Source organism: Nelumbo nucifera, chromosome 7, assembly GCF_055504915.1.
Source record: "Nelumbo nucifera cultivar China Antique chromosome 7, China Antique-T2T, whole genome shotgun sequence".
NCBI lineage: Eukaryota > Viridiplantae > Streptophyta > Magnoliopsida > Proteales > Nelumbonaceae > Nelumbo > Nelumbo nucifera.
This window is the reverse complement of record NC_142655.1, coordinates 51001816-51073904: the sequence shown is the minus strand read 5'-3', so window position 1 is coordinate 51073904 and position 72089 is coordinate 51001816. Positions and strand designations below refer to the sequence as shown.

The window sequence follows — 72089 nt, the reverse complement described above, 5'->3', positions numbered from 1 at the left end:
TAGGAAACCAATTCTTGAAATGTGAGTATTATGGTCGGGTGTGTAATAGATGTTCATATGGGTAATGGAGTGAGAAGCAAGGATGGACATCCTATTTATAAGGTAAAGGGCGGTGTGAAAGGCTTCCACCCAAAATTTGAGGGGCATCCAGGCATGAGCTAAGAGGGTAAAGCCCATTTCAATATTGATGTGATGATGCTTCCTTTCCACCACACCATTATGTTCAGGAGAATATGTGATAGAGCAAGGTTTTAAGGACGAAAAAGGTATGATAGAGAAAGGTTTTAAAAATCAAGGGGGAACCAGAACCGCTTTGGTCATCGTTTTCCAGGTCAGTAATCCAACCATCTAGTTCGAATAGACAGCCCATTTTAATATAAAAATTAAAAATAAATAATTAAAATAAAAAAGTAGCCAAAAACCATTTCTCAGGTTGAATGGGTCGACAATTTGTTTGTCCGAGTCAATGGGTCGCTAACCAAGACAATGATTTTTTGCCAGGGGCCAGGTTAGGGGTGAAATGGAACTAATTGCTTGAACGGTTCACAGGCCGAGAAGTCCGACCATCCAGATCAACAACGGTTCAAAACACTGTGCTAGAGAAATCACTCCCATTGTTGGTATGCAAGATTTTAATTTTGGATTCTAATAGATTTTCAACTTTAGCTTTAAATGAAATAAAGGTATCGAAGAAGTCAGATTTAAGACATTGTGGGAACAACTAAGAATATCTCGTATACTAATAATCAACAAATAAAACGTACATAATAGTGGAATTTGGTATTAAATAGTATCGGTGCAGGTCCCCACAAATCGCAATGAATCAATTCAAGAAATTTAATAGAATGAGAAAGAACAAGAGAGAGGCAAGCGATAGCTATTTCCAAGTTGATAGGACGAACATAAATTACTAACTGAAATATTTTAATAGTATAGAAGCTTGATGTCTCTTGATGGACGTCTATAGAAAATTGGTAAATGGAAAGTTAATTAATAGAAGCATTAGGACAATGAAGTATATGTTTCACTTGAAACGTGAAATTGGGTAAGGTATGGTAGAGGAACCAACATTTGCTATGCGCAAACCATGTGCTTACCAGAATAAGTTGTATGATTAGAGATAGGGCTGTCAATGGATCGGGTCTAATCCGATGTATCCGAATTGATTGGGCTAGTTCTGGTTCCAAGAACTGGAACCGATGGATCGGTTCTGGATTCTGATATTATGTCTCGAATATTATTACTTCGGAACCGGTTGCATCCAATCTTGAATTGATTCAAACCCGACCCGAGCTATATACAGGGTCGTAATTGTTTCGAGAACCAATCAATTCGTTTTTGGGTAAAAAATTACAGCCGTAGCTAGAGACATTAGCAATAGCTAGAGTGATGTGATGGGAAGCTCAAATGTCAAAATAACAAGTAGCAGCGTTAGTGATGTCTGTTGTAGAAGAAGCCATGGACATGAGCTTTTTCAGTTATTGCTGGTCACTAATGACTTTAACTTGTTGCAAATAGTTAGCTCAGGCTAAGAGAGCCTTTCCTCAACTAATGAAGCTGTCTTCTTAGTGAAGTGACATGCATGGGTGGATGACGCATAATTCCTCTTATTTTATTTGAGCTGGATTCATGTTGAAAACCAGATTCAGGGAAAGTTGCCAGCATTTACAGATTTATAATCATCTTGTATTAGTCAAGGTTTTTAAAATCGAATCGGACAACGAATCGATTAGGTCCGGTTTTCAGGTCGAACGGTTTAACCATTCGAATCAAACAGATAGCTCATTCTGACAAAAAAATAAAAAATGATCAAAATCATTAGACTGTTTGTATGATTCGAACGGTTTGACCGCCTAGGTTAGTGGTTTTCTAACCAAATTGATAGTTCGAACCGAATCGAAGACCCATTCTGACAAAAAAATAAAAACTGGCCAAACCGTAAAACAGTTCAACCGCCCAAGTCAGTAGTTTACTGATCAAATTAATCAACAGTTTTGGGGGAAATAACAGTTTTGGGGTAAAATGGAACCGCTCACTCCTGGTTTTTCCAGTCCGATTGTCCGGTCCGGTCCAGTGTGAATGAGAATGAGTAAAGGTAAACTTGTTTAACACGGTGCTCTCTAATCCAGAGTTTTGGTCTCAATAACGCCTCACATACCTGAAGCCTAACATGTATTAGAAGATTTAACACCTCCCCAAAAAAGAAAAAATAGCTGCTTTATATAGTTATAGGTAAATGCAACATGCTACCAACACTTTAAAATAGTCAATGAAAGTTTATCATCAAAAAAATGTGCCCTACAAGTTCCAGTCCACCTAATAGAAGTTTTTTCCAAAATCTTGTGGTTTAAGTTTGAAGAATCATATTATAATTCTCTGCAACACATGTGATTTCCTATTTACATTCATTTTTTTTTCTGTTTCTTTTGAACCCAGAACAAAAATATTTGATTTATTTCATTTCAAGCAACTCATTTGATTCACTAAGAATTGTATGCTTCAACCCAAAACTGGGTCACGATTTTCTATAAACTCCAGTCCCTTGAAACTGAATATGTGGCATAGATCCTCGATCACTAAGTAAGTTTCACTTATTATCCCATCCATCTGTTCCATTATGCTTTTGTCAGCTTGCAAGAGGTTGATTAATAGTATTTACTTTTGTTGTTTGTCAAGTGGTTTTGTTGTACTTTTGCTTTCTTTTCCCATGTGGTTTTCTCAGTCCCCTTCATTTCCTTTCAAAATGTATAAGGGTTATACCCACCTTGTTTTATTTTCTACTCTTTTGCATAGATCAGTAGGGACATTATGTTAGTGGCAAATGTCGAACTCTTTTTGTATAGATTTATTCAAGGAATACATCTTTTTAACTGTTAAAAGCTCCCCCAACTTGAAGGTGCTCATAAAGTATTTGAATATAGAATGTTGGTCACATCTAGAATTGAATTTAACTCATTTAGGAGTTAGGACCACATGTTTTTTGAAGATGTTGAAATACAAAGATGCCATGATAAGGTGGTGGGGTTATGTAGCTGAAACAGTTGATTCTATGCACCCTATGTGATTTCCTACATTTCTAGAGACAATTCGCAGTCTCCGTCACTGAGATAGGAGGGAAGTCTCAGAGATGAATAAATGAGAATGGAACATAGATTAAAAGCCATATCTATGTAGATAACATGAATCAAATTAGATTGTGGACTAATATTTGCTTTTTATCAGAAATGGCAAACAGACAATTTGCAAAGCTGTTGGATGACAATAAGCTTAAGGGCCCAAACTATGTTGATTGGTATCATAACCTAATGTTGGTCTTGACCTCTGAAAAATTGGATAAGGTGGCTAAGATTCCTGCCTCGGAGTGTCCGGGAGATAGGGCTTCTGGGGCCCGGAGAAGGGACTATCAAGAATGGGAGGAGAAAAACTCCCTCGCCCGGTACTATATCATTGCCTCCCTGGACAATCCGATACAGAGGCAGTTTGATCAGATCGAACTTGTCAATGACATATTGGATAGTTTAAAGACAATGTACAAAGAGCAGAATCGTTCTACTCGGCAAAAGGTCTTGAAACAGTTCATGACTGCGTAGATGTCCAAGGGCTAGCAAGTTCATGACCATTGTCTTCGGATGATGGGCTACATCAATGAGCTTAAGGCTCTTGGATCCGGGCTGGATCATGTGACCCAGATAGACGCCATTCTCAACTCTTTGCCTCCGTCCTTCAATCCGTTCATCATGAACTATAACATGAATAAGCTGAATGTCAGCATTCAGGAACTCAACAATATGTTGCAGAGGGCCGAAGAACTGATCAAGAAGGATGAGCCCCTAGCCATGCTTGTCGAAACTGGCAAGAAGGGCAAGAAAAGGAGGGCAAAGAGAAAGCCCCTGAAGAAGGCCACCAAACCCAAGAAACAGAGGAAAGACAAGGCATCGGATGTCTGTCATTTTTGTAAATAGACCGGCCACTAGAAGAAGAATTGTCCTCAATACCTGGAATCCAAGAAAGGTAATTTTGAATCCTGTGTCATAGAAACCAGTTTGTTGGTAACTTCTACGTCCTGGTGTATTGACTCCGGGGCTTCAACTCATGCATGTAACTCATTGCAGGGGTTCAAGGTAAGTAGAAGGCTGAGTGACGGAGAAGTAACTCTTTACTTGGGGACTTCTACAAGTGTTGCATTTGTGGCCATAGGAACCGTAGAATTAAATTTTAGAGAATGATCAATTGTACTGAAAGATTGTCTTTATGTACAAAATTTGAGAAGAAATTTGATTTCTGTTTCAAAACTGTGTGCGGATGGATATTTTGTCTTCTTTTAGTAATACGATTACTATTAAAAGAAACAACAGATTCATCGCATACGGAGAACTTGAGAATGATCTCTATGTTCTGCATCCTTCTCTAGAAACTAACATAGCCGAAACTACGTCGGTTGATATCCCCAAGAAAAGAATCCGTGATACAGTTAATCCCACGTGCCTGTGGCATTACCGACTTGGCCATATCAGCACTGATCGTATCACAAGGTTGGTAAAGGATGGTCCTTTGGATTTTCTAACTGTAGAACATCTTCCCACTTGTGAGCCTTGCCTTCGGGGTAAGATGACGAAACGACCATTTAACAGTAAGCCTGAAAGATGTACGGGCACGCTTGACCTTATACATACTGATGTATGTGGTCCCTTGAGTGTTAGGACTCGTAACCAGCACGTGTATTTCATTACATTCACTGATGATTATTCTCAGTATGGTTACGTGTACCTAATGAGACACAAGTCCGAATCCTTTGAAAAGTTCAAGGAGTTCAGACAAGATGTCGAGAAACAGTTAGGGAGAGAAATTAAGACCCTTCGATTGGATCGAGGTGGCGACTCATCTCTCTGACGAATTCAGGGACTACTTGAAGGTCAATGGGATAGTATCACAGTTAGCTCCTCCTGCTACACCACAGCTTAACGGTGTTTCAGAGAGGAGGAATAGGACCTTATTGGATATGGTTCGGTCACTTCTCGTACACTCAGAGTTACCCACATCCTTTTGGGGTTACGTATTGGAGACTTCGATATACGTGTTGAACCGGGTTCCAACCAAATCAGTTCCGAAGACTCCCTATGAGCTTTGGACTGGAAAGAAACCAAGTGTAAGACACTTGAAGATTTGGGGTTGTCCGACACAAGTTAAAAGAACGAGTGCGGACAAATTGGAATCCAAGACTAGTTGTTGCCTATTCGTAGGCTACCCCAAAGGCTCTGTGGGTTATCTGTTCTATGACATAGGAGAACAGAAGGTGTTCTGTAGCCGAAATGCCCATTTCTTGGAAGATGATTACATCCTGAACAATCATCGTCAGGAAATTGTTCTTGATGAAGAGAGCTCAGGGGTAGTGGGAGGTGTCCCACAAGTTCCAAGTAATAACCAACCTAGAAGATCTACTTGGGTTTTCAGGCCTCCAGTTTGTTTCGGTTATGACCAGGATAGTTACCTGGTGGAAGCTACGACTAGTGAGGAGGATCATGTGACTTATACGGAAGCTATGTTGGACATAGATTCCTTGAAGTGAGTAGATGCCATGAGAGCTAAGATGGACTCAATGAAGACCAATGGAGTCTGGACTCTAGTAGATCCACCCCCTGGGGTAAAAGCAATTGGTTGCAAATGGATCTATAAGAGGAAGAAGGGCCCCAATGGTAAGGTTGAGACTTACAAGGCTCGTCTGGTGGCGAAAGGGTATACTCAGAAAGAGGGCATCAATTATGGGGAAACCTTTTCACCGGTGGCCATGCTTAAATCCATTAGGATCCTGATAGCTGTAGCAGCATACCATGACTACGAGATTTGACAAATAGATGTCAAAACTGCATTCTTGAATGGGGATCTTAGTGAAGATATCTATATGCAGCAACCACAAGGTTTCATAGTTGCGGGTCAGGAACACATGGTATGTAAATTAAATAGATCCATATATGGACTTAAGCAAGCTTCTAGGAGTTGGAACATCCAGTTTGACTCTACTGTCAAAAGTTTGACTTTGAGCAGAATCCGAATGAGCCCTGTGTTTACAGGAAGTCCAGTGGGGACAAGGATATGTTCTTGGTTCTGTATGTAGATGACATTCTACTCATTGGGAATGATGCAGGAATGTTAACTATGGTGAAAGTATGGTTTTCACAGCATTTCTCCATGAAAGATCTTGGAGAAGCCTCTTATATATTGGGTCTTCGACTCTATAGAGATAGACCGAATATGATAATAGGGTTATCCCAATCTGCTTACATTGACAAAATAGTTAAGAGATATAGCATGGAGAACTCCAAGAAGGGAAATGTTCCTTTCTGGCATGGAGTCACTCTCTCCAAGAAGATGTCTCCCAAGACTTCTGAGGAGATTGAGGGCATGAAGGACGTTCCCTATGCCTCAGTCGTAGGGAGCATCATGTATGCCATGCTGTGCACTCGTGCTGAAATTGCTCAGGCAGTGAGTGTTGTAAACAGATTCCAGGTCAACCCAGGGCAGGAGCACTGGACTGCTGTGAAAAATATACTTAATTATCTTCAAAGGACAAAAGAGTTTTGTCTGATATTCGATGGTAGCTCACTACAGATCCAGGGGTATACCGATGCCGATTTCCAGTTGGATCTAGATGATAGAAAGTCTACATCTGGGTATGTTTTCATGATAGGATCGTGTGCCGTTTGTTGGAAAAGCAGCAAACAGGGGTCCACGGCAGATTCCACAACCGAAGACGAATACATTGCCGCAAGTGAAGCTACCAAAGAAGCCATGTGGATGACAAAGTTCGTTCACGAATTGGGAGTAGTTCCATCCAACACATCACCCATCCCATTGTTGTGTGACAACAATGGAGCTATCACTCAGGCTAAGGAGCCATGAGCCCACTTGAAGTCGAAGCACATCAAGAGGAAGTACCATGTACTGCGAGAGATTGTTGGTAGAGTAGATGTTTTGATTCAGAAGGTAGCGTCAACGGAGAATGTAGCAGACCCATTGACTAAGCCACTCACACAGAAAGTGTTTGAGAAACACATGGAAAGCATGAGACTCCGACTTATACCAGATTGGACCTAAGTGCAAGTGGGAGCTGTTAGACAGTGTATGCCCTTAGCTCCAATCAGATTGATGTACATTATGTCATTTATTGTAAATGAATAAAGTACATATTTGATTAATGCTATTATGGTGTGTTTCTGTGTAAACCCTTAAACTGGACACTTATGAGACTCGTGTTAGTTTAGAATGTTTACAGCCGTTGGATTAGTCTGGGGAGATTTATCCTACTAAGGCTGACACTGATGTGCCGCCAAGTGTTGGGGTGGCCTGTCTTAACTGTCAGGGTGAGACCCGAGGTACATGCAATGTAGGTTTACTTGAAACCCTGAACCAGACCAGAATTCCAGTATTGCCCTGGACCTTGGTGATTAGTGGGAAAAACTGGAATGTTACACCTGACCCCTAGACTCGATTATGATACTGCACTAGGTGTCGGATTGGGCTGTCTTTGATATGCCAATCAGTGAGATCCTTAGAGGGGGTCAAAACCTGGGTATGTTGGGACTGTCTGAGAATTCATCTGAGTGGGTGATCATAGTGATAGGATCAACCCCTTTGTCCGACAAAGTGAATGGTCGGGGATGCACTCTCTCTGATGAAAACCAAGACTACCGGCAACCGATTTCAATCGTTGAAATTTGTTTTGCAAAATATATTTATATAAAGATATACATATATATTACGGTTTCAAAATGTTTGCAAAAGGTTTTAATTCCCGGGATCCATGTGAGTAGAGAGTGCATCATTGTTCCTAGCAGCCGAGGGAGAGGTCCTCTCTTGTCGGGTAGTGTTTGATCATTATGGGCTGAGAGGTTAAGTGTAAGACCATTGAGGGTAATACCTGATGGGCTAATCTTGCATCTGCCCACAGTCCTTGGGTTTTTATAAGGTGGCTTGGCCCAGGGACCACTTAGTGTAAGTGTTGGGCCCGTTAAGAGCTCATGTTGATGGGCTTAGGGGCTCACTGCCCATAACACTGAATTCGGCCAGACCTTGTAACAAAAGCTGGGCTGAACCTATGTGGCAGATGTGTAGATCAATGTTTGGGTCCCATGCCATACAAAGAAGCCCAACTGGGCAGCACTTTGGAAGGCCATTGAGCACATAAGACTTATTGGGCTTAAAGCTCATTTCAAAGTAGTTTATTTAGACTAATTAAAGAGGGGCAGATCTGAGATTTGGATTAGCAGATAGGATAGGATCTTACCCTATCCACTCAGAGAGTCTAGATCCAAATAGAGATTTGGACCTGGAAACCTCCTAATGAGATTATGAGAGAGCTGATATAATCTGCAGATAAGATAAGAATTTATCCTTATCATTTGAAGAGAGTCTTGATTCAAATAAGGATTTGAATCAGGAAACTCCTAATGGGATTAGGAGCTGATCTCTTTAAGTCTATAAAAGGAGGAGGGGGCGAACCATTCATTTCATCTCATCTCATCATCAGATCTTAGATCACCCAGAGAAAAGACAACAACAGTGTAACTGTGCCATCTTCTCCCTGCGTCCTCCTCCTGCCGCCGCCATTGCTAGTTCGATCTCCACTCTTGTAGGAACGATCAAGAATAGTTCTTGATATCAGTCTTTGGAGAAGGCTGATCTGAAGTCGTGCTCACACTCCATCCATCAAATTCTTGCTGAAGGATTCGGTTCTTGTGAAGAACCTGTTGATTCTGCTCCACCCTACGTTGTGTCATCTTCAGTGGGAGCAGTCTTTGGAGTATTCCTTGGGTGTAAACACCTTCGTTGGAAGTTACTACTACTCCGTATCAGGTACATCCCTCTCCTACCTTTTTGATTTCAGATCTGGTTCGGTTATTGGTTCAAGATTGATCATTGAAAATGCAGATTTTCTAAAACAGGGAATGTGATTCCCACATAGGAGAGAGATAAATTTTTTGAAATTTCGCCCTATATACTTGTAAGATTCAGCTAGAAATGGTGAGATTATACTTGAAACAAGACTAAAACTGAACGAGGCCCTAACGGAAAGATGACCTTCTTGGAGGAAGATCTCATGGGATCGAAACATCACAATAACTATTATCACACATGGGATACGGTTGAAAAGGGCTCTAGTTGACCCTGGGGCGTCCTTGAACCTAATGCCAGTGTCGGTATTTAGAGCTCTAGGGCTGCCCCATTGTCATATTACCCTGAAGGCCTTATGTGTCATTGGGTTCAACAATGCAAAAGAGACCACTATTGGAACCGTGGTATTAACTTTACAAATGGGGGATGTAAGCACCCTTGCCCGGTTTCACCTCATTGAAACTAAGGAAAACTACCATGTGTTGTTGGGTCACTTGTGGATCCATGAACTTCAAGCGGTACCATCGACATTTCACTAGTGTTTTAAATTTGTACATAAAGGAAGGGTGGTTTGCATCACCGCCACCAAAGACCCCTTTTCCCAAGAAGAGGCCCACTTCGTGGAAGTCCTATTCTTCCATGAAGAAGAAAAGGGGGAGCCCAAGTATGCTGACCTAGGGGTCAGAGTTGTCAATCAAGCATTGAGAGCAAAAGACTCGACCCTCCAATGGGTAGGAAGGTACCTTCAACAAGCGCGAAAGGCGTTGCACACCTTCACTATACCAACATTGGCCCTCCCTTTTAAGTGCTAACTTAAAAGAGTTCAAGACAAGGCTCCCTTAAAGCAAGTCTGAAAGGTCTGTTGCTCTACGATAAGAGTTATATACCACATTTGATGGTATGGGAGGCCCTCGTATCCACTACAAAACAAGGCTCCAAGGAAGTAGAAGAGCATCTAGTGAAAATCATGGTGGCTGAAGAATCCCCGCCGTTCCAACCTAGGAATCTATTGGTTGAGGAAGACCTCCTTACTATGGAACTATCCAAAAAAGAGGGGGAGTCTATACCTATGAGCACAAACGCCGGCCTACATGTAAAAGAAAAGTAGCAACTGGTGGCATTAGTAAAGGAATACTCAGATGTGTTCACTTGTACCTACAATGAAATTCCTGGACTGGACCCCCCAATTCGTAGTACATGAACTATGGGTAAAGCTCAGGCTGCCCCTATTAAACAACCTCCTCGAAGGTTCTCAATAGAAATCAAGACACAGATCAAAGAAGAAATTGAGAAGTTACTTGCATTGTGAAAAAAGAATGAGAGGATTCAATGTTGTGTTGGCTTTCGACAAGTTCCCATTGCCCAATGTATACACTCTTATTGACAACATGGCAATGCATGCAAGGTTAAGTCTCATGGACGGATATAGTGGATACAATTAGATCAATATGTTTGAAGAAGACACCTCGAAAATAGTTTTCAAAACCCCTAACGGAAACTTCTACTATACGGTGATGTCATTCAGGCTGAAGAATGTGGGGGCGACCTATCAAAGGGCCATGACCTAACAAATCTGCTAGACACGGTGTGAACCTCCGGATGTATGACAACTTTCCCACTAACCCTTTTAGTTTTTTTAGATTGCAGGGTGGTGACATCTCCATGATGGATTTTGCCTTTCCATGGTCAACGCCCATGTGATGCTGATGGACAATTGCCCCTAGGAACTTTCCTTTGGCCACCCTGATCTGGTTATCAAGTTACACTATGGCATTTAACACTTGTAAGACCTCAGAAAGGTCTTTGAATGATGTCAAAAGTTGTCACTCAAAATGAACCCCCTGAAATGTGCTTTTAGGGTGACCAAAGGAAAGTTCCTAGAGACAATTGTCCATCAGCATGGCATGGACATTGACCATGGAAAGGCAAAATCCATCATGGAGATGTCACCACCCTACGATCTGAAAGAACTAAAATGGTTAGTGGGAAAGTTGTCATACATCCAGAGGTTCACACTATGTCTAGCAGATCTGTTAACTCCATTCAAGCCCTTACTCAGAAAAAAATGGAGAGTTCAGATGAGGACAGCCCCAGGATAAGGCCTTCACAAAAATCAAAGGTGCACTAGCAAAATCACCAATGCTCATTACTCCAACACAAGAAAGGCCCCTAAAACTTTATGTGGTCATTGCAACATGCTTCGCTCAGGATAAAGATAATGGATAGGAACAACCCATGGCTTACCTCAGCCAGGCCTACAAAGGTGTAGAAGAAAGGTATTCTGAGTTAGAACAACTTTGCTTGGTTATGATTTATGCAATTCAATGGTTCAAGCACCTGGAACTGGCTTGCCAAATTCAACTAGTTACCAGGTCAAAATCCCCATGGACCATGCTTACGAGGCCACCAACCTATGGTCGAGTCGCAAAATGGGCCCTGACTTTGCAAGGGTACACTCTCGAAGTGCAAAGGCCCTTGGTTATGAAGGCTCAAGCCCTAGATGATCTGATTGTTGGGGCTATAGGATAGTTAAATAAAACACCTACTTGTTGTTTCTAGAGAGAGGAAGAAGAATGACAACTCCACTTTGATGGGGCCGCCACCGTGGAAGGTGGGCGAATAGGCAGGTTGCTAACTAGCCGGAAGAAAACAAATCTCACCATGACGTTCGTTTAGGACTTTGCTTGCACCAATAATATAGCTGAATATGAGGCATTAACCCATGGCCTTGAAGCCTCCAAAAGGCTAGGCATTCAAAAATTAAAGGTTTTCGGAGATTCAACGCTCGTAGCTAACCAAATGGGTGGTGAATTTCACGTTCGGGATCCTACATTGGCACTCTACAAGGCACACATACAAGATATCATGCTATCTTTTCAAAAGATATAATTCATTCACATCATGCGATGCTCAAATGTACTATAAATGCATTAGCAACACTCATGGCCAAGGTCTGTTAGGGGGAGGCGGGTGCACTCGTACAAATAGGGAAGTTGCACCAACCCTCCATCGATGATGACTGATGATGAGGATACTGAATGCAAGGACAATTGGCGCCAGGAGCTAATTGACCGGTTACGCGAATCACCAATAATGGACATTAAAGAATAGAAGTACCTGGTTCTAAGAGACAAGCTATATTAGATAAGGGAGGCATTTTATTGCATTACGTCGGGCTTGAGCACATACCCGATGCGGGGGAGGGGGGAAGGTGTTGGGGAAGAATGGGGTCATTGTAACTTTGGAGGAGAAGCTCTGAGGCGCGTCTGAAGACACTATCTTTAGAACGTTATTTGCCCCCACTCAGTTTTACTGAGTTTGCTGTTGGGTTACAGGAAAATTTGTTCCCAGGATACAACAGAGCCTTGGAAGAGAATCTGCAACCAGCAAAGTTGAAGAGTCTCCAAAGAAACCTTCTGTGAGACTGTAAGGGTAGGTGCTGGTTTAGAGAAGGCACCTTGAACAGTCACAATTTCAAACATTGTGATTGTTTAAAAAGTAGTTAACAGTTAGTGATTGTTAAATTTGAATTGTGCCTCTTGATCACACCCGATCGAATCGTGACCGTTGATCTCATCAACGGTGATCAACGATCAGCACCGCACCAAAACCAAAGCCGCCCATCGCAAGCCACGCAGGTGCGAGCAAAGTGCGCCTCATTGCGCTGCACACACGCGTGTTGCACGGTATTGAATCTCCATACTCTCCTCTACTAATTCTAAGGAGTGTAAATCAACTCCTATTGAAATACTGAAAACAAAACTTATAATTATCCAATGTGGGACAAGTTCAAAACTGGGTTTTGTACGAGAAAAACAGATTTTTCAATCAAGTGTGCAACTACAACTTCTCATGTAATTGATCAATCAAACCCATTGGATTTAATCTCTTATGAGATTAAAATCCAACAGAAGGTACCCCTCCATCAACGCATTCACTGGTTGGTGGTTTATTAGCCGACACTCATGGAAGATTCACAAGTTGTACAAAGAAGGTACTTCAACTGAGGTTCACAACCTAGTCTAATAGAGATCCATTCCTTGAAAGATAAAGGTTGGAGGACTCTATATTGGACTACCTTTGACAGGCCATTCTCCCCGACGATCAGTGAGAGGCCCGACACATACAAAGGCATGTGCCTAAGTTTTGAATCAAGGATGGGAAGCTATTTGGGCGAGGTTATAATGGGCAATCCCAAATATGCATGTCACCTCGGGAGGCATAGGTAATATTGAAAGAATGTCATCAAGGGAAATGTAGAGGGCATCAAGAAACCAAGGCTCTCGATGCAAAGACCTTGAGTGCCAGCAATTGTGTAGAGGTGTATGGAATACCAATTGTATGGGGACCTCGTACACCGGTCCCTGCACTTGCTCTTGGCAATATCTACTCCATGGCCATTCCACAGTTGGGTCTAGATTTCATAGGGCCGATTCATCCCATGGACTCTTATGGCCACAAAGTACTTCACGTAATGGGTAGAAGCGGTAGCACAACTGAAAGTGACAGAAGAATCAATACGGAATTTCACCAAAGAAAATATCATTTACAGGTTCAAAGTACCTAAGCGGATCGTATCCGACAATGGGACCCCATTTGTCAACAAAATAGTCAGAGCCCTCTTAGAAAGCTACCCTATTACACACCTCAGGTCCACCCCATGCTATTTGCAAGGCAATGGATTTGGTAAAAGAAACAAATAGGGTTTTACTATGAATTCTCAGCCGAATGGTGCATGAGCAACATTCCAAATGGGACAAAGCCCTTCCCATGGAACTTTGGGCATATCGAACTACACTGTGATGAATAACGAAGTTGAGCCCCTACGTCCTAGTATATGAAACCGAGCCCGTTCTCCTAATAAAGACCCAAATTCCTTCAACTTGACTTTTTCTTGATGGCGGGGTTTGAAAAGCCTGAGAGATGACATGAGCAACTACTCGCCCTTGAAGTCCTTCGCAAGTAGGCCATGAATAGCCTGGAAGGATACCAAGCTTGATGACACGACAGTAAGGTGTAGCCCCGAAAGTTTGAGGTCGGGGAGTGGGTCCTCAAAGCCACCCAACTTGTGAAGTGATGATTAAACGCCCCAAAGTTCACCCCAAATTGGAAAGGCCCATTTGTAATTAAGAAAGTTTACCTTAGTGGATACTACAAGCTTGTAGAGCCCTCTGGCCTTGTATTGCATGACCCAATTAATGGTTAGTGGCTAAAAAAGTTCTTTATTTAAGAAAAAAAAAGGAAGAAAGTAGCATAAGATCATAAAAATAAAACGATTAGAAAGAAGGGCAAACCCCCTAGAAGACTTGGACCTCACCTTGCAAAACGACCAATTCGTCCTCTACCTCCGCCCCTTGGAGAACCCTCTTCATCCCGAAGACTATAAAGCTATTGACATTTCATGCTAAGTGTAGTCAACGCCCCCCTCCTAAACATCATGATTATGATGCTGAAAGGACACCAAGCGAAGAAGAAAAACTCAGAACCAAGGTGTGGCTACCCGACCCAGAGGGGGGACAGAATGTGGATTGGAATTTGGAGTCGTCACCTAAATTTTTAAGAAATGGGAATTTAGGAAAACCCGAGATTTTTGAAGAAAAATATTTTTATTTTCTTGGTGACTCATTGCTCAATGGAATTAGAGATTCTTAGGGTCCGGGGACCAATGTACGGTATGGGAAGTTGTTAGGCACCCCACACACGCCTGGTTAAACCGACCTCTACTTCACCAATGTTCCAAGAAAAATTTAAATTTCTTTGGGCTTAAGAGAGAACTAATGAAAACACACAAAATCAAGAGCAATAATATGGTCAATTAATAAACAAATATCAAGCAAAAAACTATATAAGTAGCTAATAAGATACTATCAAAATGTATTTGATAATTTTAGCTAAGCTACAACTTCGATTCAATGTAGATGAGTAATCTCTTTTCATGATGAAATGTGGATGAGAAATCTCTTTTACATGAAAGGATAACAAAAAGGAAAAGACAAAAAATAATAAAATCCACTATGCAACTCCAAATATGATGCTAAGGAGGATGAAATTGATCTAATGTAAGTTCTACCTACGACAATAATTCTAGAGGGAACATGAGATTTGAGTGACATGAAATGCCATGAATTAAAACCTTGAGTCATGCGTGAGACTACTCTAAAATTGGAAAACTAAAAAAACAGAAGGAGAATACTAAAACTGCATTGGAAAACTTTTGTTTTTTAAAGATAAAGGCGGTTATACTAATGACTGATGGAAGACTAAATGGCCCATCATACCAATGTAAATGGATGGGTTTTTGCACATGTTAAGGATGCCACGATAATAATAATAAGGGAAAATTTCAGATTAGTACCTTGTACTTTGGTTGTAGTGCCATTTGGTCCCCGAACTTTAAAATACGATAATTCAATACTTGAACTTTTATAATGTGTCAATCCAATACCTACTGTTAACCAACTACTAACCAGCCGTTAAGTGGCATTTGAAAAAGACAAAAAGGCCCTTCAAGTGTCATCTAATTTACTTTATCACCATTCAAACGTTGACAAAAATTAATAATCCCAAATCCCTGCTTCTATTCAAGAAAATTTGGGTCATGTCTTAGTGGGCACTTTGGACCACATCTTGAATAAAAGAGGCAAGGATTTAGGACCTGTTAATTTTTTGTCAAGAAAATTAGATGACACTCGAAGGGCACTTGTGTCTTTTTCAAATGACATATAACAGCTGATTAATGGTAGGTACTAGATTAGCAAAATTTGAATGTTTGAGTACTGAATTGTCGCATTTTAAAGTTCGGGGACCAAAGTGGAACTATGGCTGCAGGGTTCTAATCAGGAATTTCCCTAATAATAAAAAAAGAACGGATACATTACTGCAAAGAGAATTAAATTTCTTGATGAATCGGGTCAATATACAAATCAGTCAAAACTAAATCACTCATGCTTTAATGTGAAATGATGTCATGAACTCACGATGCAAGAAACTACATGGGAAATAAATGATGTTTGATTACACTACAATGAAGGTCTATGAAAAATGATCCTACAAGGTTGACCGACTTGATGAAGATTCAATGATGATTAAAATAGCACTTAGGGGTGGACACGAGCCAAGCCGAGCCGAATAATTGAGCATTCGAGCACGGTTTGGTAGAAAACTGTAAGGCTTGAGCTCGATTCGAATCAGAAATGGAGGCTCGAGTTCGGCTCGAGTACAGAATGTATGTGTTTGAGCTCGATTCGGCTCGAGTACACAATTCAAAGTTAACAGCCATTAACTGTTAACTACTTTTTAAACAGTCATAATGTTTGAAATTGTGACTGTTCAATGTGCCTTCTCTAAACCAGCACCTACCTTTTCTTCATACATCTTCATAAACTATTTAAGGATCATGAATCAGACTCAAAAACACACAATTTTGAAATTCACTCTCTCTCTCTCAGTCCGGTCTGCTACAATCTCACAGAAAGTTTCTTTGGAGATTTTTCAACTTTGCTGGTTGCAAATTCTCGCCCAAGGCTCTATTGTATCCTGGGAACGGATTTGCCTGTAACCCAACAGCAAACTCAATGAAACTGAGTAGGGGCAAATAACGTTTTCTAAAGACAGTGTCTTTAGACGCGCCTCAGAACTTCTCCTCCAAAGTTACAGTGATTCCATTCTCCAACAATCATGGCTGAGTTAGAGAGAAGAATACTCAAAGAAGGTAAATTTTGAAAAAGTTCCAAATGAGTTAAAAAAAAAAAAAACTTCTCTTGGGGAAATTTCTGTAGATAATAAGCATATATGTTGATGCTTTTATATTTACACAAATAACCAACCACTGGTAAAAGAGTAAAAGCAAAACCAAAAGAATATTAGATAAGTCCTTGACTGTAACAAAGATAAGTAAGTCCTTGAGTTTCACATCAGTCCTTCCAATTACAAGGGAACGAGTCATAAATGGAAAGAACTTCAAATTACATCAGCCCTGTAGTAATAGTATTATCAAGAAATTTGGTTTCAGATGGATGCCAAACCACTGGACCATCACCTAGGTTCTAACATTAAGAACAATATCTGGCTCATAATGTGGTTGAACAGATCATAAAAGATTAATGCCATGGAAGCTCGTCCTTTATGTGGATAGTTGTGTTTGACCCTCAGGTTAGAAATTGTTGGATGGAAACTTTATCTTCATTCATCACGAAAAAGAAGACACTCCCATCGAAAAAACAGAACTGTAAGCCCATGTACAAATACAGGTATGGATCCCATAACTACCCAACAATTTCCTTTCATCCTTTTTAGTTTCACCGTGTGTGTATTGTTTTCAAGTAAGAACTGAGTAGTTTCATACACACACACACGTGCATGCATGTATGTGTCCATGAGAGGAAGAATAAGAAATGGTTTAAAAGATTAAAAAAAAATAAGATACTAATGCACACCCAGCAAAAAGAACCTTGCAAATTAACTTGTTAGGAAAACACAAACCTCTGATGATAAATTGATGATTCCTGTGCTTTCCCATGAGCAGCCTTCATATGCATGTTATGCAGCTGTCCTTTCACTAGAGCCTTGTTGCCGTGCTTGTTATATACGGCATCCTTCATTAGGATAAAAATAATGCATTGAGAGGCCAGGATATTAATGATGAAGAGAATGTAAAGAGTAATCTCAAATCAGCAAATGGTACTTTTGAAATTGCACTTCAGAAGCTACTGCATACAGCATTAAAAGCAGTAAGCATCATCCCTATCCTCAACAATTGGTCAAAAAGATGTCCACCCTGCATGTATTGAACCAAATGATGGCAATAGGGCTGCCAACAAGACTAAAACAGTGCTACTGCAGCATATCACTGGATGGTTTTCCTCTGCTCCATGTTCAAAGCTTGAATGATTGGCTTCCCCAGACAGACATTTCAGGTAGGAGTTTCCTCCATTGATAAAAATCTAGGGCTCCCAATGGATCAGATTTAATCCAAGTTGAATTTGAACAAGATTCATTTAATTTGGAATAAGATATCCATTTAACCATGATTGGGTCAAATTAGATTTGAGAGTCTGGTCTGTTTACTAATTAGATCGAATTCAGGTATCATTAGATCAGATCCACTAAGATCCAATCCAATATATGACCCATTTTAGAACATTAATTTTAACTTCTTTGGGATTAAGTGGGAATGTGGGATTTGAGATTTATATGAATATATTTTTATCTATTTACAACAGTTATTTTGTATTTTGCAGCAGAAAAGCACTCGTTTTATATTTAACTGTGGCATTGCACTAGTTTTATAGAGATTTGTTGAGCTTCAAATGATCAATGGACCTTATTTTAATAGAAAGGGTCTAGGTCAGCACCAAACCATAGTTTTCTTGTTCTTTTTTGCAATAAAGATAAATAAAAATCCTTGAACAAAAATTCTTTTCTACAATAAAGATAAACATAGTTTTCCTGTCCCATACTCTAATTGTCCAAATAAATAGGAAAAGCTGAACCATAATTAAAAAATAGAATCCAACTCAAAAATACCTGGTTCACAATCTTTGTCATCTTGTTCAAATGGTGGTTCATGCAAATTTGAAGGGTCCCTTCCATAGGCAACTCCCTCTCTCTCTCTCTTCTAGAGGGGTTCCAATCTGAAAACAATAAAAAAGATTAGAAACAAAAAAAAAAAATACTTGAATATAGGATAGATGAATCGAGAATTACCTGCTTTTCTAAGCTTCTCAACTTATGCAAGCGTGAAGCATTCAACAATTTCAGCAAATAACTTAAGAACATCTAATTGCCAAATCAACAAAACTAAGAAAATCTAATTCAAAAAGAATGCCAACTAAATTTTGAACTACTAGAAAAGGGGTTAACAAACCATCAAATAAGTTTAATAGTTAAAAAAGGTAATAAGTTCAATAGTTTGATCCACTCAAAAATCCATAAAACAACTCAAAAAATCCACAACCTAAATATTCTAATATTTGAAACCACAACAAATGATCAACATGGCCACAACTCCTTGGCATCCAAACAATCTATCCAAAGCTCGAAGCATCATTAAGAAATGGGTAGAAGTATCTAAATTGGCTTTTTATCCACCTACAAACATGCAAAAGGACCAAAATTAAATCATTGATAAACAAATCAAAGCATAAAGTAATAGAGTACCACTAAGCAATAATGAATAGAAGATAGTGTAATATACCTTCTGTTTTTTCTTCACACCATGAAGCACACGAATCCAATCCCCTCCACAAATCAGAGCTTCAACGGTTTCTAGAGCTAAAGATGCACGATCGGGATCAATTACCCTACCACTAGCACTAAATGTAGATTCTGAAGCTATTGTGGATATTGGAATGGCAAGAATCTCAGCTGCCATCTTTGACAACACACGATATTTCAAATTATTAACCTTCCACCATTCCAAAGCATTGAACTCATAATGTGACTTTTCATCCTCACAAATATATACAACCTCCTCAAGGTACATATCCAACTCTGATTTTAGTGGTGGAATGGTCTCAACTCTCTTCACATAATTTATCAACTTTGACCATCCTGAGCTTGTTGATAATTGAGAATTAGAACTAAAATTTGAAAAAGATCTTTTGCTACCTTTCCCTTGAGTGGATGATTGCTCACTACTAGCATTATAAGCAGCTACATACTCATCATAAAGTTGGTACAAAGCTCCTTGAACTTGCTCAATGTTATTTATAGCTTCAGCTTCTGAATAGATTTCTAGAAAATACATCTCAACCAGCCTTAGTTTAGTTTGCACCTCGGATCCAAGATGGAAGCCACAACCATTAATAGATCACATTCACTCCAATACTTATCAAACTTCCCCTTCATCTTTTTAACCATCCTTCTAATGAAATCATTTTCATCCATTGCCTTCAAGTTCAAAATTTCTTTCACCCTATATATGTCACTCTGGTAGTGAGTACAAATTAGAAGTAGGGTACTCACTACCAGAAATAATGTTCGTGACTACATTAAAAACTTCAAGTACCTCACATACCTTTTCCACCATTTCCCATTCTTCAGGAGTTGGCAAGTAGTCATAGTTTTGTTCCCTTTCTTGAAATCTTTGGAAACACATTTTTGAATTTTAAAGCACATGACAACATCTCAAATTTTGAATTCCAATGAGTAGGACAATCAATAACCAACTTCTTTGTACCAAGTTGTAATTGTTGTACAATTTCAGAAAATGTTTGTTTCCTAGCCTCAAATTGGTTAATGTATTTGACACTCTCACGATCATTTTCTATGATGTGACCAATTTCACCAAGACCATCTTGAACCAACAAATTCAGAATATGTGCACAACATCGAACACAAAACAATTTTCCATCACAAAGCAACCTCTTATTCCTAGAAAAGATCTCTCTCAAAAACCTCAAACAATAATCATTATATGATGCATTATCCATAGAAACTGTAAACACCTTGTTCTCGTGTCCCCACTCCTTTAAACATTTATAAATGGCATCTACAATATCAACCCCACGACGAGGTGGAGAAGCATGCACAAAATTGAGAACACGCTTCTGAAACCTCCAATTAGCATCTACAAAGTGACCAGTTATCACCATATACTCTATCCTTTGGTTTTGTGACTTCCAAAGGTCAGTAGTGATGCTAATATAAAAGATTTTTCAGTTTCTTCTTTTGATCATCATACATAGCTACACAATCATTCTTTATTGTCTTTCGAGAGATCTTCTCAAAAGCAGGGTTACACATCTTCATCATGAAATTAAAACCTTCCTCTTCCACTATAGTAAATGGATGCTCATGCATAAGCACCCAATGAGCAATTGCTTCCCTCATTTGGAATGGTCATACTTTGAAACAATAGAAGGATCTAAAAGAGGAGGGCCTACAATGTCTACACCAACATTGGAATCCACAGGTTGGAAATTCAAGGTCATTTGTTGCTTTCGTTGCTTTTCAACTTTCTGAGCCACTTTTCTTGGTATACATGTTTTTAAATGTCGGGCCACGTGACTTGTTGCCCCAATAGATTGTATAGATAATTTACTCTTGCAGTGGATATACTGCACCTTCTTTGTTCCATCAACAAGTTCAACCTCTTTGAACTCCTTCCATACATTTGAAGTTTTTTATCTTTTTGATTTTTGTATTGGACCATCTTCTTCAATAGGGTTCTGAGATTCGATCTGAGCACCATCTATGGTAGAAGGAGTGTCAATGGGATTGCTTGCATTATTTGTTGTTTGACTTGTCTCATTTGGAGATGAGTCATCAGCAATGTAAACCATGATTATAGGGGAAGGACCAGACACAGAATGAGAGGGTGAGGGTCCTATTGAGGTTGAGGAAACATTGTGATCATGGATAGGGGATGATGGCATTCCTGCACAACAAGATACCTTGTGATCAATTTTGTTTAAATTAATAAGTGGAGCGGGTTTGGACTATGTTGTTTAATATTTATGAAAGAGAGTGAAGACTTAAGAGTAAGAAAAGAAAAGAGTAGGGCAATATTGGAGGATGCACTAGGTTTCTAATGGAGTCAGAACCACTAGATTTCTCTAAGAGTTGGCACCTTCTTAAGTTTGGAGTCAACACCATAAATATTAGTAGAAAAATTCTTTTTTCATTCATTTATTCATTCTTTTTTTTTAATTTATAAGTATTCATTAATTTATTAATTCATTAAAATATGTTTATATAGGTTTATGTAGAGGATGGAAAATATCATATACTTACATAATTGTATTGCACTACACCTATTCATTAACCTCTTGTATCAGTTGTATGAGTCTATGAAGTTCATTGGGTCTTGGTGTCTTACAAACTAGGAGATAGTAGCCTAGTAGGCATGTTGAATGGCAGAACTTTTTTTTTAATAATAGGGTTAAAAATGAATCTCTTCATACCTAGGAAGTCAAACCATGGTCTTAGACTCTTAGACTCTTAGTCTTTAATAATAAATTAATAACTAACCAATATGTTAGCACCAATCCAATGCATAAGTGTTATCTGATGTGGTGTGATAAGATAATTCCTCAAAAATTTATATTGATAAATCCCAAAGGTTTCTAGTATAAATAGCAATGATACCAAACAAAACCATAATATTCCATATATGTGGTCTACAAAACTTTATAAGTCCGGCTGAAATAATTACTCTGTTAATATACTTCCTAAAGTCTTAATGAAAAAAAAAAGCATTTGCTAATTCCCCTGTTGATGAAGAGTATCACTATAAAATAATAAACAAGCTCTGTTAATGAAAAATAAGCATTTGCTAATTCGAAATCTCAGAAAACTATAAAAACTAAAACTAGAAAAACTAAAAAAACCTTAACCCAAAACGGAATGAAAAGAACTAAAGAAGATGAAAGCAAACCTAATCTGTCCTTGCCTTTGTATCGACTGACTGTGAATCTGTGAGTGTTGCGAGAGGCTGGAGAAATGGAGAGGCTACGGCCTACGGCTAAGAGTCTACGACCTACGGGCTATGGTTGTGACCTGTGACTTGCGAGTCTGGAGTCTCTGGATTGCGATTGTGAGCTTCAATTGAGAGCTAAGAGGAGAGGAGAGATGAGAGAACAGTGAGGGCAGAGAGGAGAGGAGAGATGAGAGGAAAAGGTGTGGTGGTGATGAGTCTGGTGACTAGTGAGAGGCTGGAGCTTGAGTACTTGACCGCCTGAGAGCTTGAGGAGACTCAGAGTATATATGAAATATAAATTATATATAATTATATATATATAAGCTCCTTAGGCTCGTGAGCCTAAAGAGCCGAACTTCAAAATACTCAGGCTCAGCTCGATATAAATATGGTATAAAGCTTAAATTCGGCTCGAAGCTCGATTTGAACCAAGTCGAGCCAAGCATGAATGGCTTGTGAAAAGTTCGACTCATATCCACTTCTAGTACTATGCAAATTGATGGTTGGGATGTAATGAATTACAAAGCCAATCCTAGTAAATTAATAAAAAGAAAATTAAGAAAGGACAGATGGGAATTATCAATGAAAAATAATAAAAAAACAAAAGGAACACATTAGCTTGACTAAAATTAGAAGAAAAACTAGAAAACATCATGCATGATTGTTCATGAAAAAAAACAGTACTACTTATATGGTGACATGGATGATCCTATAACCAATCGAAAATATCTACTTGAAGTGTTAAAAAGAATGGAGGGTAGTGAATATACCTATTAATGCAATCGGACATATAGGAGGGTGAATTGAATGTCTTTCTCCTTTGCAACAGTACTCGATTTGCTTACCATAAGCTTCTTAAATTCCCTTCGGTGATAAACTCATTCTCAATGATCTTGCTCGCTTAAAGATTAATCTACGAAGGTTTTCCAATCATTCTTGAACCGTTCTTGGGTGTGATATGTGGCCCATGTGTTGGAAAACATGCTGGATGATGATAGCTTTTTTGTTGCATTGTTGTTGCTTCAAGAGTGTTTCAACTTTTCTTCTTGATAAAAGCATGACCCAAGGAGGTTTTTTGGCTTCAAAATGATATTTGGGGACTCTAGGGATGTTGGAGAGGGAGTGGGCAGGGTTTTGGGACATGAAGGGGGGGTATTCTCTAGGCTAATGGGGGGTAGAATTCTTTCTCTAAGCTAGATTGTGTGTTTGTGTGTGAGGAAGGGAGGGTATTTATGGATTATTGGGGAGGATTCTAGAAGGGAACAGAGGGCTAAGATTGGGAGACTAGGGAGATTAATAGCTGACGTTTAAAAGTTTTTTTAGAGGGAAATTGATTGAGGGAAGGGGCTGTCAAGACAACTTTGGAAGAGATCTTCTCAATCAATCAAAATAATAACTAGAAAAATTTCACCAATTTACTTAAGTTGGACATTCCAAGTTTTGAATGTCCAAGTATACATTTGTAGTTAAGTTCTTAAGTCTTGAAAATTACCACATTGACCCCTTCATGCAAAGTGAAAAGTCAAATCAGTCATTTTGAACAACAATGTTCGGACCTGGTTGGGTAACCATACGAGTCACTATCTCAACCAACGACCATCCTATGGGATTTATTCAAGTGTTATTCTCTAATTGGGAAACTTCTCAAAACTCAGTTTCTTGCTTTAAAACTATTTTAAGTTAGTTTCTAGCATTTAATCACTTGGGTATGTTGGGAATTACCAAATCAATTAGGACACTACAGGACAAACCCTATAAACTTTCTTGAGAGCCCTAGTGCCACAAGGACTCTTCCCATATTTATCCTAGAGGAATTCGAGAATCGTATGGTAGAGTCCTAATGCAACAAAGATTTCTCCCCAGGAATCCCAATTCAACTAGGATTCTCCAATATTCCTCTTGGTGCTACCCATGGATTTATATAGGTATGTTGGTGTTGTTGGGATTCCTTTTCCACAGTCGTAGTCCGACTAGGAATCTTGACTAGAGTCCTAATTTAAGCTAACTACTTAGTAGTGACACCCTCCTCTTGTTTGAGGGTGCAGATTCCTTAATGGACATTCACAAAATCATAGAACCATTCATAGACACCCAACATAGGGAGTCTCATAGCTGCAGGTTATGAACAACCATTCAAAATGGTTGGTCACAATTAAACATCCTTGTGGTTATGAACAGCCATTCATGCAATTGACAATGGCAGATAAATCCTTTAATGAATCAATCTCTAAGTTGGATCATATCAGTGTGTACCCCAAACACACCTACATGGTAGTTGGAAGTCCTACTTCAATAGTTGAGATCTCACCACTCCACCCAGATCTCTTATGATGTTTTAGGTATATAAGGAATTAAGCTACTCAGATCTCTTATGATAGAAATCATCTACTAATTGGATGCCCTAAAATATTGCCTATGGATAGAATAGTCATAATGAAAATAATTCCATTTCCAATAGATTTTCCCTCATCGAATGTACCCTACCTTTACCGGCCAACTCATCTCTCTCCTTCACTTATTAGGTCAATATAGCCATGATTGCAACTTTTTTTTATCAGCTGGCTTCCAAATATATTGTGTGGTGGCACGCCTTCATTTGAAAAATTATTTTTTGTCATGCTATCCTTTCTTAAGGCCATACAACAAGACCAAATTCAGTTTACAATCTTTGATGTATATCTTCTTGGGGTACAGCAATGCACACAATGGTTACCACTATTATCATTCGGTTATTGTGAGTACATCTATGCCCTAGAATTCTTGTTAATGATACTACTGCACCATCTCACACTTTAACTGGCGTAACTATTCGGTCACCACTGGTACAACCCCATTGATTACTCCATCTAGGGGTGTTCACTATACGGTTTAAACCGTAAAGCCAAACTGAACCACATCAAATTGATAGATTTCTAAAATGGTTGAAACCCCATTGGTTACTCCATTTGCAGTTTGATTTATTGGATTTTGTAAACCGAACCAAACCATAAACCATAAACCACATTTTTATATATATATATATATATAACGTAAATGTATAAAGATTTTATAATATAATATATCTAAATTGGATGTATAAAATTATAAATATTTAATGGACTCTTTATTTTATAATAAAATAATAAAATAAAAGTTTTAAGTTTTAATTTTAAGGGAGTTATTTGGGCTTTCCAATTCAGTTAAGTCTAATAGAATCATAGAATGGTTCAGAGTCCCCAAATCGTATTAGAAACCGTACCAAACCATAATAAATGATTTGGTCTGGTTTAATTTCCATACCAAAATAGTTTGGTTCAATTTAAAAATTTCTCAAACCATAATTTACTAATTTGGTCTAAGATCTTCTCCAAACTGCACCAATGGGATCGTGAACACCCCTAACTCCATCTTTTTCATCATATACAATGATGGGTGGTCCTTCAGGTGATATTATCAGCCTTGCCCATGACTGTTCCTCTTCATCACAAGGCTCAGTTACGCCAATTTTTGTGCCACACCCACCAGCTCTAACTACTTTAGTTAATAATGGCACCACCCATACAATTGAACTTGCACCAAGGGGTACTCAACTCATTCAGGATCTGTTGGATTACGCTCCGTTGATTGTAAATCATATGCAATCACACCAACACACTATGATAACATGTTCTACGAGTGGGATGACGTTACCTTCTCATGCTCATTTATCAGTAAAACATCCAACACTATGATAACACGTTCCATGGATGGGACGACATTACCTTCTCATGCCCATTTATCAGTGAAATATCTAATTTCTTAAGCACTCTTTCGTACATCTTCAAGATAATATTACAAAACCTTCGAGTTAGGATATAACCTCCAAAGATCCTCATTGGCGACTTGGCGTCAACCAACCACCCAAGAATTCCAAGTGCTAGTTAAAAATGATAATTGGTGCTTAGGTGACGTTTGATAACACTTTTTAGACCTTTGAAGTTTGAAAACATTGTTTTTTAGACACTAGAGGTGTTTGGAGTGTATCTGAATTTGGGTCTGAAATGAATTTTCAGATATGAACTAATAACACCCAGGCCAGGTACTAAGCGCAGTCAGATGCATTTCAGACCTGGCCAAAAGTCCAAAATACCCTTAATGATCTGAACTGAAGACAAGTGTTTCCCCCTCCTATAGTTCATCTTCTCCACTTGACGCAGCGGCAAACCAGCGGTGGCAAGTGACTCCGGCCTTCTCTCTCCCTTTCTCTTCTTTCTTTCTTTCTTTCTTTCTTCTTCTTCTTCTTCTTCTTCCTCTCTGGTCGTCCTGCAGCTTTTGCCTTCCTCTGTTTTTCATTTTCGACCGCCGTTGCAACTCTCAATAGTGGCAATCTATTTTCTCCTCTCGTTGTCGTGAACCTAGATTTGAACACTAAAGGACCTGTTATTGAGGATCATTTTGCTAGATTTATGTCTGGAAGTGGAGGACTGATTTCCTAGAATATATTATTTGTATTAATTATTAAATATTTTAATTTGTATTAATTATTTCATATTTTATTTTTATTAATAATTAACTATTTTATTACTTTTTCATCGAAACTTATTCATATTTTTCAATATTATTTTGATTTTAATAAATTATTTTTAATTTTATTATAATTTTTACTAAATAGTCTGTTATAGGGGTAAAATAGTAAAATTAGGAAATTTCAGATGCTGAAGGTTTGGTCCAATACAAACGAATTTATCTATTTAGAGCCTCTAAAAAGTAAAAAAGCATCTATGCTTCTTTATAGATTTCAGACACAAATAATATATTTTTAACTTTTTAGATTTCAGATTTATCAATTGCCACCTTAGTTCCTCATGAACCTAATATGCATGTCAATGGTGCAAAGTAGATCTACAAAGTTAAAAATATAGTAGATGGGTTAATAAATCGTTTCAAGGCCCGCTTGGTAGCACAAGGTTTCACCCAAGTTCTAGTCATGATTTCAATGGCACGCCCAGTGATAAAACTTATCACTATATGTGCTATCGTTACTCTTGCAGCATCCAATAGTTGGCCTCTTTGCTAATTAGATTTCGACAATGTCTTTCTTAATTAATGGCTTTATTGATGAAGATATATATGTAACACAACCCAAGTGTTTTGAGCACCCTCAATTCCCACACATGTTTGTAAGCTATGCAAGGGTTTATGTGGGCTTCATTAGGCCCCCTAATGGTTAATTTGTTTGCCTTAGTTCTCAGCTACTGTCCATGGGTTCCGGTTCTTCTCCCGTGGTGATATGCACATTTACATGCTTATTTATGTCGGTGACATCCTTGGTTACTGGCTCATCTCCTATAACTATTACTCATCTAATCTCCTATCTCTCCAAAACCTTTTCATTGAAAGATATGGATCAGGTCCATCTTCTTAGGAATGGAATTTATTTCATGCCCAACTGGTTCTTACTCTCTCAGTACTAGTGTATACTTGACTTGCTGTAGTGGGCTAACATGTTACATGATAAACCACTCTCCACATCCATGGCAAGAAGAAATTACCTGTAATCCTAGTTGCAGAACAAATCAACGACCCCTAGTGGAATATGAGCATGTCACTGGGGGATATGATATTGACCTTGGCTGGAATATGATTGCTTGGAGTGCAAAGAAGTAGAGATTGGTGCAACCTCCCCTCATTCTTTGTGATAATTTTGGTGCAACCTTTCTAGTGTTTGATCATCCCATGTTCCATGCATGCATGAACCTTCCATGTTGAAATTGAGTTTCATTTTCTACGTGACCTCAGCCTCTATGGAAAGTGGCAATAAATTCAGTTTTGTTTCCTCTAGTGATCAAGTTATAGACATATTTACTAAACTGATGAATGGAGATTGTTTTTACCTTCTCAAATCAAAGCTTCATGTTCAATATAGACATTTCACCTGAGGGGGCACATTTAGCTTGGATTTGGTAGGTACAACGTTGTAAGCACATTGAATAAGCACTTGAAAATTTTTTTGACACATGTCCCTTAAAATACCCTCGCTTGAAAAAGATTAAAACCCACTTTTGACATTTGTCAAAATACTTATCAAGTGCTCATTTAACGTGTTTCCTTATGTTGTGCCTACTAGATCTGGTCCCACATTAGAACATGTTCCCATATTGGACTCATTGTTGTGTAAATAGTTATCTCATTATCTCTAGCCCAAAGAGGTTGTATTTGACTGGGAATGCATATTATCTTCTTGAGTTGTATACTATTAACTAAAACTCTCATAATACTTATAAATACATAATAGTGGTCATATGGATGATCTTCTATCAAACCACCACATTCTTCAATCTATTTCTTTTCTATTATTATTTTTTTTTTGCCTTTCTAACTGATGTAGAGATGCTTGGCGGGTTTCAGATCACGCCATATGGCATCAGTCAAATCAAATCCTAGCTGCACATCACCAACTGTTTCCAACCACTGCTAAGGCAAGGTTAGATACAAAAGGGGGCACTCACCTCAAGGTAAGGACACACAATCTATAATCACAAGAACTGCTCTTGGCTATTAAGGACTAAGTTTTGAGATCTCGTCTCTTGCCTGGTCTGACCCCTATTAAGCACCCGACTAATTTGTCCGTCAGAGTCTCCACCCTTAGGATTACACCCAGGGTCTTTGATGTCTTCTCTTGTTTACAAATCGAACCTATCGGCCTCAAGTACTAGTAAAATCACCTTATTGCCCTCAGCCTCATATTTGGCAGCAACACTAACTATCACGAAGAAATGAACTTTAGAATCTAGACCACCTCTTGTTTTATTGCTCAATCGTACAACCTGTTTGGTTTGCCTCTCCCATGGGCTTGAAGATCTCCCTCACCTGTTGTGTTTGATAATATAGCCTTCTCTCTCACCCAAGTCCTCGGCTCTATATAGACTAACATGGTTGACTTATTTCAGGTTAAGTGATGCCCGAGAAATAATTGTATACCTTTCACTTTTTATTATTAATATGTATTATACCTTATCTTTTTTTAAAAAGAAAAAGAAAAAAAAATTGAAGTGATCTCCTCAGAATCGGTCCATGAGTCATTGGTTTTACAAGAGATGTACGTTTGAAAGACTTTTGCTTTTTTTATTGTTCAAAAATTAAAAGATGTACGTTTGAAATATGTTTGATTTGATATAAAATAAGAGACAAACAGAAAAATGAGGGAAAATTGTTAAGGCATTACTTGGTTGCAGTGCAAATTCATTTGCACAAATACAAAATTAGGGTAGTGCAAATGATTTGGTTTCTTTGATTGCATTAAAAATAAAGTAAAATAAGACCTAGTGCAAAATTTATATATTTTTTTTTTCATTTGCACTCCCATACATTTGTGCTAGTGCAAATAAAATTGCACTGCAACCAAACACAGCATAAGGAATTTCATGGCATATATGGAATAACGGAATCGCCCCAAGTAACAATAGTTCATATCATCATTGTCCTTTCTTTGCGACAAACTCCGCTTCTAAATTACTACTGACACAGGAATAATTCAGTGCACTTTAACATATTACAATAATAATTTGTCCCCTTATATTATATCAAGGCTCAAGCCCATTTGGCCATCAGAGACATGCCACCACAACCCAAGAGTACAGCGATGTAGGATTTGATCTGGAGTTTAATACTACGTTGCAACCTGGGGCCCATGAAATCCGCAGACAGGAGGTCCACCAAAGCCATATAGATCAAAAGCCCTGCAGATGAAGCATTCAGTAGTCCTATTGTGATCAACGAGCTTGAGCTATTCTCCTCATATGTTCTTGATAAGGCCATCCCAAGGACAATTCCAAATGGGGTTGTGACAGAGAAGAAGAAAGCCATTAGAGCTTTCTTTAGAAACTTGTACTCTGCCTGAAATGACATTTAATTAACCAGATCATAAGAGTTTGCAAAGTCTGAAGGATTATTTCTTAGAGCTAGCACAAGAATTTGTATACAAGTCATGGTGGGTCTGAGAGTCTGACTGTATATATATATATATATATACCTGGAGGATGCAACCACCAAGTCCCATTCCTTCAAACATTTGATGGAAGCAAAGTGCAGCTACCAGAGGCTTTATTGTACAAGTGTTGTCTGAGGCTCCTAGTGAAAGCCCAATCACAACTGAATGAACAATAATACCCAGCTCCAAAACCTGCCAACAAATCACAATTCATTCTAATTCAAATTCATGTATATGTAGTGTTTGTGTGTATGCGTAAGAGAGAGAAAGAGAGAGTTTGAATCTATGTGCTCTTTATGTTCACAGAAATCAAGCTAACCATGGCAATAACACGATAGCGCAATAGTTGGGAGTCTCCACTGGTGGTGGTATCCATTGGGGCATGACAGTGTCCATGAAAGTGTATCCCAGAGCTTATTACAACACCCATTTCTCTATCCCTGCTATCCCCATCAGCAGCAGCTTCTATCTCTGTTGGCTTTACATCCACGTTGCTTCTATGGCTATATATGCTGGTGGAGATAGAGTCCACCATTAGAGCTACAACTGCAGATAACATTGCCAAGAAACCACTAAAGGGGAACTTATGCCATGGGTTTTCACGCAGGCAAGGAGATCTCAACATGTCAAAAGAATCAGGCAAGACGTGCATGAAACCTGTGGCGAGGATGATACCAGCTGCAAACGCCTTAACAATGACGAAAAGGTTTCTGTCAGGTTGCAGAGCTGGGACCGAGCGAGATAGCAGAGGCAAACAAACCCCAACCATGCTCGTCACAAGGATGGAGACAATGGCTATGATCTTGAGCGGCAAAGCTTTCGACTTGCTATTGCAGTTTCCTGATTCTGGCTGGCATTCTTCTACAACTGCTTGAGTGCTTCTGCTGTTCGATTGTGAGAGAACTCGGCCTGAGAAGATGGAGAAGAGGATGAGAAAGACGAAGATAGTTCTGAAGACTGAATTAGTTGCCATTGACTTGTTCACCCAGATTTGTGTGTTGAGCTTATTCCTTGCGAGACTGCTGGAGATAGAGATGCTCATTATAAAGAAGGTTTGTTACGTCATATGCTTATAAACAATGCAAGTGAATGAAGTGCAATATTGTTTTCTACTATTTCTTTACGTTCATGTCATGTTATCCCTTTGTTGTGTATGACACGTGGCAAGATGTTTGACACGTCTTCACCAAACTAAAGTGGCGTGGATTCAATGAAATAGCTTTGGCTCCTGCGTTAAATTTTAAATTAGAGGTAATTTAAAGCCACATCATCCAACGTTCAAAAATTTTTATAAAAATTTGGAGGCATGACCTTATTGTCCACCGTACAAATCAAGTACCTACAATTTAATCGGAGTAATTTTTCTTTTCTGAATTCAACCTTGCCCTGTGGATGGCGTGTGCCTGGAATGGGAAACCACGTGCTTGGCATGTGTTTCCATCAATTTTATTATATTTTGTGGGTTTAATTTATTTTATTTTTTAACCGGGCTTGGCCGGCTGTAAACCATTTTGGTCGACCCAAGGTGAACAGTTCATTCATTCGGTTTTTGTTCGAATAAATGAATTTAGAAAGAATAAATATGTAATGGTTTCATCTTACTTATATTAAAACACGAATAAAATCATCAGTATTTTTATTAATTATTTCTAAGAAACAAACAACCAAATATTGTTTTGCACTCCCCTTACGTGACTCCACATGCTTTAGAGTCTTAATTTATTGTTTGGACTTTGGAGTCCCAAAACCAATTATATTGATTCCTCAACTTATGGTTCATGAATAGATTGGAATTTGGTGGGTAATTGAATACGAATTTTTTGATTAATAAATTAAATTTTATTTTTATTGTTATCAACATGACCAAACTATCCTTATCCTCAAAATCTATAATTTTTTTTGGGTAGTTATTATTTAATCTGATAGAAAGAACAAGCAAATGCATGTTTGTCTCATAAATGATTTGATTTAGAGGCACCTCTACCGATACCTATCCACATCACATATTACAGCCACACATCGAGAACATTTCATCCTTTTACAGATGTCATTATGTACGGGGAGATATTCCCAATTTATGGAGGTAGTGTTTTATAGGTAGGCATGAATAGAGTTGTTGTGGGTAGGAAATCCAGAGTCTTATCAATGGGTTGAGCAAATCCAAACTTAACTGATCCAATTATAAAGGTTTCAATTATAATACCGAAAAGCACGATATCTGAAAAACTTGTGACCACTCAACCGGTATCACGAATATGGTAACCAGTGTGGTATTTATCAAAATTCATAGGTGAGTTTTGATTGGTCAAAGCTCTTCTGGTACAATGTCTCTTCCACATCATAGATAGCGGTGGCAATTGGGCAGGTTGGATTGGGTTGAGCTTCAACCCAATCCATTTAACCCGCCAACTCATTAATGACCCAGTTATATAAAATTAAATGGGTTGGGTTTAATCCAAACCCATCTTGACCCAATCCAACCCGCCCAAACCCATTAATTTTATATTTATGTACTTAAAACTAAAAACTAACTCACTTTCCCACTTGACAAATAAGTTCATCATAGCTTGGTAGTAATAATAGTTGTTATTTACACAAATGGTGAAGGTTCAAATCACATTACATGTATATTATTTTTAGGACAAGTGGTGAAGCCCCATTTGACTATGTTGGGGTTTCGGGTTTGATTGCACCACTTAGGTTCAAATCGGTAGACCAACTTGAACTATCTAACTGGACTTGTCTTCAAGCTAATCACATCAAGAGCGACTGAAATGTTTGGATTCAGATCAGTTCGGTCGGACCAGACCAGACCAGACCAGTTCAGTCAATGGCCATTTGACTTGGGCTGGCCCATATTGGATTGTGCACGGGTTTGGAACCAAACTGATTGGTCTGAAGTTGGTCAAGGGAAGCAGATCAGGCAAGCCAAGGTCAAAGCAAGCGGGTCATGTTTCTTTAGGTTGGGTTGGATCTAGGTCAAACCAATCCGTCTAGAACCACTCTGGAATTGGGTCGGCCCAGATTGCCCCAGTCTGGATCAGGTTGGGCTGACCAACCCAAACAAATTGAACCGAGGTGATTGAGTATGTTCATATTCAAACCGCGCTGAACTAATTTGGACTAGTCCGGACTAGGGTTGGGTTAACTTGGATTTATGTTGATTTGGGTGAAGTGTGTTGATTCGAGACAAACTAATTTTATTCAATAATTAATAGAAAATTTATGTATTAATTATAAATTATTACACTCAAATGAAGAAAATTAAAAAAAAAATTAAGGAATTCATATTTGTATCTTTAGTGGTTAACCCAATAATTATCCATAACCCAATCCAACCCAACCCATTTAAATTAACCCAATAAATGATTAACCCATTTCTAACCGGCCAAATAAATAAACGAATTGGATGGATTATATACTAGATGAATTGGGTGAATTCTATGGCCCTTTATTAAAATCTAAATGTATCAAAGGTTTATTGTCCAATAAAAGTTAAGTCGACACTGACCCATACCACAACACTAAATATATATAGATCAACCACAATCAATCAAATCTTGGATGAGCCGTGATCTTGAAATGCATAATTAAATGATCCTAATATGAACTGATAGTTGTTTCAGCTGGTTCTTCAGATCATTTAATTTTTATAACCTGCACCACCAGAATTAAGGGAAGTATCTACTTCATAATAATATAAATATACAGTTATTATATAATAGTAATAGATGTTGTAAGTTATTTCTTTTTTCCAGCAGAGAGGAGATTGCACTTATTTAATGCTCCTGAAGTCAAATGCCTTGGTTGAAAAAAGTGGCAATATCCCTTATTTTATTTATTATTTTTTTCTATCAATAACCTACTGTTGAGAGTCATAGAAATTCATGGTTGAAATCTATAAATTTATTTTTTTAATTAATCGTGGGAATAGGAGTCAAAGGCCTCAGGGGCCAATAGAGCGGATCAGATCAATATTGGCTTCTCGGTCAGATTACCAGGCACTCATTACCATTGGTTGTATGTAATCAATTAATTAATCAATCAATTTAAAAAATTAATTAGTACAAAAATTAAAAATTAAATAAATGAGAACTGAGGAGTTACTCCACTATTAAGATTGTGCATCATATTATTGTTTTTTTTCTACCTGAAATGTTTTAGATCGATAAATACAATCAATAATGAATTTGTTATATATTATGTTGATTAACCCAAAATATTTCAGGTAGAAACATCTGGTTAATGAGTAACAAAAAAATACTATCAAATACTCAAAGGGCTTTGAAAATATTAGGTTATGTTTGGTTTGATAGAAAATAAGAGAGAAAACCGTGGTTTTCAAAACCAGATCGGACTGGATGGTCGGACTGAAATTGATTCTGTTTCACCTTAAAATTACTTTTTGGTCAAAAACTGTTGATTTGGTCAATGAATCGCTGACTCGTGTGGTTGAATCATCAAACTCTTGATTATAATAATGGTTTTTGATCATTTTTTTTTAATCAGAACAGACTGTCCATTTGAATCAGAAAGTTGGACCGTTCAACCCGGGAACCAGTCCCAGAACGATTCCCTGTTCAATCCGGTTTTAAAAACCTTGAGAGAAACAGAAGGTTGACGAAAAGCTGTTGAATTAATTTTCACGAAAAACCAAAATAAATCTTTCAGAAAAGAAGAAAAAGTTCCAACTTTTGAGAAATTCTTTATTACCTTCCTTCGGCCCTTTGTTTCTCTGGTGTTTTATATCCAAAACTAATTAATACGGACTCAATAATATGATGGAGCTTGCACTTGGAAGAGAATTATATTGCAGGGCCATATATACCTAATCTCAAGCCCTATTGTCCATTATGGCACCGAATATTCTAATGAGTATTGAAGTCGAAGCATAGATTTTATCAAAGAATACATCTTATGAGTATGACTAATCAATTTTTTTTTTTTTTGATTTCCTACCAGCAGACAGTTGAGTGATGCCACATCGTTGAATTTATATATTTTTTCCAATAAATTAAATTGAGAAAGACATGGATATGTCACCACAAATAGAAGTCAGAACAAGTACTAATTCTATGGTAAAACTGTGAAAAATGAAAAATAGAGGTGGCAAGTGAGAGCATGAATCACCCATGTTACAAATAAACGTAATCAAAGGGATGACCTCATGGCAGCCATGTGTTATCGATTGAAAATTTTACATAAAAAAAAAACTTGGAAAAAGACTCAAATCATTAGAAATGGTATACATAGGCACATAGAAACACATACTTTAATATTTATGTGAAGTGTGAACTATCGATCAAACTTCATTATAAGAAACGAGGGGAAAGGATAGAAAGATTTAGGATCGTTTGGTTTGTAATTGGAATCTGAATTAAAATTCTTTGGAATCAGAATCAGAATCAAAGTTCAAAGTATCGACACATATTGATACGAAGATACATATCATTCCGGGACCCCTCCAATATGTCTCTATAATGGGTGTATCGGAGGTCTGACCTAGAGAAGACCTAAACCGACCCCCTGTACCAATTGTGAAAAAAAATAAAAAAAGGGCTCCAAAATGTGTATCGATTTGCCCGATACGCCCCTATCGGCGTATCGGGCGTATTGATATTTTGAACCTTGATCACAATGATCTATTCACATATTCTGTTTGGTTTAGATAGGAATGAGAATTGAAATCAGCAGAAATGAGACTTCATTCCCAAAGGAGGGGTAGCGAATAGTCATTCCCTCAAATGGAGGAATGCCATTCCAATAAGAATGGGAATGGGATTCCAATTCCACCCAACCAAATGGTTGGAACCGGATTAACTCATTCCAATTTTGATTCCAAACCCCTAATTCTGTGAACCAAACGAGGCCCTAATTTGTTTTTTTATACTAGTTCATATCATCACCATCATCCAAGCTTCACCCCAACTATATCGGTCAATTATATGCATCTGCCATTATTCTGTCTAATGTCATTGTTAAACAGTGTTGCCCTTAACGCCATTTAGATTAATGTACATAAACCACTATTAGTGAATGAGTAAAGTACATTATTGTTTCATGTTCTAATAGGTATGTTTTCTGTGAATTACTCCTTAAACTAAAAACTTATGAGATTTGTGTTAGTTTAGAATATTCCCAACCATTGGATAAACTTGAGAGGTTTATCTTGATAAGGCTAACATTAGTGTGTTGCCGAAATGGTGGAGCATTTTGTGTCAGCAACTAAGGTTAGACCCCAAGCACAATTAATGGGTGTTTAGAAGAAACACTAAACCTATACCAATTTCCAGTTATACCCTGGACCATAGAGATAGATGGGCAAAATTGGAAAATTGCACTTAACACCAAACTTGATTATGATACTACACTAGTTATTAGACTAAGTTGCTTTTGATATGCCAACCATTGAGTTCCATGAAGGGTCAAATACATGGGCATGTTAGGGCAGTTTGGGGAATTATTTAAGTAGGTGATCATAGTAATAAGATCTATCCCTTTGTCAGACAAAGTGAATATCAAGTTTTGCACTCTCTGTGATGGAAACCTAAACTACCGATAGTGGATTTTAATTGTATTTGAAATCTGATTTGCAAAATGTATTTATATGTTATATTAGTATATTGTAAAAAATATTTGCAAAATGTTTTAATCCTGAGACCCATACAAGTAGAAAATGTGACACTATATTATGCAATCAGAGAAGTGGTCCTTCCCTATGGGTATTCTGATGATTATGGGCCGAAAAGTTAGGTATAAGAGACCATTATAGGGCTGATTACCTAATGGGCTTCATATTACATAAGCCCATTAGCCTTGGGTCTTTATAGGGTGGTTGAATTCAATGATCATTTATGTATAAATGTTGGACCCGAACTAAGCCGAAATTGATTAGGTCAAGGGTTCACTGCCCTGAGTAGTTAATTCGGCCTAACCTCTTCCAAAAGTTGGGCTAAACCCTCAATACTTGTGTGAAACCATTGTAGGTCCCACACCATACAATATTTAGGCCCAAAGTGGCCATGCAAACACCTTGGGATGTGAACCATTAAAGAAAATGGGCCTAAGACTCGTTACTAATATGATTAATTAAGTGATCACATGACACTTGGGTTGAAAATAGGCATGGATCTAGGTATAGAGCACTTATCTTCTTAAGAAGATAATGCTTATCAATTAAAAATAAACTCATGATCCAAATTTGATTTGGATCTACTCCTAATTAGATTAGGAGCATGCTCTATATAATGGAGAAAGAGGGGAGAGTCCAATTCAACTAATTTTCTCCACTCTCTTGTTCTATTCTCTTCTCTCTTGCCTCCTCAAAACCCTAATTCGACCTAGCTATGATAGGGGCTGATTTCTACCAGTCCTCTACTGTGTTTTTGCAAGAAAAGCATGAGATCATATCAGGTTCATATACTCACTTCGAGCCAAGCAAGTTGGAGACTGATTTTTGCTGAAACGGTGTTGTTGAATCGGCTTCACATACACACTATACCATCATCAGTTGGAGGCCAATTTTGGGATTAATATTGGATGTGAACTACCACTTTGGGAGTTGTACATTGTGTTCTCCATATCAGGTATGGTTAGTTTTAATTAGGATGCAAATATGGTCCAATTCAGTGCAAGATCGATCCCAAAATTTTAGATTCTAAAATCACCGGGGTATTGGTTCCTGGGTTGGGTTAGAAAAATTTTAAAAATTCAACTAGTCACCAAACCTGGTTCAGCCATATCAAACCTGATTTCTAACCCTTCCAATAGTCATATCCACTATTAAACTATTAGCGCTAAAATCATTTCTTACTACTTTGACCTACGGATGTCAATTGGACTAGATTTGTTCCAGTCCAGTCCAAACCCCATACAAACCGGATCCAATCTAGTCCAAACTAAATGAAACTTTGAAATTTATTGAATATAAATCTTTTCACCTGCTTTGGTACAAAGCTGTTTCCCAACCCCAATTCTTCTGTCCTTGATGCCGCAAGCCCAGTTTACTATTCTTTGGTAAAGCATCATATGATTCAGGAAACTTACTGCTTCATTTAGATCCATTGGAAAGGAAACAGTTTGAGTCAACAAAATTCTGGTTCCTATCTTTTTTCTTGTTGCCTTGCCTGTATTTTTTTACAAGTATTGCCTTTAATGCATCCCACACATAAAAACTAGCAAAAAAAAAAATCCTGTAATGAAGGTTGTTTGCATATGAGCAGTTGGAATCTGAAATCTAGAGTTCATTCACTAGGTTAGCTTGGCATAAAAATGTTCAAAAATAGAATGCCAACCACATAATCTTGGCAGGAAACTTGGTGAGCTGAAAAAGAATTTGATGATTAGGAGCCAAGAAAAAGTATACTTCATTGAAATTTGTCCTACTAAAAACATATGGATTATATTGGAAGATAGAATAATACTTCTCTTTTTATTCATAGGAGCTATCACCCAAAATGTGAATTATCAGAGCGCTGAGGTTAGGACCAATTTGGATCCAAAGACATATCTTGGTGCTTCAATTCACCATGCTATCACTGCCTTGTATTGTTCATATATGATGTTCAACAAGGCCTTGTATTGTTCCACATATTGCATTAAGCTTTCAGTTTTCCTTGGAAGCAAGATAGCATAACTTTCTATGTGTATGATTTGATCGAAACCATCCCTACATCATACAATAGGCTATCACAGGCCAACGAATATTAATGATTTGAAAAAAAAAAAGAAGCGACATATATTGCATTTGTCAATTGACAGTAGTGAAGAATGAATTATACGGGATTTGTTTGTTCAAATAAATGGAAGGTTTAACTTGAGATAGGAAATGTATTAAAAATTATCACCATAAATTGAAGAACAACAAATAGTGAGACACTTAAAATAAGTCAAAAGAATCATAACCAAGCATAAGAGCAATACTAGAACAATGAGAAGGGAATGACTTAGTCAAGAATTGACTGGTCTCTTGAGTCATTTAAATAGAGAACTGGTTACAAGAGGATAACTATGTACAGAAAATAACAATTACAGAGTTAGAGTTTATCTAGGAAATTATCAGAGGATAAGCTACATGATAATGAGATAAGGTGATCAGTTATCTAGGATATCTATCAGAGATAACGATCCTAGTTACAAATCTATCATAACTATTGAGATACTCTAACATCCCCCCGCAAGCTTAGCGGTCTCTTGGAGACGGTAAGCTTGGCTGTAAGGTCATGAAACCTTGCTGATGGCAGAGGTTTTGTAAGAATGTCTGCAATCTAATCATGGTTGGGAATGTGATTAATTAGTAGAAGGCCGGCTGTAACTTTTTCTCGTATAAAGTGGCATCCAATTCTATGTGCTTGGTGTGAGAATAGTGGACAGGATTGGAGGAGAGAAACTTGGCACTCAAATTGTCGCACCAGATGACAAGTGGGCGAGGGAGCTTCAATCCAAGCTCCGTTAGTAACATCTGGAGCCAAAGAATTTCAGCAACAGTGGAGGCAAGACTACGGTATTCTGATTCTGTGCTGGAGTGAGAAACTATGGACTGCTTATAAGAGCACCATGAAATCAGATTACGACCCAGATAAACATAGAAACCCCCTTGGGAGCGATGATCAACAGGGTAACTAGCCCAATCAGCATCAGAAAAGGCTTCGAGAGCAAATTCTAGAGAAGAACGAAAAGTAATGACATGATCAATTGTGGACTTAAGATTATGGAGGATCCTCTTGACTGCACTCCAATGAACATCAGTGAGTGCTTTCATAAACTGGCAAACTTTGTTAACTGAGAAGCTGATGTCTGGCCAAGGGTAATATATTGTAGTGCCCCTACCACACTACGATATTCGGTGGCATCTGGAAGAGGAGAACCATGAGTGACATCAAGTCTGGTAGATGCCGCCATAGGTGTATGAATTGGTTTAGCTTCATGCATCTTGGTCTTGACAAGAAGATCATGAATATATTTACGTTGGCATAGGTGCACCCCATTTGAACTGCGATGTAGTTCCAAACCCAGGAAGTAATGAGCTTCCCCAAGATCTCGAAGAGCAAAAGTGGTAGAGAGCCGAGAGATGAATTGAGTAGGAGCAAAATTAGATGATCCAGTGATCAATAAGTCATCCACATATACAAGAAGAAATATGACATTAGTGCCGGTCCATCGCATGAATAGAGAACTATCTACTCGGGATTCCAAAAAACCAAGATGAACCAAATGATCCCTTAATCGAGTAAACCAAACACGTGGGGCTTGTTTCAAACCATAAAGGGAATGCTTAAGTCGACATACAAAATGTGGTCATGCTGGATCAACAAAACCCATGGGTTGTTTGATAAAAACTTCTTCACTGAGGTAGCCATGAAGGAAGGCATTGTTCACATCAAGTCGTCTAAGATTCTGACCATAGTGAACTGCGAGAGATATTATTAACCGAATAGTGGTTAGTTTAACAACTGGACTAAAGGTCTTAGCAAAATCAATATTGGCTTATTGAGTAAACCCTTAAGCCACCAATCACGCCTTGTATCTTTCAATGGATCCATCTGGACGTTTCTTAATCTTATAAACCCATCAATTTCCCACAATGTTTTTATGAGGAAGTGGAGGTACAAGATCCCATGTATCATTGTGTAACAGAGCCTTGTACTCATCCTCCATGGCGAGTACCCAACGGGGATCTTTCTTGGCAATAGTGTAGCAAGAGGGTTCAAGATCGGGGTCAACAGAGGTTTTCAAAACATACCTAGGGTTTGGTTTGCGAACACCACTCTTGCTCCGTGTCATCATGGGATGAGCATTAAGTGGGGTTGCAGTGGAACAAGAGGGTGTATTCGATGAGGTTGATGATGATGGGATCAATTCGACAGAACTAACACCAGTGGATATAATAGGTGGGCTAGGGGAGGTGGTGCCGGTGCATATGGGAATGGGTTCAAGAGAAGGGCACAGATATGTAACAATAGGAGGACCAACCACAGTGTTGGTAGCCAAGGTGGGAAGTGGAGGTGTGCTGCTAGAAGTGCATGGGAAAGTATGTTCATAAAAAACCATATTACGGGAAATATATAGATGACCAGCTGTTAAGTCCAAGCATTTGCACCCTTTGTGAGGTAAATTGTAACCCAGAAACAGACAACATTTGGAGTGATAGTCTAGCTTAGAGTGGTTATAGGGTCTGAGATGCGGATAGCAAGCACATCCGAAAGTGCGCAACATAGTGTAATTTGGTTTAGTGCCAAAGTGTCACTCTAAAGGAGAGTGCATGTCTAGTATTGGAGAAGAGAGCCGGTTAATTAAAAAAAACTACAGTCTCAAAAGCATCATACCAGTAATGTTTGGGCATTAAAGCCATAGCCAGGAGGGTGAGACCCATTTCAACAATATGGTGGTGGCATCGTTCTACAGCCCTATTTTGTTCATGAACATGAGGACATGAGAGACGATGAGTGATGCCCGAATTAGAGAGAATAGGGAGAAGTGGTTTGTATTCTATATCCACATTCTTCTTAAAAACAGTAAAGATAGAGACAACCTAAGTTTTAGAGGCCATAGGAAAAATCTATATATACTTGTTGTAAGCATCAATAAAAATCAAATAATAGTGAAAACCATGTCTTGTAGAGACAGGGGCTGGTCCCCAAACATCAAAAAATAAAAGTTCTAATGGATACTTCACAACAAAAGTACTATTAGAAAATGGCAAGGTATGACTCTTGCCTAGTGAACAAGATGGACAAAAAGAGATGTCCTTACTCGAAACTAGAAGCTGAAATGAAGATAAAATGTGGGCAGCTACTCGCTTGCTGGGATGTCCTAACCACTGATTCCATACGGAAACCGATACTTTCTCACTAATGAATGCCGATGGAGCTTTAGTTGTGCAATTTGTCTTTAGTTGATAGAGCCCTCCCTTAATCAACCATTGGAGGAGAATTTTCCCGGTCGCTTTGTCGTTAAAGAGAAGCCAATAGCGTAAAAAATAAAGGTTGCATTATTATCCTTACAAAACTGGTTGACAGAGAGTAAGTTCTTAGATATATTAGGAACTCTAAGAATATTATTCAGGACAATGGACCCAGAACCAGTATTCAAAACAGAAGAGCCAATATGAGATATGTCTAGACTTGTACCATTGCCGACTAGGATATGACCTGTTCCATGATACTCATCGTGAAGAGAGAGATTCCCAAGATCTGAAGTCATATGATTGGTTACTCCAGAATCAGGGTACCAATTATCATCACAGGTTGAACGTGAAGATGAGGCTGTATGAGCTTGCTTGGTATTCTTATTGGTAGTGAATTCCAGATAAAGGCAGCAAGTAGCTGCTGTATGGCCAGGATACCCACAAAGTTGGCAAACTACTGTGGCATTCTTGGAATTGGATTTGCTGCGATTATTGTTATTATAGGAAGTTTTCTTGGAATTGTCAGAACCACCATCATTATTAAATTGTCGAGGCTTATAAGAAGAGGATTGATTGCGATTGAAGTTTTTCTTCTTATTGGCCAAATTAGCAAAGGGAGAGTCCAGCACAAATTGTGAAGAGTGACACTCTAAGCGCTTTTCAAAAGTAAGTAACAGACTTTGAATTTCAGAAAAGGAAAGACTATCTAGTCTAGTAGTCACATAGAGCACAAAGGTATCATATTCAATAGGTAAACCACCAAGAAGATAATGAATTTGATCAACATTAGGGAGAAAGTGTCAAGAGGCAGCTAATGCATTAGATGAACTTTTAATTTTCTGAACATAATCAGTAATAGTGAGAGTACCCTTCTTCAGATTGGCTAACTATAATTTCAAATCATGGATTCGAGTCTGACTTGTAGAAGAAAAAAGAACATGAAGTCGATCCCATACCTCTTTGGACGTCTTACAGCCAACTACTTGAGACAAAACTGGCTCTGTTAATGAAGATAATAACTAGCTTATGATCACCTGGTCTTGTTCGATCCATGCTACATGATTCGGGTTGCTGCGGCTGGATCCTTGGCTACTTCCATCTTCCAAGAAGAGTGGAGGACAAGGAAAAGATCCATCCACATAGCCATATAAACGATGCCCTCTGAGAGTTGGTGTAGTTTGAGAGCTCCAAAGCAAGAAGTTAGTACGGTCCAGTTTTACTGAAACTACATTCATAAAACTGGAAAGGGAGACCACCATAATAGTTCGACCATCTGCCGATGCAGGTTGCATTTGTCTCTAGACGACAAGAGCAGTGGTGTTTGTCTCTGAAGCCATGACATTTGTCAAATGGTTTTGATACCATATAAGAGCAATACTATAACAATGAGAAGGGAATGACTCAGTCAAGAATTGACTGGTCTCTTGAGTCATTTAAATAGAGAACTGGTTACAAGAGGATAACTATGTACAAAAGATAACAATTATAGAGTTCGAGTTTATCTAGGAAATTATCAGAGGATAAGCTACATGATAATGAGATAAGGTGATCAGTTATCTAGAATAGCTAGCAGAGATAACGATCCTAGTTACGAATCTATCATAACTATTGAGATACTCTAACACCAAGGTAGGGAAAGTTTGGCATCTAAACTAACTCACATATTCACAATACAATAGTTTAATAAATCAAATTTAAACACGATTAAAACAAAATAAATTAGTTTGAGATACATAGAAACTTGATGAATTAAATATAGAAACTAATAAATTCATCAATGAGAAAGAAATGTTAGCTGCAATTAGAAAAGAATGGAAGCTGAAATACAAAGATGAAACCACATTTAAAGTAGAGATTGTGGATGAAACTCCTTCCCAACCAAGACAACTTTTGTCTTCAACAATCAAAACTATATGTCAACATCATCGTTTAGGTTGCAGTTGCCAGGGCAGCACACAATATCTTGATGATGGTAGAGTTGCAAAAATCTAAAGAAGCTAAGAGAGCAGGACCTCATTCTCCTCAAACTTTAGATATAGCTGTAGTATGCCCTCTGTCAGAAAGTTTCAATGCATCTCTTCCCTTGGTCTCAATGTCACTAGACTCACTACTACATTTTCTTTCATGCTGGGGATGGTTGAGAGGTGGGATGAGCAAAGGAGGGGATGTCAGGCCCAACCCAACAACCTTCAAGCATGAAGACAATGTCAGCCATGGAAGGCCAGTCAAGGGGGTCTCAACGTCACTAGACTCACTACTACATTTTACAATTATTGTTTCTCTACAAGTTTCTGCTTCAATTTTTGGTTAGAAGAGAACAAGTCAGTGTTGAACACTAGGGGTGGCAGGAAGACTGGAAGTTTGTATTGGAAAGAATACAAAGAGGCATGCCCCATGGATTGAAGAGGTTACTCTAGTCATGTATACTTACAATTAGTGTATGCCTTTACCCAGTCAAAGCTATGTGAAATGGTTGGATCTTATAAACTTCTGAAAAGTAATAGCAAAAAACAGAAACATGCATAATAGGAGCATACTTCTAAAAAAGATAGCTCATCACATTACCATGAACTATAAGAACACTATAAATCATAGTACCCAGTAAAATGATTTAATAGTCTAAAAAGTAGACTATTAAAGTAGTTATTTCTCTGTAAAACAAACCTCTTTTAAGAATTTCCATAGAAATAAGTGGATGGAATGATCATAAAGGAACTGTTCTGTTAGTCTTTAAGGAAGTTGAGCACAAAGATCAAAGTTATATCAAATGCTTTCCCATTGGCTGTTATCTGAAAGCACTCTGTCCTGAACTGCAGATGGAGATCCATAAGCATTGTCTTAGTCAACAGACAATGGGGGGAGGATCTTCAACTTCTTCGAGTGCAAATGTAAAGTTTCCAAACTCTCTTTGCAGTAAACTTCTCTAAGACATTTCTGAATTATATATTTTTTTATTGAGGAAAAACAAAGTAATGTTTTCATTAACTTATGAAAATGCCCTGTATAAGAAGAAACTATAAACAAAAAATATACTAAACAAAGCTGCCCCTGGCCCCCTACAGCCCTATGATCCCATACTATGAATCTTTACAAAAAGGTTGATGGACATCTGAGCATGGACAACCGGAAATTAATGCTAATTTGAGGATTTGAAGAAGTTTAAGAAGCTGAGCTCTTAAAGAATTTCTTTCTTCAACTGGACCTAAGAAACTGAGCAGCAAAAACCATTCATAATTTCTGAAGACACCTCATATCCCCTAGTGTCCTGGTTTGCCTAAAGAGCACTCCAAGAAAATGAATATGATTCTTATGCTGCACAAAGCTTGCCATAGCTAGGGTCCATTTGGGGTTTGATAACGGCTGAAGTTGCTGAGCTGAAAGACTTATTGCTTTGTCTTTTAGTTGTTAAAATAATTAATAATAAAATTTTCAAGGGTATACTGATCTATATACTGATCTACCCAACTTCAGTTTCAGCCGTTGAGGTGCCCAAAACCTCAAAAACTTATTAACTAAAAGACAGAAATATGCTTTTTAGTTTAACATCTTCAGCTATTATCAAATGACTCCTAAGTCAATTATGATCTCCATCTCTTGAGTTTGTTGCTGAAAATTCTTGAACTCCTTTCATCCCATACACTCTAAAGAACAGTTACTTTTTTGGTGAGCTGATATTTGGGACTCCCTTAAATTGGTGAGCTGATATTTGGGGTCAGTGCACTACTTTGCCTCCTCTTGCCTAGGTTTTGGTTTGCAGGGTTTGGGATTGTGGCCTACCGGTTACCAAAGGAAGCAGAAGCCAAGAGATACAATGTATCTCCCAAACAAATGCAGCTACAATACAAATTAAGGATAACAGTGTAAAAAACTATTACAGATTATAGATTACAACCTAGTCCTAGTCACCATTCTAGTTGTTCCTTTAATACCCCTTCTCTTGCCAATGCATATGAACTGGAAACTATTACAGATTATGGCCTTGTACAGTTCAACCTAGATCGGATTGGACTGGTCCAATCCACTGTCTTATTGGACTGTCAACATGTTCTATCAACAAACTAGATATTGGTTCAACCCAACCCAGTACAATATAAACTGATGAAGGGAGATTTGGCCTGACCTCGCAATCACTTCACGTGGCAAAAACAAACAACTCAGAACAATAGCGCACCTAGAACCAACAGTCCAAACTCCCTACTAGGAGCCCGAACTCCCTACTAGGAGCCCGAGCTCACTACAAAGAGCCCGAGCCTCACAAGGCAGTGACCCGAACTGGCCCACCTCATGGCAGTTCGGGACACTCCCCTATCCAAACTCAAGACTTCATCTCGCTCACCACTCCAGCACTTCGCCGCCGAGGATGTCCGTATCCAAGGGCGGCGCACCCGATTGACTTGGGATCTGACGCTTGACAGCCGCACTTCAAACGGACACCTGCCACCACCACCTGCCACCATTGTCACCAGCCGCAGAGACGGCTCCGACAAAAGGAGCAGTGGCGGTTTTGCCTAGCCAGAAAGGATGACATCCGAACTGGCAGGAGCTCAGAAATAATCATACCCGATCTGACAAAAGCTTAGAAGTGAGTACGCGAGGTGGTTATAAAAAGTCCCCTACCTCTCAAGAATGAGGTATGCAAACTTTGCGCCATCTGGTTTTATCTTGCCTTTGGAGAATTCTGACTTGAGCTTCGGAGCATCCATATCAGGTTCCCCCCGGAGCTTCCTCATCTTCTCCATTTCAGGTTCCCTGTAGTTCCGTTCAGAGGCAAGGTCGTTGACAGCTAGGACCAGCTGGATCGCGCACCATCATAAACCATTACAAATGGACTAATAGATTGTTTACAAACAGAGCTGTCAATGGATTGGATATTGGTCCAATTTGATATGCTCCAATATGAGTCCATTACAATTGGACCATGTCAATTAGGTCTAGACTAGTCCAATTCAACATTGCCTTATTGGACTGTCCAGCCCGTCCAAATTAATTTTGATACGGATAGGGTCCAACCAAACCCGGTCCATTGACACCTCCATTTACAAGGGCACAATTATAAATCCCTTCACTATTTACAGCTTGTGCATTGAATATGCCTCTTCTAGTATAAAAATGAAAAGAAAATGCAATTGAATACCAAATTTATGATCAAGAAAAAGGCTTCAACTATGATACCAGAAAAAACCTGAAACCAAATCACCAATCAACCAATGTCATAAAACCGGTATCCAATCAGATGATATTTATCAAAATTCATGGATGGGTTTGATTGGTCAAAGCCCTTCCAGTATCATGTCTTTCCGATAGCATAGATTTTCCCCAAGTAAAAAAAACACACTTGAGCCATGATGGCACAAGTTTTTTGCGCTTGGATCCTGTAATTAATCTCAGTTTCAAAATTCTAAGTTTACAATTGTTGTGAAAACCCATAGAAATAATAACCCTTTGCCCATTGTTGCAATCAACTTACTAATTTGATAAATAGAATTTAAAAAACATTCCCTCTATTGTTTTACTTTGAAAACAAAATGATAGTATGATTTCAAACTTAAACATATTCAAATCGTAATGGTTAATCACTCAACTACACAAAAAAAGGAGAAAAATTAAATTATTTCAAATGTAGAAGACAAAATCCAAGCTATATTTCTAAAACATAAAATAACAAGTGATATTTTCAACACAAATTAACACATAACGTTTCTTTGGAAACCTGAATGAACAAATCATAAAGGTCAGAGGAGAGGCTGGGCTAGGTTCTAATGATAGAGGATAGATGAAATACTTGAATGAACAAATCACAAATGTCAGAGGAGAGGTTGTCGCCACTGAAGAAAGTGAGAGGATGTTGAGAGAAGAGAGAGTGTTGTACTACTCGCTAGAGAAAGTGAGATGCACTGAGAGAAAGAGTGCTGTTGTTGGAGAAAGTGAGTTGTTGGAGAAAGTGAGAGGGCAAGAGGAAGATCACCGGAGAGAGGGAAATACTACCAGTGAGGCTTTAAGATGGAGCAATGGAGTGCAGGCGAGACTTTGAGATGGGGTGCCGAAGTGCCGAGCCCTATCCTTCGAAAGTTTCCAAGCCTTCAACGTTCAAAGTTCAAACTTCAAACAAAAATGAACAGACCAAAGGGTTGTTCGAACTTTTGGCTTTGTCCATTTTCGGTCCATTTTATGAATGGGCGATTCATGCTCGAACCGGTCCGAGTCCAAATCAAATTTAGGACCGTCCACATCCATCCATAACACTTTCGATATGGATGGACTTCAACCCGAAACCGGTCCATTGACACCCCTACTTTGACCCATGTCCTTTTTGGTCTACCCCTACCTCTTCTGGCTTCTTCAATTTTCTATAAATCACTTCTTATAGGAAAGAATCAAAGTATCGGTATATTGGATATTGTATCAAGCTATTCATATATGGATACAAATACAAATATGCTTTGGAAACTCATGGATGCAAGCGAAAGAAATTGAAATGCTTGGGCACACTAGGAAATGCATACAAATCACATAAATATATTAACAACACTAAATCTAAAGTTGAATTATCTATGAAGAAGGTATAAACACATGATAAATGCACAATTTAATAGGTTATTTACAGAGAAATATTGCAAGCAACAATACCGGGGCTCTTAAACATGTACACATCATACAATAATTATCACTTATAATTTTTAATTTTTATTAAATTTTTGGAAAATTTTATTTATTTAGTATTTTTTATATAAATAATCTCTATGTTTTAAATAATAAATATCCTTTCATTTTTAACATATTATTGTAAAATAAAACACATAAATCATTTAAGTTAGATAAAATAAATTATTTTTATAATTTTCAGTTTTTATTAATTTTTTAGGGAAAATTAAATCTTAAATTATTTATTTCAGTTTTTATAATTATAATTCAATTTTTATTAATTTTGTTGGGAAATTTTATTTATTTAGTATTTTATATGAATAATAATTTTACCTTTTAAAATAATAAATATGTTTTCATTTTCAACATACAATTTATATGTAAAATAAAAGATATAAAACATTTAAGGTAGATAAAATAAAAAAATTTTATAACTTTCAGTTCTTATTAAATTTTTGGAAAAAATTAAATCTTAAATTATACATTTCACTTTTTATAATTATAATTTTTATTTTTTATTAAATTTCAAAAGCAATTAACCCAAAAGAAGTCAATACACATTTTTGGCAAACTAGGAATTGTTGGTGGATATTAGACCATATTATGAGAAAAATAAAGGAGGGAGAGAAGATTGTGAATAATGATCGAATCAATTATTTGACTTTCATTACTGATAGTTATAGAGTACAAGGATAAGTAAGTCCTATCTGATTAGGATAGGTTAGATGAAATCCTAATAAGGATAAAGCTTATCTTACTGGGATAAGTTTATCCTTTACAAAGATAATCTACAGAGATAAGGATGAGTTCCACGTGCATGCGCCATACATGCATGTGCCATGCAAGTTATCATTTACACCCCACCCCCCTCAAGCACAGCCGGAGGAGACACGGTAAGCTTGTGACCAAGGACCTCAAACTGTGGAAGACCAAGGGGCTTCATGAGAACATCAAGAAGATTAGCTGCAACTTTTTCTCGAATGAAGTGAATATCCAACTCGATATGTTTGGAGCAAAAATGGAGTGCAAGATTATTAGCAAGAAATTTATCCCCCATGTTGTCATACCATATCAAAGGAGTCACAGAGAGGGATATACCTAGTTCTTAGAGGAGCATATGAAGCCACAAAACCTTAGCATCCGCAGAGGCTAAGCTGTGATATTCCGATTCAGTGCTTGATCGAGCCACTGTAGGTTGCCTTTTAGAACTCCAAGAAATTAAGTTAGAACCAAGAAACACACAATAACCACTCCGGGAATGTCTATCCATAAGAAAACTACCCCAATTAGCATCAGAGTAAGCAACAAGAGAGAAGGTACGACACGGTTGAAGAAGCAAGCCATAAGTGATTGTTCCTTTTAGGTATCGAAGAATCCTCTTTGCAGTAGCCCAGTGGACCGTAGTGAGAGATTGCATGAACTGACATACTTATTTACAGCAAAAGAAATTTCTAGACGAGTAATAGTTACATACTAGAGAGCACCAACAATGTTGTAGAAGAAAGTTGGATCAATGAGTGGTTCACCCTCTGGTTTGGTGAGGCGATTGGAGACAGACATAGGAGTGGAGAGAGGTTTGGCATCGTGAAGTTGTGCTCGATGTAGAAGATTATCAATATACTTGTGTTGAGATAGATGAAAACCATTGGATGATCTATGAAGTTAAACACAAAGAAAATAATGTGCAGAGCCCAAATCATGAAGAGAAAACTGAGAAGCAAGATGTTGAATGAGGGTGTTAGTGGTAGAGCAAGAAGATCCTGTAATGATGATGTCGTCCACATAAATAAGAATTAAAATGATGTCATATCCAAAATGAAAAAAGAAAATCACGTAGCCTTGTAAACCATGCATGGGGTTCCTGTTTCAAACCATAGAGAGATTGATGAAGGCGACAAACATGTGTTGGGAATCTGGGATCAACAAACCTAACTGGTTGCTTCATATATATTTCTTTTGAAATGTGGCCATGTAAAAAGGCATTGCTAACATCAAATTGGCGAACATCCCTATTAAAGGAAACGACAATAGATAGTACTATGCGAATGGTAGCCAGTTTGACAACAGGACTGAATGTTTCATCATAATCAAGGCTAGCTTCTTGAGAGAAGCCTTTGGCAACAAGGTGCGCTTTGAAATGTTCAACTGAACCATCAAGATTGCGCTTGATTTTAGAAACCCATTTGCTGCCAATAATATTTTTATCAGGTGGGGCCGGGACAAGAGTCCAAGTTTTATTTTGAAGTAAAGCCCTATACACATCAGTCATTGCAAGAACCCATTGAGGATCCATGTGAGCTTGAGAATAACAAGTTGGTTTAGATTCAGGAAGAGGACTAGCAAGTAAGGCATACCTAGGATTTGGCTTGAATATACCATGTCGAGCCCGAGTGGCCATCGGATGCAAGGAAGAAGACAGTGGTAAGGTAGAAGCAGTAGATTCAGCATTGGAAGGTGGGGACGCAGGATCTTGAGAAGACGATGGAGAAGATGAAACTTCAATTGGCGATGTGGTGTCTGAATCAACAACAAGGAGAGGAGCCCCAATTGGAGGAGGTGGAATCAAGGATGGTGGTGATGCAGTATCCATGGTATGGAGAAACGGAAAGGAATCTTCATTAAAAATAACATCACAAAAAAGTTCGTCCCGTAGAGTGATGCAAGCAAACATATCCTTTATAAGACTTAGAATACCCAAGAAATACACATGAAAGGGAGCGAGGTTATAACTTGTGCTTATTATATGGCCGAACATGTGGAAAGCATCCACACCCAAAAGGGTGGAGTTCGAGGTAGTCCGAAGGATGACCAAATAATTTCTCAAACATAGAGCATGATCCAAGAACCAAAGTAGGAAGCCGATTAATGAGATAGTCTACAATGGAGAAGGACTCGACCAATATTTAGGAGGGACTCCAGCATGAATCATAAGTGCAAGACCAATCTCAACAATATGACGATGTTTGCGTTCAGCTCGCCCCTTCTGTGTCTGTGTATACGGACATGATATATGTCGAAAGATACCCACATGATTAAAATAATTTTCAAAAGTCTTGAATTTAGAGCCACCATCACTTTGAAAATATTTAATTTTAGCATCAAACAGTAATTCAACATTACCTTTGAATTTCAAGAACACATTAAAAGCCTCAGATTTGCAGGTGAGAAGAAAAATCCAACTATACCGACTGAAATCATCAACAAAAAGAATATAGTAATGATAGCCAGAAGCAGATGTCACTGGAGAGAGTCTCCATAAGTCAATGAATTAATTCCAAAGGAGATCTACTAATGGTATGGTTTCTGGAAAAAGGGAGTACATGACTTTTGGCCATTGAGCAAGCTGAACAAAAATTAAATTCAGAACTAGAAATTATTGGTAAATGTTGAGAAGAAATAATTTCTTGAGTCACTCTAAGAGTAGGGTGACCCAATCGATGGTGCCAAATCGTAGGGCGGGCACGAGTACCTACAAATGCAGAGAGGGATGAAGTTGGTATCTTGATTGGGAGACGAAGCTGATACAAACCGTCCTTATTCAGCCCTTGAAGAATTATCATCTCAGTGCGTCAATCCTTCACAAAAAATTCATGAGTATACATTATTATCAGTAGAAAACTGAGCCATAGATAAGAGATTGAAGGAGATCCGGGGAACATGTAGAATATTATTCATAATCAATGATCTAGAAGATAAAGTAGAAACAGTAGAAACAGTAGAAGAGCCAGAATGAGCAATCTACAAACCTGAACTGTCGCCAATAGAGACTCGATCAGATCCATCATAGTCAAAGTGTATTTGCAATTTATTGAGATCTAAAGTGAGATGATGTGTTGCTCCAAAATCAGGAAACTAGATACCTGTATTCTGCTTGTCACGTCCGGATGTAGTCGTAAATGTCAAGGGTTGTGGTCATTTAGGATTCTTTAGATTGTCAATATGTGCAAGGAGTTTCCGACAGTACCTAGCAGAATGATTTTGTCCTCCACAAATTTGGTAGAGATTATTTCTATATTTGGAGGGCTTGGTGGATCCATTACCCATTTAAGGTATATCAATTTTATTATATTTCTTGGAATCCTTCCCTTTAGAGGCAAGATTCGTAGAAGGGGAGGTAGCCTGTATAGATGCAGTTACTGAATGAAGTAAATGATTTTCATGAGTGAGAATCATACCTTGTAAACTAGCAAATGATAATTCATCTGTTTAGGTAATGATAGCTGTAGAGAAATCATCACAATCTGGACCAAGGCCATTAAGGGCATGATGAATTAGGTGCAAATTTGTTAGAGGCTCTCCAATTGTGGCTAGCTTGTCACTAAATACCTTGAGTTTATATAGATAGTCGGTCATGGAGAAATCATTTTTCCATAGTGCTCCGAGTTCGTTTCTGAGACCAACGACACTAGCTGTTCCTTGAGGAGAATAAAGATTCTCAAGAGTTTCCCAAACATCTTTGCTTGTTTTACTTCCCACGACCTGTGCTAGTGTTGTTTCCGCCATAGAAGATAAAAGCCAACTGAAGATATAACGATCCTGCTTAACCCACTGTATATAGGGTTTTATCATCGAGTGAGATGGACAAGGGGTTGCCCCATCGACATATCTGAGGAGCTCATGGCTCAGAAGGGCATTTTCAACCTGAAAACGCCATACAATATAGTTGGAACCGTCCAACTAAACCAAAATCAACTGAGGAATGTGATTCCCCGATGCTCCAAAGTTTATTTGATTGATCGAACTGGTAGACATGGTAGAAGACATGACGAAAACCTGAAAAAGGCTGTTTATGGCTCTAATACCATATGAGAATACTAAAGGAGAGTGAGAGAGAGACAATTGTGAATAATGGTCGAATCAGTTATTCGACTTTCATTGCTGATATTTATAGAGTACAAGGATAAGTAAGTCCTATCTGATTAAGATAGGTTAGATGAAATCCTAATTAGGATAAAGCTTATCTTACTAGGATAAGCTTATCCTTTACAAAGATAATCAACAGAGATAAGGATTATCTACAAGAGGGAGAAATACATTAGGAGAAGCATTTATAGTACAAGAAGAAGTGGGAGTCTAAAGGGTGAAGGAGGAGTTCCACGTGCATGCGCCATGCACGTTATCGTTTGCACATATCCACTGATATGGTGCAATACAACACAATACGAAGGTGTAACATGTTGATACACACAACTCGTGGGATATGTACTCTATCATGGTGCATCTTGTAGCCATAGCCATTGATACAAATACAATACACCTAGTATTGAAAATGTTGTACCAATGCTCCGAACCTTGCTTATAGGTGCTTTGAAAGGTCCCCTTTGTACTTGACTAAACCATCTTAGTCTACTTTCTTTCATTTTATCATGTATCGGAGCTACTCATAGGTTCCTTTGATTGACTTCATTTCTAACATATCATTTTGGTTTTTTGGCCCACCCATCCATTTCAGCATAAACATTTCTGCCACACTCATTTTTTTTTAACATGTTTCTTGAGTGCCCAACACTACTTCATATAACATATCTAGTTTTACAACTATTTTATAAAATTTTCCTTTCAATATAAGTGAAATTTTTCTATCACATACGATTCCAAATGCATCTCTCCATTTTGCCTAACTTACTCTAGTTCTATTAGATAAAAGTAGATCCATGGTTTTTTTTCTAAAAATAAGAAAAAGAAAAAAGAAAGCAATTTATACTTCCTTACGTTATACATAATTTTGATGGTGGAAAGAAACATATGATGGATCTAGGTATGATATGTAAATCCATGATCCATAAAAATTTTAGAATTTTGTCATTTTTTAATAATTTATGGAAATAAAAAATTAAAATTGTTTTAGTAATTAAAACAAATCAGTTTCACTTACACATTCTGTCTTAGATTTATCATTTATGGATTTTGTATACATTTGTTCGGCAGGGCTTCAAATGTGTTTTGGTTTCATATTATAATTATTTTAAAACAACTCTTACCAATTAAACACTCGAAATACTTTTTGCCTCAACTTTATTATTCACATCCAAAGCTCAAAAGCTAAAACATTATCCTAGCAGAGCCTTGACATATTAACACTAATAAGCATTTTGAATTCCAATTGAACAATATAATAAATTGTTTTCTAATTAATTATTTATAATTTTTTGTAGTGGACAATTAATTAATGGTCCATGTATGTGTTTAATAATTTATTAATTTATAATTATTTCCTGGTTCTGAGTGTTGTGGGTGTTTATATATAATAATTGATCATCACATTTTGGAAATCTTATTGATCGTTTTGATAAATTGAGAGTAGTTGAGACATCAATTAATGCATTGTTGGTAAAGTCACAGTGCAATATCTACTTGTCTCCTATATATATACACATACTTAGTTTAGGCCACACAAGAAAGTCAACATTATATAATCAAATTTAATATTTATAACCTGCTCTAAAATCAAGTATGAATAAACTATTAAAATGTGTCTTTATATGTGCTTATACCATATATTTCCTAATAATATATTTGTTGGATTAATTATATGAATTTCCTAATACATCCTACTTAGTCCACTATTCCCATTCCTACAATTGCAAATTAAAGCAGGGGATGAGTTGCTTAATTGGACATGTGGCAAAGGATTTTGAACTGATACACGTGGACTCCTAATACAGTGCCACATGAAATCCGGGAGAATGAATTCATGGTATGAGTAAATTACCCAACTTATATATCATGATTAGACATTCCAACGTAATAGATAAGACTGGTTCTGTGTATTTTACATATACACTTTATTACAATATAACTTATCTCCTTAATATGTATCATCTCAAGGCTCAAGCCCATTTGGCCATCAGAGACATGCCACCACAACCCAAGAGTACAGCGAGGTAGGACTTCATCTGGAGTTTAATATTACGTTGCAACTTGGGGCCCATGAAATCTGCAGAAAGGAGGTCGACCAGAGCCATATAGATCAAAAGCCCTGCAGATGCAGCATCCAATAGTCCCTCTGTCATCAAAGAGCTTGGGCTATTCTCCTTGTAAGTTGCTGATAATGCAATTCCAAGGACAATCCCAAATGGGGTTGTGACAGAGAAGAAGAAAGCCATTAGAGCTTTCTTTAGAAACTTGTACTCCGCCTGAAATGATCAGAGAAATAGCAAATTAATCATATCCTACTGTAATTAAAACATTAATGGAAGCCATCATGGAGGTTCTAATTCTCTATACCTGGAAGATGCAACCACCGAGTCCCATTCCTTCAAACATTTGATGGAAGCAAAGTGCAGCTACGAGAGGCTTTATTGTACAGGTGTTGTCTGAGGCTCCTAATGAAAGCCCAATCACAACTGAATGAACAATAATACCCAGTTCCAAAACCTGCCAACAAATTAAACCACCATTAATTCTAATTCAATGAGCTCGATCACAAGCAAATTCATGTATATATGTGTTCACAGAAATCAAGCTAACCATGGCAATAACACGATAGCGCAATAGCTGGGAGTCTCCACTGGTGGTGGTATCTATTGGAGCATGACAGTGTCCATGAAAGTGTACACCAGAGCTTATTACAACACCCATCTCTCTATCCCTGTTATCCTCCTCATCATCAGCAACTTCTATCTCTGCTGGTTTTACATCCATGCTGCTTCTCCGGCTGTATATGCTAGTAGTGATAGAGTCCACCATTAGAGCTCCCACTGCAGACAACATTGCCACGAAGCCACTAAAGGGGAACTTATGCCATGGGTTCTCAGGCAGACAGGGAGATCTCAACATATCAAAGGAATCAGGCAAAACATGCATGAATCCTGTGGCGAGGATGATACCAGATGCAAATGCCTTAACGATGACAAAAAGGTTTCTGTCAGGTTGCAGAGCAGGGACGGAGCGAGATAGCAGAGGCAAACAAACCCCAACCATGCTTGTCACAAGGATGGAGACAATGGCTATGATCTTGAGCGGCAAAGCTTTCGAGTTGCTGTTGCAGCTCCCTGATTCTGGCCGGCATTCTTCTAAGATTGATTTAGTGCTGTTGTCGGACTGTGAGAGGACTTGGCCGGAGAAAATGGTGAAGAGGATGAGAAAGATGAAGATGATAACGGTAGAACAAGTTATTGCCATGGACTGGTGTAGTGTTCTGTACTGTAATTCACCTTATTGATTTGTCTTGAGATGGATGAAGGCTTAACTAATGGAGATTGCTTATTAGATGGGAATGCTTTTTTATAAATAAAGCTTGTTACGTCATATGCTTATAAACAATGAAGATAAATGATATTGCATGAATATTATCACACTTGTACACTCATAAAACAATGAAGCCTGTTACGTCAAATGCTTTTGATCACAATTTCTTTATTTTCATTCGTGTTTATCGCTGCGTCTTATATGCCACGTGGCATTGATGTCTGTTTGACATGTGTTCCACCAAACCAAGGAGGCATGGGTTCAGCCTTGTCGTGTGGAGGGAGTGTGACTGGAGTGAGAAACCACGTGCCTGGCACGTATTCTCGTCAGTTTTAATTTAATTTAATTTTTATCCCGTCCACAATTTGGTTTGATCAAATAAAAATAAATTCATAAAGATTAAATATGTAATGTGTTGCTGCCAAGGATGGGGCCGAGGGTAATAAGGTAAATCTGCTTTCTATGGTCGAGGTCAATGTGTTTAACCAGAGAATAAGAGAATAAATTGGAGGCCCCGGGTGTTATCCCAAGGGCGAAGACTACAACAATTAAGTTAGTCAAATGTACGAGAGGGATCAGATGATGCCCAAAAAGAGAGTTCAGACGAGATCATTCGAAATCAGGAGAGATAGAGAGCAATGAGGAGTGAAATACTACCTGGAGAGGGGCACCCCTATTTATACTTGACCTTGCCTTAAGAGTGGTTGAAGGTGGCTTGCGATGGGCGGCCAAAATTGCATCCTGCCGATGCCACGTGACACCAACCCAGACCTTACCACATGCGCATTATCATAATGGTTCCAAATTTTCTTCAAAAGTATAAGTATCATAGGTTATAATTTATGATAAATTGACTCGGTCATAAGTGTTTTAATTATTTGGTACATGTGCGCTTAGGGGCTTGGTCCAGTTACCCAATCTTTCTGGTTGAACCATCGGATCATCCATTAATTGATACATGTGCACTTAGGGGCTTGGTCCGGTTACCTGACTTCACATGTTTTAAGAGTCTTAGTTGTTTGGAATTTTGAGTCCCAAGATCTTTTGATTCCTCAATTCATGGCGCATGAATACATTGATGGTAAATTGACCCTGAATTTTTGGGAACTAATAAAATAAATTTTATTTTTAATTATTAGTCATATAAATAAAATTTCCTTATTATATACTCCAAGATGTAGTTTTTATAATAGAATGAACTAACAAATGATAAATGATTTTTTCTTTTCTCTCTAATGTTTTAAAATCGTGTGGTTGGACCATTTACTCCGAAAAACCAGCTAAGGTACAGCCGTACAGGTTCTATTTCATCTCTCAACAGTTATTTAAAAAAAAACAAAAAAAAAACCATTCAATTATTCAGCAAGCCGCTGATTTGAACTGATCAAACCATCAACCCCTTCAACTCGGGCAATGGTTTCTGTGCTTATTTTGTTATTTTAATTATTTTTTAAATATCAGGGACTGATCCCTTTAGACCGGACAGTGATCCAATTCAACTGATCCAGTTATATTGAATCTCAGTTTTCGTTAAACGTAACAGTTATATAATTTGGTTGATCAAACCGGTTTTGGTTATTCTTAATCAATGAAAATCAAAATGATATTGTTAGGGTCATGGTTGAGTTGGCCTCGGACGCCATGTGGCCACCCAGTCACTATCCAGTCACTTCAGTCACGTGGTGTCGCCCTACCAGCTCCACGGAATACATCGACTCCGCGGCTATGACTGCGTTACGCTACTTCCGTAGCCACCACCTTATCCTTCCAGCCACGTCGACTCCATGTCATGCGGATAAGTATGACCAAGAACAGGAGAGGATGGGGACAACTCCACTGGGGATTGGGACTCTATCCCGAAGACCTTAGCAGTTAACCTCATCCCGACAGCCCCGGAAGCTTAATCCGATCAGGACACAGACCTTTGGATATAAAAAGGTATCTCCCGCTCAAGGTAAAGGATTCCAACTTCTAGCACCAACACTGTTACTTTGCTCGGACCAGCACCCTCATTGCTCGGCCCGACCATCCACCACTTTCTACTGACTTGAGCATCGGAGTGCCTACTTGGGGATAACTCCTCGGGTCTCTAACATCTTTCTTGATCACAGATCTTGGAGTACGGCTTCATCCTTCGACCTCAGCTCCGCCCTGTTGGCAAGGACTATCTGACTGCAACCTCGGTTAGTGCAACACCTCGGATCGAGCAGCATCGGATTGGCGCCATCTGTGGGAAACACATAAAAAGCCTTCCCTAAAATCTCTCTCTCACCGTGCACTCAAGAAAGCGATCAAGATGCCCAAAAATCATTTCGTGCATTCAAGAGGCTGATCCCCATCTCGAGAATCTCGCCGCCGCAGCCCCCCGCACCAAGAAACTCAACAACCTCCAGCCATAGTCGAGCCTATACAGTTCCAGGCAATGCAAGAAAAGGTCGACAAAATCTTCGAGATGATGCAGACGTTGGGGTCCGCTACATCACCAACTCAAACGGTCCCCCCTTTTTCCCTGACGCGTACGAAGGATGATCCTCGGCCCGAGGACCCCAAAACGCGCCAGTCGGAAAAGAAGGGAGCATGGTCCGGTCAAGAAAAGCAAGATACGGCAAGAAAGTCCGTCTCCTCCGCCCGCTCTCGCAAACCTGGCAACCATAGTAGGACTCATCAGACTACATGGATCCCCGCTAAGGAAAGGCTCAACAAGTGGATGCTGCCCCATGTGGTCTCCGTTGCTGAGTCCTATTTGGTAAAAGACTGCCCTGTATGGCATAAGAAAGAGAAGGCCACGCACGCCACAATCCCAGATGACAGGGACGTAGAAATCCGGGAGCTCTAACAACGTGTGATGGAGTTGGAGCGCAGCCAAGTTCGGAGGAGCACGACACTGCATGTAGACCAGCCTATGCAACCAACCGTTCAGCCCGTCAGAAAGCCACCCTTCGTCCAAGAAATAGTGGATGAAATACCCCCTATAGGGTGGCAGGCACCTCAGTTCGACAATTACGATGGGAATACCAATCCTGACGACCATATTGAAGCATTGAAGGCTCAGATAATGCTGCATGGGTCGTCCAAGGGCCTGATGTGCAAAGCTCTCATGGCCACCCTCAAGGGCCCGGCCCTGACCAACTACTCCTCTTTTACCCCACGCTCCATAGCATCATGGGAGCAACTAAAGAGCCAGTTCCTGGTGCAATTCATAGCAACCCAGAAAAATGGAAAACTTCGACCAGCCCCATGCAAGTGTGGCAGAGGAAGACAAAATCTCTCAGAGACTACCTGGCGAGATTCAACACTGAAGCATTGCAGGTCCAGAACCTGAACTAGTCTGTGGCCATCACCGCCATATAGCACGGACTCCGCCCCTCCTCAAACACTAGGCACGCTGATGAGCCATCCATAGAAGTACATCAACGCAGAAGAAGCCCAAGCACAGTTACTGGACAAGGAAGAAAGGCCTGACAAGAAGAGGAGGGACATAGAGGAGTAGAAGACGGAGATATCAGATCGGAATCAAAAGAGGCAGGATCGCTGGCCCGACCATAGACCGAGAATGCCCCCACTGACCTACCAGAACTTCACGCCACTAAACACACCACGGTCTGAAGTTCTGATGTAGATCCACAATCGTAGCTATGTCTGGTGGCCCGAAAAGATGAAGACATAGGGCAACAAGAGGAACCGCGACAAATATTGTGAAGGGACCATGGCCATGAGACGGACAACTGCTTCGACCTCTGTAACTTATCGAGAACCTGATCAGGCATGGGTACCTCGGGGGATTTGTCGACAAGAGCGAGAAGCCAGCACAGGAAGAGTCGCGCATAGAAAATGTTCGGCCACCACCCCGAGCTCCTCTTACCAGTGTCATTCATGTGATATCGAGAGGGATCGCTATGGAAAGAGAAAGCAGCTCGGGGTGCAAAAAGTATGTGCGATTGTGCGAGATCGATGACTGAGGACAGAAGAAGAGACGGGAAGACCCGATAACTTTCACAAAGGACAACCTCCAAGGGTGCAGCCGAGATAGCCAACATCGAAGTGCGGTGCATCCTGGTTGACATAGGCAGCTGAGTCGACGTCCTCTTCGAAGAAGCATTCGAGAAGCTCAGCATTGACAAAGACTGCCTCACCCCTGCCAACACTCCCTTGATGGGCTTCTCCAGGAATTCCCTCATGCCGATCGGGAGGATAACCCTCCCCCTTCTAATCGAAGATGGCAACATCACTGCAATGGCCATGGTGGATTTCATCATAGTCCATTGCCCCTCATCCTACAATGCCATCCTCGGCAGGCCGACACTCAACGCTCTACGGGCCTCGGTTTCCACCTTCCACCTCACCATGAAATTTCTAACCCAATATGGCATAGTAGTGGCATGTGGAGACCAGAGGACTGCACGACAATGCTATCTGACTTCCTATCAAGGACCGTGCCCTACTGTAGAGACGCTGATGGCTAAAGCCTATGATCTATAGGACGAAGTGAAGACCTGGGTGTGGCCAACCTGTTGAAGACTTGATCCAGGTGTCGCCCAATGAAGAAGTCCCCAAGAGAACGGTCTAAGTTGGCTCTCTCCAGGACGACCAGCTTCGGGAAGAACTGATACAACTACTAAAGCATCACGCTGACGTGTTTGCTTGGTCGGCGGTGGATATGCCGAGGATCAACCTTGAGGTCATCACCCACCGATTGAACGCTGACCCACGCTACCGACCCTTTAGGGAGAAGAAGAGAATTTTTGCTACAAAATGGTGGCAGGTGATCGCCAACGAGGTCCAAAAGTTGCTCGACGCCGGCTTCATTCAGGAATTAAAATACCCCAACTGGCTGGCCAACATGATGGTGAAGAAGGCCAATGGGAAGTGGAGAATATGCATTGACTTCACTGACCTAAATAAAGCCTATCCCAAGGACAGCTTTCCCCTACCGAGGATCAACCAGCTCGTCGACACAATAGCGGGACACGAACTCCTAAGCTTTATGGATGTTTTCTCAAGATACAATCAAATCCAAATGCACCTAGACAACCAGGAGAAAACGGCCTTCATCACTAACAACTGAATCTACTGCTACAAGATGATGCCTTTTGGCCTCAAGAATGCCAGCACTACTTATTAGTAGTTGGTGAATGAGGTCTTCAAGGATCAACTCGGCCGAAATGTGGAAGCGTATGTGGATGACATGCTCGTAAAAAGAAAGAAGGCCAAGCATCACTTGGCCGACCTCTAGGAAATCTTTGGCACCCTCAAGAAATACAGGATGAAGCTAAACCTGACCAAATGCACCTTCGGAGTCAGCCTCGGAAAATTCCTGGGGTTTATGGTGGCATAGAGGGGAATTGAAGGCAACCTAGAAAAAATCCAAGCCATCCTCGACATGTAGTCACGCCGGACTCACAAGGAAGTACAACACCTCACCGGTCAAATAGCCGCCCATAGAAAATTCATTTCCAAATCCATGGACCGGTGCCTGCCTTTCTTTAAGGCCCTCAAGCATCCAAAGGACTTCCAATGGACCGAGGAATGTGATCGATCCTTTCAAGATCTCAAATGATACCTGAGCTCACCGCTTCTCCTCACCAAACTAAGCCCATGGGACGAGCTGTTGCTCTACCTCACAGTCGGGGATGAGGTCATCAGCTCAGTACTGGTCAAGGAGGATGACCGGATACAGAGGCCAATCTACTACACCTGCAAGGTTCTCGGCGGAGTGGAGACCCGGTACTCCAACCTAGAAAAAATGGCCCTAGCACTGGTCACCTCGGCAAGAAAGCTCAAACCATACTTCCAAGCTCACAACATTCGGGTGCTTATTGATTAGCCCCTAAAGCAAGTACTCCAGAGGCCGAAAGCATCTGGCCACCTGATCAAATAGAGCATGGAACTGATCAAATTCGACATCGACTACACACCTCGGCCTGCAATCAAAGTCCAATCCTTGGCCGACTTCATCGCATGATGCACCTTCACGACCCAAGACCCAGCCCCGACACCGCAGGTATGGACTCTCCATGTGGACGGTTCATCAAACAAACAAGGTAGTGAAGCCAACCTCATCCTCCTCGGCCTAGACAACATGGTACTGGAGCACGCCCTAATATTTGAGTTCAAAGCCTCCAACAATGAAGTTGAGTACGAGGTCCTCATCGTTGGACTTTGGCTTGCCCTAGACCACGAAGCCCGGAGAATTGAAGCGTTCAATGACTTTCAGCTGGTAGTTGTTAACAGGTGTATTATATGTACTGTACACAGGCTTAGTACCTGTAGGGGTATTTTCATAATTTTGTATACATTTTGTTATGTACGGCCAGAACAGTATAAATAGATAGCTTCACTCGACTGAAGTGAAGTTTTGTTGAGACCTTAACTCAGTTGCCTCTTATTCTTCTTCCTCTTCTCCTTCTTCTTCCTTCTTCTTTTCTCCTTCTTTTCTTCTTCTTCTTGGTCTCCTACTCAACATGGTATCAGAGCAGGTTCGTCCATGCCTCGAAAACAACTAGTTGAGGTCTCTCTCCTCTGCTGCGAAGGAGTTATAGTACTGATGCTCAAAGACAAGGAAGAGGAAGCTTTCCTAGTGCTGTGGTTAGTTTCCACTGCCCAGTAGGGCTCTGCTACAAGTATGCTGACTGTTCAACTTTCTAGCATAGAAAAAAGGTTCGGCTACATGTATTTTTTCTGGTAACTGGGTTGCTTCGGCTAAGAGGACTGTAGAAATCCATCCCAGATGTTCGAAGGAAGGCTCTGACCTGAAGGGGAGTTCGAGTTCATGACTGATGACTGTGCTGCCTATTGCTGGTACTGAGATTTTGTTTTCTCTCTTCCTGTTTATGGCTTCTTGCACGAATGTTAATGTTCCAAAATCTGAGTAGGGACTATTCCCCTTCCTTCGAATGTATGTTGCCCTAGTCTACACTCTAAGGGGCTATTGATGAACCCTAGAACTTGAGTGACTGTTCGGCTGCCCTAGAAAGTGGATATCAGCCGATTAGGTGTGGTGAATCACCACTCGTATTGCTGCTCCTACGGTGACCTTTTTTTTTGGCTGAGAAGTTGTATCAAGGTTGTGAACTGTAGGTCTTTCAGACCTGGTTACACTGCATGTGCAGTTCGTATAATGTTTTGTGGACTCCTACACAGTGTAGGTGATAAACCCTAGTACTACAGTTGTAGTGTTTGTGCTTGGTTCTCTGTGGGGCCGAAAATCAGCAAGTGTCCTGTTGTGAACTATTGCAACTCTGTAAGACTGTGCTTTGGTTTTGTGTATTTTTGAACTGAGAATCATGAGTAGTGAAGATTCAGCTACATCCGGAATCTCCACAATGCTAAATGGAATGAGTGGGACAGCGATCTATCCTTCCCTATGGCTGTTGCTCCTCTTGACAGGTTAAACTATCTAGAGTGGTCAAGGGGGATCAAACTATACATAACTACAAGGGGAAAAGTAGGCTACATAAATGGAAGAATCAAAGAACCACCTTCTGAAAATGCAGAACATGATAAGTGGGATCAGGAGAATAGTATGGTTATGTCATGGCTTTTGATTTCTATGCAACCGCAAATAAGGAAGAACTTCATGTGGGCTGAAACTGCAAATGAGATATGAGATCAGGCAAAGTCCACCTATTCTGAACTTCGACACTATGCCAAAATTTATCAACTACAAGCAACTTCATCTACTTGTAAACAGGGGGAGAGGAGTTTATCAGTTTATTACTCTGATCTGATAACTGTTTGGAAGGAGCTGGACCATTACCAGAACATTGAGTAGAAGTGTGAGGAAGATGCAAAATTGTATAAGAAACTTGTTTCACAGCAATGGGTGTTTGCCTTTTTACATGGTCTCAATCCTATCTATGAACCCATCAGAGTACAAATTCTAAGTTCAAAGGATCTTCCTTCAATTCAGGAGGTCTATGCTCTTGTTCAGTCTGAAGAGAGTAGAAGGAACTTGATGAACAGCACCGGAGGGGATGCAATTGTGTTGGCAGCAAAGGGGGGTCCCTCTACTAGTGGTGAACCTTCTTTCAAGAGAGGAGATCTCCAAAAGAAAGGAGAAGATAAGGAAAAATTGTGGTGCACTAATTGTTAGAAGCCCTGGCACACCAAAGATACTTGTTGGGATCTCCATGGGAAACCGAAGTGGGCTTAGGATTTACCTAAGAAGCAAGGTTCAGATGGTATTAGAAGACCCGTGCAACAAGGTACCAAGAAACACCACATGGCCAATATGGTTACTTGGGAGAATCAGCCCTCCACCTCCACTGTGACTCAACCACCTCATGGCCAACATAACTACTCTGGATCCGACCCAAGAGAGAATATTGTCAACTCCTTCCATGACCATTTGGAGCTTTATAGTAGAACAATTCGCCAGATGGATGATCCTGCCACCACCTCTTTTGCATTCACATCAGGTAATCCTACCACAGCTTTCCATGTTGCTTCTTACGACCTTGACTCCCCATGGATCATTGATTCTGGAACGTCAAAACACATGACTGGTATGTCCTCTTTCTTCCAAACTTATCACCTCCTTTACGGAAGAGATAAAGTGAGAGTAACTGATGGATCATACTCTCCCATAGCTGGTCAAGGAACTCTCTCTCTTCCCCTTGGCCTTACTCTTTCTAATGTTCTTCATGTTCCAAAATTTCCTATGAATTTGTTTTCAGTCAGTAGTGTTACAAATTCCTTAAACTGTTCCGTGACTTTTTTCCCTTGCTATTGTGTGATTCAGGATCTGGCCTCGGGGAGGACGATTGGTAGAGGTCGTATGGTTGATGGACTCTATATGTTGGAGAATACGGCTGGCCTTCTTGTTACAGAGTCTATGAGTCAGTTTAAAAAGAGTAAAATGTATTTATAGCATTGTCATTTGGGTCACTTGTCTTTTGAGTCGTTGAAAGTTGTTTTCTCAGAAATGTGTAAGCCCGTGTCTGTTTCCAATTTTTCTTGTCAAACGTGTCAATTAAACAAGCATTGTAGAACTCAATTTCCTCAAAGAAATAATAAATCTGAGTTTCCTTTTCACATTGTGCATTCGGATGTGTGGGGCCCTGTTACTTTACCTTCTGAGAGTGGCTACAAGTACTTTATTACCTTCATTGACGATTATTCCAAATACACTTGGGTATATCCAATGCGAACCCGTGAGGAAGTACCAAAAGTTATCCAAGATTTTCAGCGGATGGTCTTCACCCAAATACTTTATTACCTTCATTGACGATTATTCCAAATACTTTATTACCTTCGTGACCTCACGGAGTTCTTTGCTTCACATGGCTCTCTTCACCGGAGCTATTGTGCCCGCACGCCACAACAAAATGGTGTGGCTGAACGGAAGAATCGTCACCTTCTTGAAGTGGCACAGGGTTTACTACTCCACATGAATGTTCCCAAATGTTTTTGGGTTGAGGCCGTCCTTTGTTCTACATACCTCATTAACCGAATGCCCTCTCATTGGTTAGACTACAAAGCTCCACATCAGCTTCTCTTTCCTAAGGCCCCTTTTCTTTCTATTCCTCCCCGTGTTTTTGGTTGTCGGTGTTTTGTCCAAAACCTTTCCCCCACCCGGGGAAAATTGGACTCTCGTGTTATCCCATGTATATTTCTTGGCTACTCATTCTCTCAGAAATGGTATCATTGCTTTGATCCTGTTTCACGGAAATTCTATGTCTCCATGGATGTTACCTTCTTTGAGGATGAGCCCTTCTTTCCTGTTTCTCCTCAGGGGGAGTGTAGGTATGAGGAGAAACTGGTTCAACTTCCTCCTCTTCCTCTTCCTCCTTCTGATCCTCCACCTTTCTGTGTTTTTTCTTGTTGTCGTAAAGGCCAATCAGGTTCAAGAGTTGAGGAGAATCCAGAAGTCGTACCTCAAATGCCATCAGATTCCTTGGGGGAAGATCATACTCACTCAGGTAACTTGACTCCCAACCTCCCTGTTGCTAATGATCTTGACCTTCCTATTGCCCACAGGAAAGGTGTTACGTCGTGCACCACCAAACACCCCATTTCCAACTTTGTTTCCTATGAGAACATCTCACCTTCATTTCGTGCTTTTCTTACCTCCATTGACAATATCCCTATTCCCAAGAATGTGGCAGAAGCTCTCTCAGTACCAGAATGGATGAAGGCCATGAAGGAAGAAATTGATGCTCTTCATAAGAATGGCACATGAGAACTTGTTGATCTCCCTAAGGGAAATGATCCAATTGGATGTAAATGGGTGTTCACTGTTAAGCATAGGGTTGATGGAACCGTGGAGAGGTATAAAGCTCGTTTAGGGGCAAAAGGTTTCACGCAAGTATATGGGGTTGATTATGCAGAAATCTTTGCACCTGTTGCCAAAATGAACTCTATTAGAGTCCTCTTCTCTCTTGCTGCCAATCTGAATTGGGATTTACATCAGCTCGACATCAAGAATGCCTTCTTGAATGGTGACCTTGAAGAGGAAATTTATATGGTTCAACCCCCCGGTTTTTGGCTCAAGGAAGTGAACAAAAGGTGTGCAAGTTGAAGAAGTCTTTATATGGGCTAAAGCAATCACCAAGGGCTTGGTTCAGTAGATTTCATACAGCAGTCCAGAAGAGGGGATACAAGCAATGTCAGTCAGATCACACACTGTTTGTAAAAAGAGTAGAAGGTAAAATGGCTGCCCTAATAGTATATGTGGATGACATAATTGAAGGGCTTCCTTGCCACTCAGTTCGAGGTGAAAGATCTAGGTCCCGCCAAATACTTCCTTGGGATTGAGTTGCCTGATTAAAAAGGGGTATTTTCATCTCTCAAAGGAAATATGTCCTAGATTTGCTTAAGTACACTGGAAAGATTGGGGTTAAACCATCTGATTCTCCCATTGATCCCAACCATAAGTTAAGTGACAGTCAAGGTGATCCACTTAAGGATGTGAAGCAATTTCAGAGGCTTGTAGGGAGATTGTTGTACCTCTCTATGACTCGTCCAGACATAGCATATGTTGTTGGTGTCTTCAGTCAGTTCATGCATGCACCTAGGTCCACCCACCTTGAAGCAGCAGAGAGAGTACTATGGTATCTTAAGAAGTTCTCGGGTGCTGGTTTATTATTCCAGAAACATGGACACTTGAGGGTTGAAATTTACACAGATGCTGATTGGGCTGGATCTCAAAGTGACAGAAGGTCTACTAGTGGTTACTGCACCTTTGTAGGAGGGAACCTGGTTACTTGGAGAAGTAAAAAGCAAACTATGGTATCTAGATCCAGTGCTGAAGCTGAGTACCGTGCAATGGCACACGGAGTAGCCGAAGGTATGTGGATAAAGAATCTATTGGGAGAGTTGGGTTTTCCAGTTGGTAAACCCATGACTCTATTATGTGACAACAAGGCAGCTATTAGTATTGCTGCCAACCTGGTACTACATGAAAGAACAAAACACATTGAAGTTGACAAGCATTTTATCAAAGAGAAAATCATCACAGGCGAAGTATGCACTCCATACATCATCTCTGAAGACCAACTTGCAGACTTATTTACAAAAGGGCTAAACTATTCCAGACATCAAGGTCTCTGTGACAAGTTGGGCATGATTGATATCTATGCCCCAACTTGAGGGGGAGTGTTAACAAGTGTATTATATGTATTGTACACAGGCTTAGTACCCATAGGGGTATTTTCGTAATTCTGTATACATTTTGTTATGTACGGCCAGAATAGTATAAATAGATAGCTTCACTCGACTGAAGTGAAGTTTTGTTGAGGCCTTAACTCAGTTGCCTCTTATTCTTCTTCCTCTTCTCCTTCTTCTTCCTTCTTTTCTCCTTCTTCTTTTCATCTTCTTCTTGGTCTCCTGCTCAACAGTAGTCAATCAAATTCATAGCTAGTTCGAGATGTGGACACCCACAATGGCAAGCTACCTATAGAAGGTGCAAGAGCTCGTCCAATGGCTTTAGCAGTTCAATATTCAGCAAATCCCTCGAGCCAAAAACATCTGAGCCAACGCACTATCAAAGGGGAAATCCATCATATGGATGTCCGAACCATGCTAAATGGTTGGGCGAAATTTCAAAAATTTTTTTTACCCTTTCGGGAATCGTATAGTTTTAGAAAAACTACATTTTTCAAGGATCGTTCTTGCAACAAACCAAACCAGATCTGAAACCAAAAGAAAGGGAGGAGAATACCTGATATGGATTCCACACGAGTAGTTCCCGAGTAGTTCCCAAAGTGGGTGTTCACGCCCAAAGAGGGTACCAAAACTAGCTTCCACTGAAGATGGCACAGCTTAGGGTGAAGCCGGTTCAGCAACACAGTCCTTTAGCAAGAACTGCAATCCAACAGCTTGGATCAAGCAAGGGAGATGAGTACAAAATTAATCTGATTTTTCTTGCAAAATCAGAAGTGAGAACTGGTTTCTATAAGCCCAAGAACTGGAGAACAAACTAGGTTTGGGCAGCAAGAGAAGAGGGAGAAAACTGAGAGTAGAAAGGTGATCACTAGAACAGTTCTCCCTCCTCTATTTATAAGCCTTAAAGATTAACTCTCCTAATCCAATTAGGAGCTTCCTAATCCAAATCTTTATTTGGATCTGGACTCTTTAAGTGGATAAGAGTTATCCTCTTATCCCATTGCTGATCTAAGCCCATATCCATACCCATATTCGCCCAAGTCACATGACTGCTTTAAGTTGTCATGTGACACCCTAATTAATCTAATTAATCACGGGCCTTAGGCCCATTAAGCAAGTGGCTCACGTCCCTTTTTAGTTGTTGGTCAATTTGGCTCTCTTTGTATGGCGTGGGACCCCAACAATGACCTCACATAAGCCCATATGGTTCAGCCCATCTTCTACGAAAAAGCCTGGCCGAATTCACTGACAAACACAGTGAACCCTTGAGTCCATCAATATGGGCTCTTAATGGGCCCAACATTTACACTAAGTGGTCCTTGAGTCCAGCCATCCTATGAAGGTCCAAGGACAATGGTCTTAAATGAGATTAACCCATCAGGTATAACAAGCCTAAATGGTCTTATACTTAACCTCTGAGCCCTTAATGATCAAACACTACCTGACAAGGGAGGACTTCTCCCTTAGCTGCAAGGTGCAGTGTTGCATTCTCTGCTCGGATGGATCTCAAACAAGTTTGAAATCAATTGCCAGCAGTTTTTTTGTTTCCATCAGAGAGAGTGCAGTCCTGATCATTCACTTTGTCCGACAAAGGGGTTGATCCTATCACTATGATCAGCCACTCGAGTGAATTCTCAAATTGCCCCAACATACCCAGGTTTTGACCCCCAAAGGATCACACTGATTGGCATATCAAAGACGGCCCAATTTGACACCCAGTGCAGTACCATAATCGAGTCTAGGGTTTAGGTGTAACTTTCCAATTTTGCCCAGTAGTCTCTAAGGTCCAGGGCATAACTGGAAGATGGTCCGGGTTCAGTGTTTCAAACAAACACACACTACATGTGCTTCGGGTCTAACCCTAGCAACTAAGACAAGCTACCCCAACCTACTTGGAAGCACATTAGTGTTAGCCATGGCAGGATAAACTTCCCCAAGTCTATCCAACGGCTGAGAACATTTTAAACTAACACGAGTCTCATAAGTGTCCAGTTTAAGGGTAATTACACAGAAACACACCAAATATAACATGAATCAATTATGTACTTTTATTCATTTACAATAAATGTATATGCACATCAATCTGATTGGAGCTAAGGGCATACACTATCTAACAAAGGTATTGTCTGCCGGTTTGGTATTCCACGGGTCCTCATCACAAACAACGGGACGCAGCTCACTGACTAAAAATTTGAAGCCGTCTGCACTGACCTGAAGATCGACCATCAAACTATCATTGTGCATCGACCACAGAGCAATGAGCAAACCGAAGTGACCAACCAAACCTTATTGCACGGCCTGAAAACTAGACTTGACCGGGCCAAGGGAAGGGGGATTGAGGAGCTGTCGATCATACTCTAGGCATACAGGACAACTCCACGAATGGTTACTGGAGAAACTCCCTTCATCCTAACCTATGGGGCCGAAGCCATGGTACCCATAGAGATAGGCTCACCAACTCTCCGGACCGAGCTCTACGACAAAGACCTCCGTGCAGAATTAGGTCTTGTGCAAGAAGCACGGGACCGAGAACACATCTGGATGGCAGTACAGCAGCAAAGGATGGCCAAGTACTACAACTCCAAAGTCCGAAGATGGGAGTTCAAAACCGGTGACCTCATCCTCTGCAGAATCATAGTGTCTGCGCTAGGAGAAGGCAAGCTCGGACCGAATTGGGAAGGGCCATACAGAGTCACTAGAGTCCTCGGACCCGGTACCTAGAGGTTAGAAGGCCTCGACGGCAGGCCCGTACAGAGGAGTTGGAATACTGGGAACCTTCGAATGTACTATCAATGATTCGGTGTTAATGAAGAACCTTTTTTTCATCTACAAGTTGGTTGCTCAGCATGCATGCGCATTCCACGCTACACCTCGCACACACACACACACCACACAATGCATGTCGTGCACATAGCACACTTCACAGCATGCCATGCACATAGCGCACTTCACAACACGCACCACGAAACATACATTAACTCGGCTAACCACAACAGCCAGAGCCCACGACACAAAGCTTGGCAATGCATAGCCGACCAAGTAAAGCAACTCGGCTGCCAATGGCTAGAGCCCTAAGTGGAGAGGAACGCTCCCACCCACTGAGGCCTGAGGGCAGTCACTGAACACCGCACACCCACTGACTAACAGTCAGGCTAGAGCTAGTCGAGCAACGGCCAGCCCCTAAATATCCTAAAGGCTCTTGAGACCGGTAACTGAGCATCCCTAAGAGATGAGAGCTGGAACACACTCCGACCACACAAGCCGGAGACCAAAACTTTGCAACTTTTCACCTTCTCTTCTTTTGCAAAGTTGTGGTCCTCGGTCTTATCACGACCGAGGTCAGGAGTTGGCCGAGATCTTGTCAACAACACCCCGACAACAACAACAAAACAAAAAAACAAAAAGGAGGATCTGCAGCAGCTCAATCCTCAGTAGGAGGATCCGTGGCTTCTTCTTCTTCCTCACCATCTCCGTTCCCATTGCGCACATCA

General features: G+C 39.6%; 2 protein-coding genes and 1 long non-coding RNA gene across 3 annotated transcripts; all 3 read right to left on the bottom strand.

Annotated features, from left to right (window-relative positions):
- Positions 1 to 16867: 16867 nt before the first annotated feature.
- Positions 16868 to 22575, bottom strand: LOC148790482 (uncharacterized). The gene is made up of 4 exons (XR_016078320.1): positions 22268 to 22575; positions 18415 to 18521; positions 17371 to 17483; positions 16868 to 17068 (listed from the first exon to the last, which is right to left on the bottom strand). It is a non-coding gene; the product is annotated as an uncharacterized LOC148790482 (long non-coding RNA).
- Positions 22576 to 29560: 6985 nt separating this feature from the next.
- On the bottom strand, positions 29561 to 31368 carry LOC104586518 (putative zinc transporter 10). The gene is made up of 3 exons (XM_010243778.3): positions 30577 to 31368; positions 30300 to 30449; positions 29561 to 30163 (listed from the first exon to the last, which is right to left on the bottom strand). Exons 1-3 carry the CDS (start codon positions 31297 to 31299, stop codon positions 29858 to 29860), a joined length of 1179 nt encoding a protein of 392 aa, XP_010242080.2. The 5' UTR covers positions 31300 to 31368; the 3' UTR covers positions 29561 to 29857.
- A 24082-nt stretch (positions 31369 to 55450) lies between these two features.
- Positions 55451 to 56990, bottom strand: LOC104586519 (putative zinc transporter 10). The gene is made up of 3 exons (XM_010243780.2): positions 56275 to 56990; positions 56032 to 56181; positions 55451 to 55940 (listed from the first exon to the last, which is right to left on the bottom strand). The coding sequence occupies exons 1-3, from the start codon at positions 56926 to 56928 to the stop codon at positions 55635 to 55637; spliced, it is 1110 nt and encodes a 369-aa protein (XP_010242082.1). The 5' UTR covers positions 56929 to 56990; the 3' UTR covers positions 55451 to 55634.
- Positions 56991 to 72089: the final 15099 nt, after the last annotated feature.

What these genes read in the sequence shown, in the direction of transcription:
- LOC104586518 (XM_010243778.3), bottom strand. Translation starts at nt 31,299, where the DNA reads ATGAGCATCTCTATCTCCAGCAGTCTCGCAAGGAATAAGCTCAACACA. An exon ending in GCTATCGTGTTATTGCCATG is followed by an intron (nt 30,450 to 30,576) that starts GTTAGCTTGATT and finishes ATTTGTTGGCAG; the next exon opens with GTTTTGGAGCTGGGTATTAT. An exon ending in TTGGTGGTTGCATCCTCCAG is followed by an intron (nt 30,164 to 30,299) that starts GTATATATATAT and finishes ATGTCATTTCAG; the next exon opens with GCAGAGTACAAGTTTCTAAA.
- LOC104586519 (XM_010243780.2), bottom strand. Translation starts at nt 56,928, where the DNA reads ATGGCAATAACTTGTTCTACCGTTATCATCTTCATCTTTCTCATCCTC. An exon ending in GCTATCGTGTTATTGCCATG is followed by an intron (nt 56,182 to 56,274) that starts GTTAGCTTGATT and finishes ATTTGTTGGCAG; the next exon opens with GTTTTGGAACTGGGTATTAT. An exon ending in TCGGTGGTTGCATCTTCCAG is followed by an intron (nt 55,941 to 56,031) that starts GTATAGAGAATT and finishes TGATCATTTCAG; the next exon opens with GCGGAGTACAAGTTTCTAAA.